Genomic DNA, 72,089 nt, shown 5'->3' on the forward strand with positions numbered 1-72,089 from the left:
AAGGGCCTATACCCCTCAGAGTAAAATACCTATGCTGTATCATAGCAGCACATGTTGATGGAGAAATGTTATTGTTTAGCATGAGTTTTGGTTATTTAGATACCCAAAAGCATATAGTCTCCAGTTGAAGATGGGGAAAGTACTATATTGAAATGTGGGCAATGGGCACTGTGCACACTCGCGCACTTTTGTGGTTGACAGACAGACAGCCAGAGAGAGAGAGAGAGAGAGAGAGAGAGAGAGAGAGAGAGAGAGAGAGAGAGAGGAGGAAGAGAGAGAGAGAGAGAGAGAGAGAGAGAGAGAGAGAGAGAGAGAGAGATAATTCTCACACACAGACGAGACCATTGCATTGAATGTCTTGGATGTACTCAGATTGATGAGATGATCACTCGATTTTTACAGGCGTTGGAAACTATGAGAAGGCAGAGGCCACGATGAAAAACTCCACCAATACCCTAAATACAGCATCAAAAGAGGAATAATGTCGATATACAACGGGACTGGAGAAACGGGCGTAAAGGACTACACCTATGTACGGGTTTGTGCGTCGACCATCTCCTTCATAATATTGGCGTTCTTCAACATCGTAATTAACTGGACTATAGTGCGCGAGGAGCGACTTCGGAGCCATGCGCGCTTTGTGTTAGTTTTTCACCTGTTGATGTCAGCTCTGGTGTACTTTGGGATGTGCTCTGTTTTCTACCTCCAGATTTACCTCGGTGCCAGGCTGGTGGCATCCACCTGTTTGGCCATGGTAACTGTCCTAATCACCAGCGCGTCCAATATTCTCCTGACTCTCACTGCTATGGCGCTGGACCGTTATTTTGCCGTCTGTCACCCTATGCGGTACAGTTCTGCCTGGCACTGGCCCTGGCTAGTTGGACTACTGACGTGGGGGCTCGCGCTGGTTATTCCCCTCACTCTGCTCCCCAAGACCGAGCGGGACGCCACCGGTCCAAATGGGGAATGTGGCCGGGAACAGCTGAAGAAAGGCGAACTGAAAAAAATATTGCTGATATCTGTGTGTACGGTGCTCATTCTGTACAGTTATGTAAGGATACTGTTTGAGGGGCGACGGTTGGGAGTGACAAATAGACGCAATATAGTCGGATGCAAAACCATCGCCCTACACGGTACTCAACTCGCGGTGTACATCCTCCCCAACTTTGTGCTAACAGTTATCCAGAAACAAGAACACCTTCAGTCGGGGACCAAAGAACTGTCAGCGGTGGTTAGCTTTGCCTTCTTTAGCTTGGCGCAGTGCATCGCACCAATCGTCTATGGTTTGCGTAAAGAGGAACTCTTGGAACAGGTGCATCGCCGGTTCCCTTGTTGTTCCCGCCACCTGAAAAGCGTTCTCGAGTGGACGGTGCGTGCCACGACGCCTCGTCTGCATCCCCAGCCACGGTATGTGATCAAATCTTTGTGGTTAAGATAAACCCCAAAATGTGTTACTCACTTTACACACACTCATTTGTCGAGCCCAGTGGCTTGGAGAATGATGACTGGATAAATACTGAAAGACAATAGGTGATGACTAAATACTCACTTGGGTAGACCAACCAGAAACACTTATTCAAGGATTATTCACAAAACCTTATTATTTTATACTGTATATTCTCTGGCAATGTTTCCTACTTCCTCTTTTTTACTGCAGTTTTGGAAAATGTGGGATGTGAGACTACAGACAAAGCTATTCTTACCATAGTTGAAAAAAAACGAAACAATGATGTTCTCTGACAAACATCACATGGCTTTGGAGACATCTTTTTTTACTCAGATGCATGTTTTGCTTATTTTCCACAGGGAAAGAACATTGACATCTCAGACACTCATCTCATTGGAACCTCCACAGACACCAGTATAAGGGAAGGGGGAGGCCTCCCTACCAACTCAACTACTCCTATAACAGGCTGGGCTAAAGACGTTTTGTACCAGACTGATACTGCCACCCAAATGCCATGGAGACACTGGTGGAATGGAGGGTGTAGCGACTAGACAACACAACACATTTGGGAGCATATTGTATATCCATACAGTGTGGATTCACCCTCTTTTGCTGATTCATTCATACAGTAGTTGAATATCCAGCATCTGCACAAAGCTATGAAAGTGCTTCTGTTCTACCCAGGATCTAGTGACTTTATAGGCATGGGCATCACTATGAACATACCGCCCCCAGACCTGTATTATGTTAACTGTACAGTGTCAGAGAGGAGTCCAACAAGGATTTGACTGAAAATATACAGTACAAAACAGTGGTGTAGCCAGAAATTTGTTGATGGGTGGGCCCCCCAAAAATAAATGTTTTCCTGCAATTCTACACAATTTGCCACAGAGCAGAGGAAAATGTATAGTTTTATAGCTCATTTCATTCTATTCTACACATTTTGCCATGAGGCTGAGAGAAAATGTAGCATTTTTAAAGCTAATTGAAGCAACAACAAAAAACATAGGTGTGTTGATTGTGATAAAGGCACTGGATTATGAGTTGTCTTGTATGCTAAATTAACAAATGAAACAGATCGTGACATGGTGTTTATATAGCCATAGAAGCACAGTGCCATTATGCCCCAATGCAGTAATATTCGTGGCTTATTGGGGGTGTCGCTTTTAGTTAGTTATTTTTGGCACTCCATTCCGTGAGAGTGAATTCCAGTTAATCTGTTGTTAAATTTAATCAAATCTGACTAACCCAGTGCACTGCTTGCTATGAGTTCTATTTTATGGTGTTTGCAAGTTTAGATAAAAATACAAATAACGTCCCATTTGGAACACAGACAAGTAAAGAGCATTTTTCCTCAATCTCATTGGGTGGGCTGGCTCCCTCGTGCCTACACCCCTAGTACAAAACCACCAAGACACCAGAATTGACTGCATGAGCAATATGCAATATAGCCTACTATGCAAGAGTTTATTCAATAATGATAATTGAAGCAGCAATTACTTTTTGTGTGAGATAAAGTCGAGACAATACCTATTACTTGAGATGAAAAGATTCAAATTAATTCAAAATAGTTGATATTGTGAACAGCATGTGATCTGGAGCAGTAGCAACTCTGTGGTTGAGCTCGCTTCACTTCAGTTTGTCAGACTTGGTGCTCACTGTTCACTCAGGCAAGGGGAAATTCTCAACGGCAAACCGCAAGAGTTCCTCATTACTAGTGCAGCAGTTAGCCTACACGCAAAAACACAACCAAACTTTGGTTTGTAGTGCACATTCACAGGGGATAAAGCAGGGTATAGTGTTTGATAGACACATAATCAGTCTTCACACACCACAGCTCATTCCTGTAATTGCCTGGTTAGGTTCGGTAAACGAGGATGTTGATGAAGTGAAACTAAGATTAAGGTTTAGATGAGTGGACTGGAGGGGTTTCACTGCACCGACCCACATTACACATGGTTTTACTCCTGGACTATAAAGTGCTTTTAATGAAGACTTGTCTCAATATGCTTTTTTTTGTTTAGGTTAAGGGTTAGTGTACCTGGACTTTCTCTCAAACGAACAGATTTATACTGTTATGAATACTTGGGGTACCACCAGGTAGCATAAGGCATCAACGAATCACACTCTGTTCTGGTCTTCTCCAACTCGTTCCACCCCATGCTGGATCTTTTGTTGTCTCCTTCTAGCTCTCGCCCCCAGGTGTTTCATGGATGCCCTCTTTTCTGTTTCACATGTGGGGAAACATATAATAAATAACAAAGGGTAACATTTATTAAACAAACAACTTTTAAAGGGCAGTTCAAGTGACTATTCAGTTAGACATTTTATTTATTTTGTCAACACATCACAATATCTCCTCTAAGCCCCATGGAGCAGGGCACTGGCCAAGCTTAGAGACAATAAGCCAGCAGGTCAACTCAATTTGCAGAAATGTTCCAATGCTACATTCTGGTGCAGACAGACAGACAGAGACATTTCCTTCCAAACCTTGAACATTACAGAGGCGTCTACCAACCCGCGACTGCTACGAGAACAGGCACTGGCAAAATGTGTGTGTGGTTTCAAAAATACCCTATTACCTGACAATTCTCCAATGAGTCAGTTAAAACTATTATCTTCACTTAATATGTATGTAGTACATACCTGACAACATTACTAAATATTGTTGTTCCTTGATATCAAAATATTTAAAAACAACATTGAAAAGTAAGGCCAGTAGACATTCTAGGGGTAGAACAGGGCAAATAAGAACCATGTAAGAATCCTGCGAGGGCATCAGAAACTACGTAGCAAAATGTCCATAATATCTCGATGTAAGTTAAAGTCATTTTGCTAGATTCGACCCTATTACAGTTTATTGAGCTACTATTTATTTTAGCTGAAGAAATTATTAGTCATTTTAATTTCTAGCTAACGTGTAAAACGTTCTCTAAATTCAAGTCACAAAGTGATACTGCACAGCATTTTGGAATTTGATTCTAAGGCAAAGATTTTATAACCTAACGTGTTAAATTGTTGCATGTACTGTATGAATTAATATGGACTGAAACTAAGCAGGACTAACCAATCATACAAAGAGGCATGAAGATACACATAGATGCCCAGCTTGCAATACATCAATATACAGTACCAGTCAAAAGTGTGGACACACTATTTTCTGCATTGTAGAATAATAGTGAAGACATCAAAACCTTGAAATAACACATATGGAATCATGTAGTAACCCAAAAAGTGTTAAACAAATCAAAATATATTTGATATTTGTGATTCTTCAAAGTAGCCACCCTTTGCCTTGATGAAAGTTTGCACACTCTTGGCATTCTCTCAACCAGCTTCATGAGGAATGCTTTTCCAACAGTCTTGAAGGAGTTCCCACATATGCTGAGCACTTGTTTGCTGCTTTTCCTTCACTCTGCGGTCCAACTCATCCCAAACCATCTCAATTGGGTTGAGGTTATATGATTGTGGAGGCTAGGTCATCTGATGCAGCACTCCATCACTCTCCTTGGTCAAATAACCCTTACACAGCCTGGAGGTGTGTTTTGGGTCATTGTCCTGTTGAAAAACAAATGATAGTCCCACTAAGCGCAAACCAGATGGGATGGTGTATCGCTGCAGAATGCTGTGGTAGCCATGCTGGTTAAGTGTGCCTTGAATTCTAAATAAATCACAGACCAGCAAAGCCCCCTCACACCTCCTCCTCCATGCTTCATGTGGGAACCACACATGCGGAGATCATCTATTCACCTACTCTGCATCTCACAAAGACACGATGGTTGGAACCAAGAATATCACATTTTGACTCATCAGACCAAAGGACAGATTTCCACCGGTCTAATGTCCATTGCTCGTGTTTCTTGGCCCAAACAAGTCTCTTCTTCTTATTGGTGTCCTTTAGTAGTGGTTTCTTTGCAGCAATTTGACCATGAAGGCCTTATTCACGCAGTCTCCTCTGAACAGTTGATGTTGAGATGTGTATGTTACTTGAACTCTGTGAAGCATTTATTTGGGCTGCAATCTGAGGTGCAGTTAACTCTAATGAACTTATCCTCTGCAGCAGAGGTAACTCTGGGTCATCCTTTCCTATGGCGGTCCTCATGAGAGCAAGTTTCATCATAGCGCTTGATGTTTTTTTCGGCTGCTCTTTCAAAGTTCTTGAAGTTTTCCGTATTGACTGACCTTCATGTCTTCAAGTAATGATGGACTGTCGTTTCTCTTTGCTTATTTGAGCTGTTCTTGCTATAATATGGACTTGGTCTTTTACCAAATAGGGCTATCTTCTGTATACCACCCCTACCTTGTCACAACACAACTCATTGGCTCAAATGCATTAAGAAGGAAATAAATTAACTTTTAACAAGGCACACCTGTTAATTGAAATGCATTCCAGGTGACTACCTCATGAAGCTGGTTGAGAGAATGCCAAGACTGTGCAAAGCTGTCATCAAGGCAAAGGGTGGCTACTTTGAAGAATTGCAAATATAAAATATATTTTGATTTGTTTAACAATTTTTTGGTTACTACATGATTCCATGTGTTATTTCATAGTTTTGATGTCTTCACTATTATTCTACAATGTACAAAATAGTAATCGGGTGTCATATTCAGTCCCTTGGTACTATATGGAGGATGATATAACTGATTTAAAATACACAGAGCAGAGGTGAAAGATGGAGAAGGAGGTCAGAGGTGGAGGTCTGAATGTTAGAGAAAAAGAGTGTGGCTATAGTTAAAGAGAGAGAGGAGAGTGGAAAGAGGGAGAGTTTTATGTAAGAGAAGAGGATAGAGGGGAAGGAGCAGAGTTGATAGAAAGAGGAGGGAGAGGCAATAAAGAGTGGAAAGAAGAGGGATGAGAGGGGGCATTTAGAAGCCCAGAGCCGGAGGTTCTTGAAGATCTGCTCGGCGTTGCGTCAGCGCAGTCTTGATGTTCTGCATAATCCTCTCATGGGCCCGACGAGGGGAGGAGAGAAAGGAGAGAGAGTGGAAAGAAGAGGAGAAGGTTAAATGAGTACGGTGGGGAGACAAGCAGAGAAAGGCAAGAGGAGTACTTGTCTTTATCTATAATCAGACAGAACATTGCACCTGCACACCAGTTCTCACACAACATCTTCTCATGCTGGACAGAGAGATGACGCCGACTCAGGGAACGGGACACCCTGGGAAAGGAAAGGGGATACCTAGTCAGTTGCACAACTGAATACATTCAACCGAAATGTGTCTTCCACATTTAACCCAACCCCTCTGAATCAGAGAGGTGCGGGGGGCGAGGTGCGGGGGGCTGCCTTCAACCGACACACAGTGTGATGATGAACGTGTGAGGTAGAGAGAGAGAGGTTGCGTATGTGTGTAGCAGTGTGCTACTTTATACCGAGACAGGACGACCACCATGACGTACAGGTCAATGGCACTGTCAGCAAGTCTCTTCAGCACAAACTGCGCATCTGTACCAATGACAAACAAACATAGTCATACAATCAAACACCCTTTGGATTGATACAATCACACAACAACCATGTTCACCACTACATTTATTTACATTTACGTCATTTAGCAGATGCTCTTATCCAGAGCGACTTACAGTTAGTGAATGCATACGTTTTTTGTTTTTTTGTTTTTTTTTCATACTGGCCCCCCGTGGGAAACAAACCCACATCCCTGCCGGCCAAACCCTCCCCTACGCTGGACCAATTGTGCGCCGCCCATGGGTCTCCCGGTCGCGGCCGGCTGCGACAGAGCCTGCACTCGAACCAGGATCTCTAGTGGCACAGCTAGCACTGCGATGCAGTGCTTTAGACCACTGCGCCACTCGGGAGCTAGTTAATATTATTAACCAATCTCCATTTCCTCAAACTATTGTGTAATTCCTTTGCCAGTCCACTGAAAAGTGCATAGCCAATCAACTACATAGCACTAGTACCCTAATATTGTATTTCCCCCTTTTAAAATATTTTAAGCATTGGAATGGTCATTATTTGAGGCAGAGGGTTGAATTCCAGTCTCCTGGTCTTACTTATTTCTAAAGCTATTAACTTTATTTGCTTCAAGAAAGTCACTAATTTATACCAAAAGAAAAAAGGTGTGTAGATTGGGTCTAAACTAAGATCGAAGAGATGGCAAGCTCAAAATGTCCCTTATAGATTTGGAGGTACGTTGTAGTGTATTGAGGTGCTGGTGGTCCCAATTAGGTCCAAGCGAATCCAGTTCAGTCGGTTGGTCGGTCAGGTGCTTCTTGGACTATCTGTCAGGGCGACGGCAGGGTCCAGTAGTTGAATCTTGATATTGTCGTGGAACTTTTCCCTGTAGTGGTTGAACTCCATGATGCTCTCAGGCTCCTCCTCCACCCAGAACTTATCAAACTTGTACACCAGGTAACAGTAACACTACAGTGGCTTACATACCACAGTATCAACATCCAATCCACTGTTATAGCAGCACCTATCCAGTCACGTGGACAGCGCACTTATTTACTCAACTAGGATCCTCTTGCCGTGTTTGAGGACCAGCTCTTCAACAAGAGCTCCAAACTGCTCACTGGCTTCAACTGTCCACAGAACACAGACAGAGCGAAATAATATTAACAGCAAACTGAGGCACACGTACAGTCAGTCACACACACACACTAATACACTCACCAGGTCTCCATTATGGGTTCCCTGTAGTGTCAGCCCTGTGCCCAAACCTGCCTTCCTACACACAGTGGCAGGGAGAGAGAAGGATGGAGGAACAATGCATGATGTTCGTAAAGTGTGTGTTCGTTAAGTGTGTGTGTGACTGACCTCTTGGCCTGCTTGGTGAGTTCTCCAGCCAGCACCCCAGCATTGCCCAGTGGGTTCTTCAGAGCCTTCTGTTGGCTCTTTAGCTGGTTACCTGTATTCTGTACACACACACAAACACACACAATGTGTTCAATTTGTATAGCTAGATTCACATCTTAAGAGTAATGCTATAATGGTTAAGTGTCACGTTCGCTTACAGACGGGTCAGACCAAGGCGCAGCGTGATATGCGTACATGTTTATTTTAATGAATAAACAACCGACAAAACAATAAACAAACGAAACGTGAAGTCCAAGGTACACAAAACAAACATTCCTAACACGGAACAAGATCCCACAACCCACTAGTGCCAATAGGCTACCTAAGAATGGTCCCCAATCAGAGACAACGAGCTACAGCTGCCTCTGATTGGGAACCACACCGGCCAACATAGATCTACACGAACTAGATCTAAACATAGAAAATGCAACATAGAACATACCACACAGAAAATACACACCCTGACTCAACAAATACGAGTCCCCAGAGTCAGGGCGTGACATTAAGTCAGAAAGGAAGAGAAACAACAAAACATGTCAACATCTCAAGTTGAGAAGGAGGTTGAATCTAAGCTAAGACTGACTACTAATATTACTATTGCGTGAAGCTCAATTTAACAACTTAGACATCTTTATTTATTTTCTGAACTATCCCATGAACAGTGAACAGTTTGGCCAGTTGGATGTTGAACCAACAATATGATGCAACAGAGCCTCCGCTTGCAGTGAGTATGTTTTTGTCTCTGACAGTATCACTCTGAGAAGACACAGTGAGCTGAGCGTTAGTGGAAGAGAAACTATCGCTGCTCTGAAAATAGACTAGGTGGTACATACTGTAGTGTCTATTGGCCTCGTGTACACACTGGCCAGATCTACTATGCTATTATAAACTGCTTACCAAAGTAATTATAGCAGTAAAAAGAAATGTTTAGTCATGCCCGTGGTATATGGTGTGACATACCACGATTGTCAGCCAATCAGCATTCAGGGCTCGAGCCACCCAGTTTATACTCTACTAATACTTAGCTGAGCAGCTGTATTCCTGACTAGTGGTCAACTGTAGAGAGTACAATAACTAATAGAGGACGACTTACACAGTATGGGAGAGCTACTTGGTGTGCAGGCTTTTTAAATACATACCTTTACAAACAGTGGCCTATATTGTGTCTGTGACCTACATTTTAGCACAGCAAGGCTCCTCTGTTGCTGCTGCCTCATCTTCAACGATCTTTTCACAACTTTTTCCTAGGAACTTGTATGTCGTTTTCTGCAATGTTTCCACGCTCCCTAACAACAGTGTCTTGTTTCAGCATGACTTAGGTTGCTGAGGTGTGTATTGCTGTGTGTGTGTGGGTGTGGGTGTGTCTGTGTCTGTCTGTCTAAAGGGCCTGGTGGTTGTTCCCCTAACATGACAACATGATGTGCATCTCTTAACACTAGAACTGCTGGGTTTTGAGGGACCCTTCAAAGCTAATGAGCAGTCTTCGTGACTGCAACATTCAAACAGTGTAATAAATAAGTTTCATATATGCTATCACAAAAATAATAATCATTTGGTTACGTTTATGAAGGCTTTGGGTAACATTAGAATATGATTTGTATTTATTGTAAATACCACAATAGGATTTTCATTAGTTTATGTCACTGTAGGCTACATGTAAAAAAAAAATAATAATAACAAAAATTCAATTAACTTTATTTGTGGAGTGTCTTTGTTACAATTATGAAAAAGAAAGCATATGTTGGAACACGGTAAATGCTTCTTTTTATAAAAGACGTAATATCAAAAATACCCCAACCATAGTCAAGACACCTGGTCAAATGATGAAAACATCAGTAGCCTAAACATCATAAGCGCCAAGTGGCCTTGATAAATAGTGAAACTCAGCACAAAGCAATAATGGCATTATAATGAATATAAGTGTCGATATGACAGCAGTCAAATATAATCAATTATTGTCAGCTGGTGCTTGTTTGCGTCTTCAGGCAATGGCATCAGTTGGATTTCATTTAGCGGTTATCCCTTGTCCTAACATATAACCATTTTTGTAACTTTCACTTACTTGACTCACTTTGACATACCTTTATTTGGTTGTAGTGCGTAAGAGTTTCCGGATTTCTCATTATTGTGTCCCAGTCATCTTGTCATTCTTCAGCACCGTTGTGGAGTAAAATGACTGTGTAGGTGCCTTATATTGCGCAGAGGGAGGAAGCTCCCATCTCAGTTTGTTCATGGTGCCGGCCAGACTTGTTGTCTTTGCAAGCAACTTGTTCGCCAATGACAGTGAAGTGAAGAAATTGTCCATGGTGACATTTCTCTCCTTGCCAACATAAGGTTCCACAAGACTCATCACTACATTCTCTTACACTCGCTCACCTGCTGCCTGACGTGGATATTTTCCCAGATATTGAAAGCCGTTCAGCATGTACAATTACGCACGCTCTCACTGTGTAGCCTACTCCAAGTAGGCCAGAGTACACCGATAAGACTGCTTTGAGTCGGTGGACTGATATAGGGTACATACTATTTTATTATTCTAATTAGTGTATAAATACAATAGAACGGCCCGCCTTATTCTGCATTCACAATAGGTTGTTACATGATTAGGCATCGTTGCTTCCCCTCTCTCATCAACTCACCCATTCTCCCCATCATACTTTACTTAATTTATTTCGTCTGTTGTTATGTGTGAAATTAGTTTCGAGGCAATTATCGGGGTGATTATTAGCTGGACACTGCACTTTCAACTGAGCAGGCCCTACTGTCAGGAGGAGGGGCAACTGCAGAAAACCATTTTAAAAAATGACATGCCCTCCTAAAACTGGTTATAACTCCAGTTCTGTGTGATATTAAGATTCTAACACCAACAGTGTGTTATACTGTATAGTCTTTAGAAAAAGTCAAGGACATGACTTAAATAATGGCAACCCCCTAAACATGTAAACAAGACCCAGTATTCAAGCCTGTGTCTCAAGATGTGATGTTTCTTATTGTTCACAGTCCTCTTTCTCTGACAAAGCTAGACTAAGTATAAGCTTCCTCCATTTGTGACAATGAACAATAGTATTTGTGACACTCAATTCAACCTTTTATAGATTTCGGGGCATTTATTTTGGAAACCCCAATAGGTAGAAGTCAAAGCACAATGGTGGCAAGGAAAACTACTCTCTTACTGTGGGTTAAGAGTACATGAATATACCTTGAGGACTTTTTGAGGTCTTAAGCCAGATCCCTGTCATGCTCATTAGGACCTGTCTCCCTCAGGTGGACCATGCTGCCAACAGGATCCAGTTTGGCAACAAGATCCACAACTATGGAGCCATCCAGGAGAAGGTGGCCCACATGGCCATGATGCACTATGTCATAGAGGTCACCACACACACAACACACACACCCTCTAATTTTCATTGGCTGGCAACTATCACTGTTGTGGTCCATGCAGTCCATGGCCTACATGATCAGAGGGAACATGGATAGTGGAGCTGCTGACTTCCAGATTGAAGCTGCCATCAGTAAGATCTTTGCCTCTGTAAGTATTCACCCCCATCCATTGGACAGCAATGTCTGCTATCTTGTTTCTCTATGTTTATTTGTGATCTTCCTTATTCTGTGGAAGTCTAGTTGTTAAACAGGGGAAGTGGAAATGTCTGTGTCAGAGTTGTGGTTTTCAAAATGTCGGGGGCATGTTTATTGGAGAGCCTTCTTGAGAAATGAATGATCCTGCGGTGTGTGTACATGTTGACACTGTCTCTCTCTATCAACAGGAAGCTAACTGATGAGTGCATTCAGATCATGGGAGGCATGGGCTTCATGAAGGTGTGATGTTTTATCTCTCAGATTGCAGTCTGTTTGTGCCAATTCTGAGAACACTCATATGTTAATGTTGTGGTTAACACTAGAACCGCTAATGCAGTCATTTTGACTGCTCACAAGTTGTATTTTTTTATTGGGGGATTTCATCAGTGCTTTTAGCAACAGAGGAAGCAAAGGCAGACTTGAGGCCTTAACCAAGTGTTATGGGTTGGGGTGAGCTGAAGGCTTGCCTCTCAAACAACCATGAGGGGAGAGCTAGAACGGGGGCTAGAAGTAGCAAAATAACCAAGCTATTGAGAAAGACCCACCACAGAATACACTTTCACTACAACGTCTTTGTTTATGGTAACTGGGGTGTTTGCTTGATTGTATATCATTTTGCAGTTGTACTGTGTACTGTTCGTTAGTAACATCATTATTTGCCTTTTTCCAACACATTTTCACAGCTCCTGCAAATAAATAATCTGTAAATAATTCTATAATAAATACATAAATGTAATCACGCTGCACCCTAAAGCTTCCACAGGATATGGCACTGTAGAAACCGGTGTCAACCAGTACAGTCTATGATGGGGAAATTCCAGCCCAACCACTACAAAGGAAACAAGAGTGGCAAAAGGCAGCAGATTGAAGGGAACATAAAAAGATGTGTTAGCTTGCCAACAAAGTGAGAGACTGAGAGGAACTGAAAGAGAAAGCATTTCTGCTGAAGGGATGCTAAGTCAAATACTACCAATTAGCATTATCCACGTGGGAGTAGGGCTGGGCGATATAGACAAAATATAATATCTCAATATTTTTCACATCTGTTACAGTTTGACGGTGTTTGATGTTTTTGAATAAAATAAGCTCTGATGAAGGCCTTGAGGCCAATATGTAAAGCTTAATAAAGAGCAGTGATACTCGCAAGAGCAGTGTGCAGGTTTTTGAATAATAAAAGTTCTGAATATTCTTTATGAGTAGTTCATGACCCTATATAAGTGATTTCAATGGGGCTTTCTCCATTCTGAATGTTTTATACTGTTCAATCCAACTGCAAATCCCCCCCCCCCAAAAAAAAAAAAAAATCAGCATTTTCATACATTTCTGCACTTTTGTTATCATTTCCACACTGTGCCCCACAGAGCGGCACAATATGGGCAACAAATCTAGGCCTAGATAATTGGTGAACTGTTGGAATCAAGGAAATAGAAAGATACATCTAATTCTATAGTTGGAATATAGTGGGCAGCACCTTGAATACATTGTTTGGCATGACAACAAATGAATAAGCCAGGGAGGAATTCTCGATAGAGTAGGAACCTAAGTGTTGGTCAGTGTTTCCAGGGGACCCTAATTAGATGTTACATTACATGTTTTCTTACCTCATGTAGCTATCTAGCTAACATATTCATGATTTGCCTATTCCTCTCTGATTTGGAAGATACCTTTGCACAAACAACATGCTTATGTAGGCCTACAACAGCACTGGTACCAGGCTCTATAGACCCCCACAATGGAGATGTCATAATGCCCATATAACCTAGCGGTCAAACAGGGAAATGGTTCCAATCGTTTTTCCACCATTCATTTTTCCCAGAGGGAGTTTTAGAAACACTTAAAATAAGGGCTGTGTTTCGTGTAGGCTCACCCTGGAGTGACATTTTGATAACCATGTAAATCTTTCTCGAACAAGGTGACTTTTATCAATATATTCGGCTCTATTTACTCTCAGATTCAAAAATGCTAATTAGCATCAACATAGACATCATGCAAGACCACAAATCCCTGCAAGCTCCTGCACATCATCTCTAGCTTGGCACCTTTGCTAACAGGTATTGTGTCAATTGAAAACCTGCACAAGACAGTTCACAGAATTGTCAATTGAAAGGAATTTAGCCAATTTATTCATTTAAAATGTTGCTAACATTAGATAGCTGATCCAGAGATCCGTACCTTTGCCTCAATTCGGCGGTCTTGTCCAGATCATCATGGCATTTGTAGTTCTTTATGATAGCCACATTAGCAGCTAATTAGCATTACAAATTTTTTGGGGGGGTAAATACAGGAGAATATATTGATTAAAAGTCACCTTGTTCTAGAGAAATTTTCACGGTTATCAAAACTTCACGGCAGCATAAGCCTACACAAAACATAGCCCTTATTTTAAGTGTTTATAAAATCCCCTATGGGAAAAAACGAAGTGTTTATAGAATGCTTGTAGAAAGCAGCATCGTTCTCACCAATGTCTTTCTCCATCTGACCATGCAGACTGCAGAATGAACGGCAAGAAAGCACTCGTAACTCCATGGTCGAGCAACTGCTCTCTCCTTGAGTGACAGGGGGCGGGGCTTGGTGTGGGAAGCAGCATGCACCAGGAGGAAGGAGAAAGACGATTCAAGTAGCAAACAGAGTAAACCATAACAACGGACATTACACGCTCCGGTGTTGCATATCACATTTAACAAAACAAACATTGAAATGTCATTATAGAAGGTAAAGTAAACACCAACCGGTTCCTGTATCAATACCGGTATATAGTCAAATAAGGTAACCGCCCAGTCCCACATGGATGGGTTCCAATCTTAAACCATAAGACCTAAAAGAAAGGTGACTATTTTTTGCTTACACTTGTCCAATGTGTTGAAATTCAGAATGGTCAAATTAGTGAGTACTGGTGCAAAGTCAGGGGTGGGTTGGTGGGTGGTTGGACTCAAGTCAATACTTATTATTACTGATAACTGACTCCCTTCATGGTGCCGAAGAGGGCGGCGGCCATGCCGAAGCGTCCGTTGTTCAGGATGTTCATGGCCACCTCGAAGCCGCCACGCACCTCGCCAAGGACGCAGTCGGCGGGCACGAGCACGTTATCAAAGAACATCTCCGCCGTGTTGGATGCCTTGATCTTCTTCTCTGGGGGGCCACTGGGAGGGGAGGGGGTAGAAGGAGGAGCAGAAGATGAGGATAGGGGTAGAGAGGGATGAGGGGAAGGTGAGGGAAGGAGGGCAAGGTTGGAAGAAAGAACAGAGGATTTGTGAAAATGTAATAACCAGATTTTCCACTTGAAAAGGTCAGTATAACACATTCATCTCATTATCTCTGAATCATCAATCCCGCTCCCTCACTAACCTCATCCACCCGTCTAACTACTCACTGTGTCACTCCTCTCCACCACGAAGGCAGTGATCTTGTCCTTCATCTCTCCCGTCTTCTCATCTTTCACGGGGTCTTGGCGAATACTGTGAAGATCTCAGCCAGGCCTCCATTGCTATGAGGGACAGTAAGATAGGCGAAATGTAAACCATTGATGCCCGGGATAAATTCACTGATCGTGAATGCATACTGAACAATACTGCCCCCATGTGGATAGAAAAAACCTGGACTAGTTTGTGTGTATGTGTGTGTGTGTGTGTGTCCACCTACCTGATCCAAATCTTGCCTCCATTGAGTGTAAAGTACTCTCTGTAGGGCGAGCGTACTGCTATGATCTTAATAGAAGCAGCGTCAGAACCACTGGCCGGCTCAGTCAGACAGAACGCTGCTATCATCTCTCCTACACACACACACACACACACACACACACACACACACACACACACACACACACACACACACACACACACACACACACACACACACACACACACAGAGGAAAGTACAACATCCATCAGTCCCACACACAGGACCTATTTGATCCACAACTCCATGCAAAGACTAAGCCAGTCTGAAGAATAGTGGTTGAACGAGATTGACTAAGTATTCACACCATTCTTTCTGGTAAAAAATTATACTAGCTCCAGCTGTCTTGAAAGATAAATAGATACTCAGTCACTGTTGAATGCTCTCACAGTTTATTCAATGCCACGTTTCAACCTGAAGGGTCTTTGGCTGGTTCTTACCTTTGGCCAATTTGGGCAGGTACTTCTCTTTCTGGGCAGGGTTGCCATACAGCAGGATGCCCTTGAAGCCGATGGACTGGTGGGCACCCAGGGTGATGCCAACCCCCAAGTCATCCATGCCCACGATCTCCACCATCCTGGCATACTGGTGGAGACAGGATTCATGATGTCAGTGGATCACACAACATCAATTTAGCATGGTGTAGAGCAGGGGTCTCAAAGTCTGCTAGTAGAGAGTTACTCGGTACGCAGGTTTCTGTTCTAGCCCAGCACTAAAGCGCCTGATTCAACACCTGATTCAACTAATCATGGTCCAGATTGAGTACTATGATTGTTTGATTATTTGAAAACCGGTGTGTTAAAGTTGTGCTGGAACAAAAGCCTGCACAGTTGTATATATACATCTCTCTATACCTGTGTGTTGGTGAGTTCCAGGCCTCCCATGTCAGTGAGGACCTGCAGGCCGAAGGCCCCCCATCTCCTTCAGACCCTCCATGGTGTGGTCCTCCACCTTCTCCAGCGTGTCATTCTTTATAGGGTCATTCACCTCCTACAGGGGAGAAGGGGGCAGAGCGAGAGAGGGAGAACACATTGACCAAATACAGTATGAATAAATGTTATTTTTAGATAAATAAAATAAATACTTGAGTAAATGAGGGATACAAAATATTTCTAAAGCAGGTGCCTCCATATACATGTGGTTCCTGAGTTAATTAAGGAATTCATATCCCATCATGCTTAGGGTCATGTATAGAAATGCCCAGTTGCCCATTATCTTGTCTACAATGGCTAGAAGAAGAGATCTCAGTGACTTTGAAAGAGGGGTCTCAAAGGAGCATAAGGGGTTTTAGTGTGTGTGTGTGTGTGTGTGTGTGTGTATGTGTGTGTGTGTCTGAGTCACCAGATCTCAACCCAATTGTGCTACCATCCTGTTAGAAGGTAACAGATTATTGTATTATAGTGGTTAAGATTGACTTTCATTGTGTTCCATGGTGTTTATCGTCCCCTAGTGGAGCGTTCTGATACTTAGAAAGACTGCACAAAAACCGGAAGTAGTAGTCATTCTGCACGCGGACAAGCAGCTAAAAAAACAACGCCACGGTACAGTTCTTTCTGTGCAGCTGTTTCTTGTCACGCTTCAGTCTCGGAAAATATTTGTTTGTAAGTTCAATTCAAGCCTATTGCTAGTGATGATAATATTGTTACTGATAGAATTGCTTACTTATCAATGTTAGTTGGTTACATTTACTCACGCATAAGTATTTGATCCCCTGCTGATTTTGTACGTTTGCCCACTAACAATGAAATCATCAGTCTATAATTTTAATGGTTGGTTTATTTGAACAGTGAGAGACAGAATAACAACAAAAATCCAGAAAAACGCATGTCAAAAATGTTATAAATTGATTTGCATTTTAATGAGGGAAATAAGTATTTGACCCCCTCTCAATCAGAAAGATTTCTGGCTCCCAGGTGTATTTTATACAGGTAACGAGCTGAGATTAGGAGCACACTCTTAAAGGGAGTCCTCCTAATCTCAGTTTGTTACCTGTTTAAAAGACACCTGTCCACAGAAATTACCAATCAATCAGATTCCAAACTCTCCACCATGGCTAAGACCAAAGAGCTCTCCAAGGATGTCAGGGACAAGATTGTAGACCTACACAAGGCTGGAATGGGCTACAAGATCATCGCCAAGCAGCTTGGTGAGAAGGTGACAACAGTTGGTGCGATTATTCGCAAATGGAAGAAACACAAAAGTACTGTCAATCTCCCTCGGCCTGGGGCTCCATGCAAGATCTCACCTCATGGAGTTGCAATGATCATGAGAACGGAGAGGAATCAGCCCAGAACTACACGGGAGGATCTTGTCAATGATCTCAAGGCAGCTGGAACCATAGTCACCAAGAAAACAATTGATAACACACTACGCCGTGAAGGACTGAAATCCTGCAGCGCCCGCAAGGTCCCCCTGCTCAAGAAAGCACATATACAGGCCCGTCTGAAGTTTGCCAATGAACATCTGAATGATTCAGAGAACTGGGTGAAAGTGTTGTGGTCAGATGAGACCAAAATCGAGCTCTTTGGCATCAATTCAACTCACCGTGTTTGGAGGAGGAGGAATGCTGCCTATGACCCCAAGAACACCATCCCCACTGTCAAACATGGAGGTGGAAACATTATGCTTTGGGGGTGTTTTTCTGCTAAGGGGACAGGACAACTTCACTGCATCAAAGGGATGATGGACGGGGAAATTCCAGCATGACAATGACCCAAAACACACGGCCAAGGCAACAAAGGAGTGGCTCAAGAAGAAGCACATTAGGGTCCTGGAGTGGCCTAGCCAGTCTCCAGAACAAAAATCTGTGGAGGGAGCTGAAGGTTCGAGTTGCCAAACGTCAGCCTCGAAACCTTAATGACTTGGAGAAGATCTGCAAAGAGGAGTGGAACAAAATCCCTCCTGAGATGTGTGCAAACCTGGTGGCCAACTACAAGAAACGTCTGACCTCTGTGATTGCCAACAAGGGTTTTGCCACCAAGTACTAAGTCATGTTTTGCAGAGGGGTCAAATACTTATTTCCCTCATTAAAATGCAAATCAATTTATAACATTGTTTTGTTGTTATTCTGTCTTTCACGGTTCAAATAAACCTACCATTAAAATTATAGACTGATCATGTCTTTGTCAGTGGGCAAACGTATAAAATCAGCAGGTGATCAAAAATATTTTTTTCCCTCACTGTAAGCGAATTGTAAAACATATATACTATAGTTTGTTACTGTTGCTAGTGTAATATGCTTTGTTATTGTACAGAAGTGTTTGCACATTATTAGAGTAATGAAAGGAGTTGGCTAGTTGCTACTCATGGTAATTATCTATCTGGTTTGTCAGATACATGGTACCTTGGCACATGCTTTGTATTTATGCAACTTCAACTTGAAATGTATAATGTAAAGCTCCAGTATGTGAATTGAATACTAAACTATATTATTTTCTGTACTTTGCAGTTTCACAACATAAATGTTTTCAATACATTCGTTCAAGAAAAGTCACGCCTTGGAAGTTTTATTGAAGACTCAGTTGTTGGCTATCTGTCTAGTTTTGCATGGGAACGCAATTCCAGGGCAGAATAGTGAAAAAACATCATCACGGCGGGCTCAAGCACAAGAATAATCGCACGTGGTGGTTATGATTCTACGTTCATTAGCCAACAAAGCCTCTGATCCTAGGGAAGACCAGCAGTCTATGATGCAGCAACCAGAGGCAAGTGTTCGACAGGAAGAGGAGCGAGTAAGAGAGCTGGGGGAGCCTCTTCAGCACATTGAGACCAAGTCTCAGTCTACAAGATCAAGGTAATCAAAACAGTCAAGCAGATCCTCAACGGCGAGTTCTGCAGCCATCAAAGCACGTGCCAAGCTTGTGCTCAAGTCTCCTATGCTGAAAAGGAAGCTTCTGTGATTAAACAAAAGGCGGAACTGGAGGCCAGCTTGTTGAAGCAAAAAGCTGACCTCGATGCAAGTTTATATGTTCTCCAAGTTGAGAGAGCAGCTGCTGCTGCGTTGGCTGAAGCTGCAGCCTTTGAAGAAGCTGTAGTCAGAATGCAGAGAGCTCCACAAAGAACTCAACACAGGGACACAGCCCTTAAATCCAGTCAAACGTACTTGTGAGTATGTGCAACAACAGGCTAGGCCCTACTTTGCTGAACTGCCATTTAAAGTAGAGACACAAGCTTAGTGTTGAACCAGCTACATGCCACAATCCAGAAAGTAGCAAACAACGGAGCATGAGCAGAGACTCTGTTCAAAATAAATGAACAGCAGCATGGTATAAAGGGGAAACAAGCCCACTTCCAGTCACCGACACAAAGCTTCCCTGAGTCACAAGTGGCACCAGACCTCACCAAGTACACTGCGCCGTGAGATGGTGAGTTCCGGACTCCTGAAGTTTGATGATCTCCCTGAAAATTATTGGGCATGGAAAGCATATTTTCTCAATGCGAACAGAGACTTGAATCTATCAGCCAGGGAAGAGTTAGATCTAATTACCAAGTGGCTAGGGGCAGAGTCGTCTGAGCAAGCAAAGAGAATTACATTTGTCCATATTCTCAATGCAACAGCAGGGCTTAACATGGTCTGGCAACGACTAGAAGAGTGCTATGGTACACCCGAAGTGATCGAGAATGCACTGTTGAAGAAAATTGATGATTTTCCAAAAGTGTCTAACAAAGACAATCACAAACTAAGAGAACTGGATTACATTCTTCTCGAACTGGAGTGTGCTAAAGTAGAAGGGTACCTTCCAGGCCTCGCTTATCTGGACATATCCCGGGGGGTAAACACTATAGTAGAGAAACTTCCATTCAGTTTACAAGAGAAATGGATAGCACAGGGATCCAAATACAAGGAGGACTATCGGGTAGCATTCCCACCATTCTCGTTTTTCTCGAGATTCATCAGGAACCAGGCAAACTAGAAAGTTTCACCCTCTACTCTTCAACTACCAAGGTGTCTGCGAAAATGTAGAAACCTGTCAGGTACAGCAGCAAGACACCTGTGACTGTACACAAAACAGACGTGTCATCTGAGCCCTCAGACCACCAGACCAAACCCAGGAAGACAAAGGTTGAAAGCCCTGACCATCACTGCCCAATACATAACAAGCGTCATCCTCTTAAAAAGTGGTGTGGGTTTGGATACAAAACTCTAGATGAGCGCAAATCATATCTCAAAGAGAATGGCATTTGTTTCTGATGTTGTGGGTCAACTCAGCACAGAGCTAAAGACTGTAAGGTGTCAATCAGGTGCTCTGAGTGTGACAGCGACAAACATCTTGCTGCTCTGCATCCAGGTCCAGCCCCTTCAACTACAGACACCGCTACAGCAGAGAAATAGCATGGCGGGGAGCAAGGTGAAGATGCTCTTCTTCTATCAGTCACCTCAAAGTGTACCGAGATCTGTGTGGAGGCAGCCAATCCAAGATCATGTTCAAAAATATGCCTAGTCAAAGCTTATCCAGCTGGGAAAAAAGAGAAAGCTGTCCAAAAGTTTTGAGAACGACAAAAGTATTGGTCTTCACAAAGTTTGCTGCTTCAGTGTTATGAGATATTTTTGTCAGATGTTACTATGGTATACTGAAGTATAATTACAAGCATTCCATAAGTGTCAAAGGCTTTTATTGACAATAACATTAAGTTTATGCAAAGAGTCAATATTTTCAGTGTTGACCCTTCTTTTTCAAGACCTCTGCAATCCGCCCTGGCATGCTGTCAATTAACTTCTGGGCCACATCCTGACTGATGGCAGCCCATTCTTGCATAATCAATGCTTGGAGTTTGTCAGAATTTGTGGGTTTTTGTTTGTCCACCCGCCTCTTGAGGATCGACCACAAGTTCTCAATGGGATTAAGGTCTGGCGAGTTTCCTGGCCATCAGTGGCGGTTCTAGACACATTTTACTAGGGGGGCCAAGGAGGGGCCAGTGTTAAAAAACTGGCAACACATGATATTCAAAGATTATAAACTTTATTTTACTTTAAAATCATATGACATTTATTATAACACGTATTTTGTACAAGAGTGCAGATGCAAGAGAGATAGTGCCATAAAAATGAAAAAAAAAAAAAAAGTACAGGGTACAAATACAGGGTTCATATTCAATGTGAACAAAACTCCAGGATACAACAAAGGGTACAACAATGTGCCATTTCCTATTTATGGAAGCCCCACTACTGTGGACAGTTGATTCCACATTTTGTTTTAAGAAAGAAAACTTTCTGAGTGATTTATAAACAAAACACACTACCCTGTATCCATTTAGGTAAAATAAACCAAATCAGAAAAGAAATTCAATTCAAAGAGGCTTTACTAGCATGACCATATTGACATACAGTATTGCTAAAGCACATAAACAGGGAAACGTGTTACACATTAACATCCAGTAGTCCAATAGGATGCAGACAATAAACATTAAGTTAACATTCGTTTAAAAGCAACAATCATGTCAACACAATGTAGCAATATGAACAACACTGATGGATATCAGCAACAACATGAAAACAAGAATATTACAGGTGTCTGTGTGTGTGTCTGTGTCTTTGTGTACTTCACTGTCAGTTGATGAGCAGGTGTACAAAAAAAGGCTTTACAACATATATGGGCAAGTCCATTTAGGACAGCACATTTCCACCATAGTTCACATTAGGAAAAAATGACAGCATGAATGCTCACTAAACAAACATATACTACATATACCTTTTTATACAAATTTTTTTTCAGTAATTTTTTAAGAGTGAAAGGGAAGTAAGCAATCGCTCATCATAGGATCATACATATTTCAGTTACAATATTAGTTACAATATTAGTGTTAGTTAGATCATCATGTCAAAGCTGGACCTGCAAAGTCTGAACGACACAAGTGTGCAATGATTGGAGTGATTTTGTTTCTTTTTTTTCTTGCTTTGCTTGTTTTCAAAAGGAAAAATCATAGTTGGTAAAAAATAAAATAAACTTTCGTTGAAAGGTATCACACTGTATAATTTACAAATATCTAAAGAGGTTTAGTGGATGCCATAAAACATCTGTGGAGCTTGAAGATTTGTAGTACATAGATGTTTGGCAGAGATAATTCAAAAGAATAAAATCATAAACTCTATCTAACTTTTTTGTTTGCTGGGGCAAAAAATGACTATGTCCCTTCCTCGTTTCATGATAACTATTAGAAGAAGAAAAAACGTAGGGGCATGCATTACATTTTGTTACCTAACCATCCCTCCCTACTTAACACTGGCAGATAACCTGTTGATTACTTTACTAAAAATGTATTTGTTATCGCGATGCAACAGCCAAGACGGATGAAGTTACGTGGTTAACATCACAACATTGTGTAGACCTAGCAAGGATAGCCTACTAACATTTGGATATTTGCTTCTGCTTCGATGAGTTTGCTTAGATATGATTACATTTCTAAACAAATCGAGACCAGACATTTTAAAAACTTGATTTAATTTATGTGTGAGGAACAAAAGGAACATGTAGGCTATGTGCAAGAACAACAAGTCACTTATGATATTAAATCGTTTTGCTTACCTTCGACCTTCGGGTGCGCCACTCTAATTTACCCGTGTAGAACGTTGCCGTGTAGAGCGTTGCATTAGTTCCGCTTTTGGCGCTCGCGTGTAAAATAGTTATAAATTCATAATTTTTTATTTGGTCAGCACGGGGGGGCCACAGGGGTGGCCAGGGACATTTCCAGGGAGGCACGGGCCTCCCCCGGCCTCCGTGTAAAACCGCCACTGCTGGCCATGGACCCAACATTTTGATGTTTTGTTCCCCGAGCCACTTAGTTATCACTTTTGCCTTATGGCAAGGTGCTCCATCATGCTGGAAAAGGCATTGGTTGTCACCAAACTGTTCTTGGATGGTTGGGAGAAGTTGCTCTCGGAGGATGTGTTGGTACAATTTTTTATTCATGGCTGTGTTCTTAGGCAAATTGTGAGTGAGCCCACTCCCTTGGCTGAGAAGCAACCCCACACATGAATGGTCTCAGGATGTTTTACTGTTGGCATGACACAGGACTGATGGTAGCACTCTCCTTGTCTTCTCCGGATGCCCCAGACAATCGGAAAGGGGATTCATCAGAGAAAATGACTTTACCCCAGTGCTCAGCAGTCCAATCCCTGTACCTTTTGCAGAATATCAGTCTGTCCCTGATGTTTTTCCTGGAGAGAAGTGGCTTCTTTGCTGCCCTGCTTGACACCAGGCCATCCTCCAAAAGTCTTCGCCTCATTGTGCATGCAGATGCACTCACACCTGCCTGCTGCCATTCCTGAGCAAGCTCTGCACTGGTGGTGCCCCGATCCCGCAGCTGAATCAACTTTAGGAGACGGTCCTGGCGCTTGCTGGACTTACTTGGGCGCCCTGACGCCTTCTTCACAACAATTGAACCTCTCTCCTTGAAGTTCTTGATGATCTGAAAAATTGTTGATTTAGGTGCAATCTTACTAGCAGCAATATCCTTGCCTGTGAAGCCCTTTTTGTGCAAAGCAATGATGACGGCACATGTTTCCTTGCAGGTAACCATGGTTAACAGAGGAAGAACAATGATTTCAAGCACCACCCTCCTTTTAAAGCTTCCAGTCTGTTATTCTAACTCAATCAGCATGACAGTGATCTCCAGCCTTGTCCTCGTCAACACTCTCACCTGTGTTAACGAGAGAGTCACTGACATGATGGCAGCTGGTCCTTTTGTGGCAGGGCTGAAATGCAGTGGAAATGTTTTTTGGGGATTAAATTTAATTGCAATTCATCTGATCACTCTTTATGACATTCTGGAGTATATGCAAATTGGCATCATCAAAACTGAGGCAGCAGACTTTGTGAAAATTAGTATTTGTGTCATTCTCAAAACTTTTGACCACGACTGTAGTGCTTAATGAACAGAGCAACAAATCTCTGGCCAAGACAGAGCTTTTCAATCTCTTCAACATCGATGACAACTCTGCTCCATACACCATGAAGACCTGTTCTGGGGTAACAGAGGCTTCAGGCAGGAGAGCCGTCAACGTCATGGTGGAGTCTATAGACTGACACATGCAGCTCACTCTCCCTACTCTGATAGTGTGACATGATGCCAGACGATAGGATGGAGATTCCCTCACCGACATTGCCCATCGTCATCCCCATCTGCAACCAGTGGCGGACAAAATTCCAGCTGTGGACCCAGACGCTCCCATTATCCTGCTCTTAGGATGAGACATCTTAAGGGTACACAAGGTACGAAAGCAACTCAATGGGCCCCACGACACTCCTTATGCACAGCGACTCCACCTCGGGTGGGTCATCGTGGATGAGGTTTGTCTGGGAACGGCACACCGACCAGCCAGTGTTAACGTGTTCAGGACAAACATACTTCACAATGGTCGCACATCCTATCTGAGCCCTTGCCCTGACATCATCCAGGTGAAAGAGAACTACAGCAGCGTAGCTCAGCAACACATCTCTTTCTCTACAGTGCACTCGAGAGATCCAAGCACAACTGTGAACACAGACAGCCTGGGATGTTCCGTGTTCGACAAAACACAAGACGATGATAAACCAGCACCATCTGTGGAGGATAAAGCCTTCTTGGACATTATGGACAAACAGGTTATTTACGTTTCATCTAGTTTTTACACCATCCATTAACACCATTCACTATAAAACCTTTATGAACAAAAAAATTATGGTGCAAAGATAAGTAGGTCTAAAACACTTATTTCAAATAACTTAATGTTCTGTATACTATATATACAAAGGTACAGTGGGGAAAAAAAGAATTTAGTCAGCCACCAATTGTGCAAGTTCTCCCACTTAAAAAGATGAGAGAGGCCTGTAATTTTCATCATAGGTACACGTCAACTATGACAGACAAATTGAGATTTTCTTTCCAGAAAATCACATTGTAGGATTTTTTATGAATTTATTTGCAAATTATGGTGGAAAATAAGTATTTGGTCACCTACAAACAAGCAAGATTTCTGGCTCTCACAGACCTGTAACTTCTTATTTAAGAGGCTCCTCTGTTCTCCACTCGTTACCTGTATTAATGGCACCTGTTTGAACTTGTTATCAGTATAAAAGACACCTGTCCACAACCTCAAACAGTCACACTCCAAACTCCACTATGGCCAAGACCAAAGAGCTGTCAAAGGACACCAGAAACAAAATTGTAGACCTGCACCAGGCTGGGAAGACTGAATCTGCAATAGGTAAGCAGCTTGGTTTGAAGAAATCAACTTTGGGAGCAATTATTAGGAAATGGAAGACATACAAGACCACTGATAATCTCCCTCGATCTGGGGCTCCACGCAAGATCTCACCCCGTGGGGTCAAAATGATCACAAGAACGGTGAGCAAAAATCCCAGAACCACACGGGGGGACCTAGTGAATGACCTGCAGAGAGCTGGGACCAAAGTAACAAAGCCTACCATCAGTAACACACTACGCCGCCAGGGACTCAAATACTGCAGTGCCAGACGTGTCCCCCTGCTTAAGCCAGTACATGTCCAGGCCCGTCTGAAGTTTGCTAGAGTGCATTTGGATGATCCAGAAGAGGATTGGGAGAATGTCATATGGTCAGATGAAACCAAAATAGAACTTTTTGGTAGAAACTCAACTCGTCGTGTTTGGAGGACAAAGAATGCTGAGTTGCATCCAAAGAACACCATACCTACTGTGAAGAATGGGGGTGGAAACATCATGCTTTGGGGCTGTTTTTCTGCAAAGGGACCAGGATGACTGATCCGTGTAAAGGAAAGAATGAATGGGGCCATGTATCGTGAGATTTTGAGTGAAAACCTCCTTCCATCAGCAAGGGCATTGAAGATGAAACGTGGCTGGGTCTTTCAGCATGACAATGATCCCAAACACACCGCCCGGGCAACAAAGGAGTGGCTTCGTAAGAAGCATTTCAAGGTCCTGGAGTGGCCTAGCCAGTCTCCAGATCTCAACCCCATAGAAAATCTTTGGAGGGAGTTGAAAGTCCGTGTTGCCCAGTGACAGCCCCAAAACATCACTGCTCTAGAGTAGATCTGCATGGAGGAATGGGCCAAAATACCAGCAACAGTGTGTGAAAACCTTGTGAAGACTTACAGAAAACGTTTGACCTGTGTCATTGCCAACAAAGGGTATATAACAAAGTATTGAGAAACTTTTGTTATTGACCAAATACTTTATTTTCCACCATAATTTGCAAATAAATTCATTAAAAATCCTACAATGTGATTTTCTGGAAAAATAATTCTCATTTTGTCTGTCATAGTTGACGTGTACCTATGATGAAAATTACAGGCCTCTCTCATCTTTTTAAGGGGGATAACTTGCACAATTGGTGGCTGACTAAATACTTTTTCCCCCCACTGTATGTGGACACCTCTTCAAATTAGTGGATTTGGCTATTTCAGCCACACACTTTGCTGACAGTTGTATAAAATCGAGCACTCAGCCATGAAATCTCCATGGACAAACATTTGCAGTAGAATGGCCTTACTGAAGAGCTCCGTGACTTTCAAAGTTGTACCGTCATAGGATGCCACCTTTCCAACAAGTCAGTTCCTCAAATTTCTGCCCTGTTAGAGCTGCCCCGGTCAACTGTAAGTGCTGTTATTGTGAAGTGGAAAGTCTAGGAGCAACAACGGCTCAGCCATTAAGTGGTAGGCCACACAAGCTCACAGAATGGGACCGCCAAGTGTTGAAGCGCATAGTGCGTGAAAATCATCTGTCCTCAATTGCGACACTACCGAGTTTCAGACTGCCTCTGGAAGCAAAGCCAGCACAATAACTGTTCGTCGGGAGCTGCATGAAATGGGTTTCCATGGCCGAGCAGCCACACACAAGCCTAAGATCACCATGCGCAATGCCAAGCGTCGACTGGAGTGGTGTAAAGATCGCCGCCATTGGAGTCTGGAGCAATGGAAACGCGTTCTCTGAAGTGACGAATCACGCTTCACCATCTGGCAGTACAATTGATGAATCTGGGTATGGCGGATGCCAGGACAACGCTACCTGCCCGAATGTGTAGTGCCAACTGTAAAGTTTGGTGGAAGAGGAATAATGGTCTGGTGCTGTTTTTCATGGTTCGGGCTAGGCCCCTTACTTCCAGTGAAGGGAAATCTTAAGCATACAATGGCATTCTAGACGATTCTGTGCTTCCAACTTTGTGGCAACAGTTTGGGGAAGGCCCTTTCCTGTTTCAGCATGACAATGCCCCCGTGCACAAAGCGAGGGCTATACAGAAATGGTTTATCGAGATCGGTGTTGAGGAACTTGACTGGCCAGCACAGAACCCTGACCTCAACCCCATCGAGCACCTTTGGGATGAATTGGAACTCCGACTGCGAGCCAGGCCTAATCGCCCAACATCAGTGCCCAACCTCACTAATGCTGTTGTGGCTGAATGGAAGCAAGTCCCCGCATCTAGTGGAAAGCCTTCCCAGAAGAGTGGAGGCTGTTATAGCAGCAAAGGGGGGATCAACTCCATATTAATGCCATGATTTTGGAATGAGATATTCGACGAGCAGGTGTCCACATACTTTTGGTCATTTATTGTATGTCAGGAGCTCCTCCAGCTGATGTTCCGGGTGCTAAAAGAACCGTGTATCCAGCATAACTTGGACATAACCCCGTCAGTGAGCATTATGCGACCTCAGCATTCGAAAGCATCATATTCGGTGCACTATAATTTCCTCCTCATATTGTTGGCCTACAATCTGTGTATCCACTCTTTTCATTGGCCTATGCTATTGGTTGCATTTAAGACATGGGTCGTTCTTCTCAGTATGTCAATGTATCTTGGCATTTTTGTGGTATAAAAACATTATTGTAATGTCTCCAGTCATGTAAAATGATGTAGAATTGCAGGAAATTATTTTAGAAAAGGCTATGTTTTTCTCAGACCCGCAAATACGATGATTTGCGGTTCCCCGTCAGCCCCTGGTCTTCAGGGCTGAGCCACTAGTTATGAAACTCTGGTGACATCCCTGTTGTGCTTGTTCTGACCTCCTCTAAGAATAATGCATGCTAAGGGTGGCAGTGCAAGGTCTTTTTAAGCAGAATATTTGGATTATTAGCATAGGAACGATTTGCAAGTCGATTGCTGGACAATCGAAGCCATCCATCCAAGCCATTTATTCAGATCTGGCAGTTATAATCATAATCATCAGGTTACCACTGTGAACTTTGCCCCAGATAGAGTGAGACTGGGGTTTATGAGGAAGTTCTCTCTTTCACCCAGACAGGCACATTTCCATCAAATAACTAGACAGGGTAGTTAAACTGACGCTCCTTGCTATCCAACAAAACAAAACTCCCCTGTACAGAAAACGCCTTTTTGCCAATGACTTACGTATAATAATGGAAATGAGTCATGTTTATGTAGGAAAAGAGAAACAAGTCAACAAAACTGACAATGCTACAGGAATATAGGCTACTGACAGCTCTGCCCACCCAGATAAGGCAGGTGGGATACGCAGGACGGTGACACACAGCGCATGTTTTGTTATCTCCTGCACATAGTTTATTTTGGGCCGTGGAAGTCGGCGTCTAAACTACAGCTCAAAATTGCATGAAGTCAACATGCAGTAATCTTCTGAAGCTTGCTATCTACTGTAACGTTACAACTGGGAAAGTACTAGCTAGAAAAAGTCAAGAACTTAACGGTAGATACTAGCTAGTTTGCTTTGGCTTGATTAGGTAGTGACACGGCCTTGGATGACAGCAGTAGTTACATCTCTGTGGATTTATGTAGATTTTTCATTTCCTAAGCACTCTTGAATGTTGTGTAAATGAAATAATTATTTTGCCTTCAACAGAATTTCAACTTGGGGCTTTTGACATTCAGTGCTCCATCTTCACCTGTCAACAACAGACTTCTGCTGCATGAGAAAGATGTGGTTTCCTTATTTGGAAGTGGGAGGAGTCAAGAAAATAAAACGTATTCAAAGAAAATGCATGCCGTAGCGCCATTTACTGTGCTGGAGAGTTTTTGTAAATTATTATTTATCTCATTTACATTCACAAGACATAGTCCTAGACATGGTTACAATACATCAGGGGTTCCCAACCAGGGCTACGTGGCCTATCCACAGGGGGGTACTTGAGAAGACTCATGAGACCATAGGCCTCCTGGTAAAATGCACATGAGGGGGTACTTTGGGGGTACTCCGGGTAGAGCAAAATTCAGTTGGTGGTACAGTAACCAAAAAAGGTTGGGAAACACTGCAATACATGGTACCCATTTTTATCCTCTGATTGCTAGACAGTGTTAACTTGATATTTATTGAGTTGAGCGAGAGTGAGATTGACATAGTACATTTCAGGTCTTTTATGAAAATAAGGCATTGCATTTCATATTATTCTTTACGTAAATACGCAACACCCCATTTAGTATGATATGTTACGTTTCGTATGGTTTGTATTCATTTGTGGTTGTCCATTAACCATTTCGTATGATACGTTACAAATTACAATTAGGATTATAATAATAATAATAATCATAATAATAATATGCCATTTAGCAGACGCTTTTATCCAAAGCGACTTACAGTCATGTGTGCATACATTTTTACGTATGGGTGGTCCCGGAGATCAAACCCACTACCCTGGCGTTACAAGCACCATGCTCTACCAATTGAGCTACAGAGGACCACAATTACATGTATATTATTATATGTTACGAATGAGCAAAACCTAGAATATGTTATGAATTTGCAAAACATATATGTTACGAATTCTAGCTAGGTGGCTAACATTAACTAGCTTGCTAATGTTAGCTAGGCTAGGGGTTATGGTTAAGGTTAGGGTTAAGTTTAGGAGTTAGGTTGTCTAAAAGGGTTAGGGGAAGGGTTAACTAAAGGGGTTAAGGTTAGGGTTGGGGAATGGGTTAGCTAACATGTAAGTAGTTGCAAAGTATCTAAAAAGCAGTAAGCAGTTGAAAAGTTTGTAATTAGCTAAAATTGTCCGTGATGAGAGTCAAACTCGCAACCTTTGGGTTGCTAGACGTTCGCATTATACTCCCACCTGTCCACCCCGACCAACCACCCTACCTTCGCTTTTGCCTTAAGTAATCATCTGTCTTATGTAACCTTACCAAACATAACATATCATACTCATTTGAGCGTCCTGGATTTACATTTCCTATGTTATGTCTAGTCTATGAGATCAGGCTGCAATTTCACATCCTTTTCAGAAAATGTCTCCCCCCCCCCCCAATAGAAAATAAGAGCAAGTAGCGCCTTCTATTGTCCGAGTCCTCTCAGTACACTTGGTGTACTAGGGTGATCCAAAGAGGAAGAGGCGAAGAGAGGTTTCGCTCTCACCAAAATCTGTCGAATATAAGCCCAATGCATTTCTATGGGCTTATTTTGGACCACAGCTTGGGACAACAACTCCCATTGTTAGGGCTGAGACATGAGCATCTCATCATTATATACATATCTCTGGGTGATTTTACAGTCTACATTTATTTGCATTTTTCTTCCACGTTGACATTAGAGAGTAGTTTGTGTAGATTGTTGAAAAAAAAAAGACAAAATCAGTTTTAATCCCACTTTGTAACACAACATGTGGAAAAGGTCAAGGGGTGTGAATACTTTCTGAAGGCAATGTATGTCGATATATTTCTTAAATATATGTACATATTCGATTTTGGTGGTGTTTAAATATGTTAAAATATTTTTTACATGTATTACATATCCATATGTGGTAGTATGCATTTTACATACAGTACATGTGCTAGTCATATATTTACATGATTACTTATGGTCAAAATATTTATATATGAATACATATATTTGTTATTTATGAGTAATACCTAGTTCATAATATATGGTGATATATGTACAAGAAATGTAATTAAATGCAATAGAAAAAAGGCATACAACACAAACATTTAAGACACACCATTAAGAAAGTCACTGGAAGGTCACATCTGAAAAACAAAATATAGTGTAGAAATTCTCTTCTCTTATCATCAGTATTTGAAAATAAGGTCTAAAGAAGTTGACAGTTACCCTGAGGATAATGTGTCAGACAGTCAGTGAACAAAAATCCACAAAAGATGAAGAATTATGGGTTAATGTGTGACTACCCAATGAGGTCGGCCCCAGTGGAAGCTTAGGTGAATTACAGGTTAGGATAACTAATTGGCAGGTTAGGATAATTAACATAGCTGGTTAGGTGAATTAATATGCCAGGTTAGGAGAATTAGGTTAAGGTTAAGAAAAGGTTTAGGGTAAGGCTTAGCTACAATGCACCCTGACCAAAACAGGTAGCCAGACCTTGTCCTGGCAAATGTTCATGAACATCAAATTTATACTTACAATGCAGATTCCTTAACCTCCAGTGTCCATTTTCAGACTCACAAGTTGACAATTACCCTGTGGATAATGCAGAGACAGAGTCCAAAATAAATCATCAAAAGATGAAGAATTAGGGGTTAATGTTCATCCATAACAAAAGTTTTCCTTCTTGTCAGGACAGGTTTTGAGGAAATAGCATTGCATATCAAACACTAGGCTAGAAGCTTACTAATTAGTTTGTTGGCCAAACCGTTCGGACACTACAGACGATTTTGTGAGAAGGCCGATTTTCGGCATGTTTCATGGTCTGACAAACACAGCTCTAGTTTTGTCACCTTTCACCGCAGATGTGAAAGTGCAACATACAGTGGGGAAAAAAAGTATTTAGTCAGCCACCAATTGTGCAAGTTCTCCCACTTAAAAAGATGAGAGAGGCCTGTAATTTTCATCATAGGTACACGTCAACTATGACAGACAAAATGAGAAAAAAAATTCAGGAAAATCACATTGTAGGATTTTTTATGAATTTATTTGCAAATTATGGTGGAAAATAAGTATTTGGTCAATAACAAAAGTTTCTCAATACTTTGTTATATACACTTTGTTGGCAATGACACAGGTCAAACGTTTTCTGTAAGTCTTCACAAGGATTTCACACACTGTTGCTGGTATTTTGGCCCATTCCTCCATGCAGATCTCCTCTAGAGCAGTGATGTTTTGGGGCTGTCGCTGGGCAACACGGACTTTCAACTCCCTCCAAAGATTTTCTATTGGGTTGAGATCTGGAGACTGGCTAGGCCACTCCAGGACCTTGAAATGCTTCTTACGAAGCCACTCCTTCGTTGCCCGGGCGGTGTGTTTGGGATCATTGTCATGCTGAAAGACCCAGCCACGTTTCATCTTCAATGCCCTTGCTGATGGAAGGAGGTTTTCACTCAAAATCTCACGATACATGGCCCCATTCATTCTTTCCTTTACACGGATCAGTCGTCCTGGTCCCTTGCAGAAAAACAGCCCCAAAGCATGATGTTTCCACCCTCATGCTTCACAGTAGGTATGGTGTTCTTTGGATGCAACTCAGCATTCTTTGTCCTCCAAACACGACGAGTTGAGTTTTTACCAAAAAGTTCTATTTTGGTTTCATCTGACCATATGACATTCTCCCAATCCTCTTCTGGATCATCCAAATGCACTCTAGCAAACTTCAGACGGGCCTGGACATGTACTGGCTTAAGCAGGGGGACACGTCTGGCACTGCAGGATTTGAGTCCCTGGCGGCGTAGTGTGTTACTGATGGTAGGCTTTGTTACTTTGGTCCCAGCTCTCTGCAGGTCATTCACTAGGTCCCCCCGTGTGGTTCTGTGATTTTTGCTCACCGTTCTTGTGATCATTTTGACCCCACGGGGTGAGATCTTGCGTGGAGCCCCAGATCGAGGGAGATTATCAGTGGTCTTGTATGTCTTCCATTTCCTAATAATTGCTCCCACAGTTGATTTCTTCAAACCAAGCTGCTTACCTATTGCAGATTCAGTCTTCCCAGCCTGGTGCAGGTCTACAATTTTGTTTCTGGTGTCCTTTGACAGCTCTTTGGTCTTGGCCATAGTGGAGTTTGGAGTGTGACTGTTTGAGGTTGTGGACAGGTGTCTTTTATACTGATAACAAGTTCAAACAGGTGCCATTAATACAGGTAACGAGTGGAGGACAGAGGAGCCTCTTAAAGAAGAAGTTACAGGTCTGTGAGAGCCAGAAACCTTGCTTGTTTGTAGGTGACCAAATACTTATTTTCCACCATAATTTGCAAATAAATTCATTAAAAATCCTACAATGTGATTTTCTGGAATTGTTTTCCTCAATTTGTCTGTCATAGTTGACGTGTACCTATGATAAAAATTACAGGCCTCTCTCATCTTTTTAAGTGGGAGAACTTGCACAATTGGTGGCTGACTAAATACTTTTTTTCCCCACTGTAGGCAGACAGCAGGAGACCATGATACAGACTCTCGGCACAGCCATGGAGCGCGTGTTGAACACCATGGAGCGATGGGAGAGAGGGGGTTTTCCTACACCTCCTCCAACTACACAGCAACCCACACCGCTGTCCACCCCTTCGTTACCTGGGTCCAGTGGGATTCGGCTCTCGCTCCCGAGGGCATATGATGGTACAGCTGCCGGGTGCCAGGGTTTTCTGCTCCAGGTAGAGCTCTACCTGGCTACCATCCACCCGGCTCCCTCGGGATACGAGAACGTGTCCACCCTCATCTCCTGTCTGTCTGGGAGAGCGCTCAAGTGGGCCAATGCCGAGTGGGGAGGAATAGACGCAGCGTCGGTGCGCTATAAAGATTTCACCCGCCACTTCCGGGCGGTATTCGATCATCCACCGGAGGAGAGAGCGGCGGGGGAACGTCTGTTCCACCTCAGACAGGGGAAGAGGAGCGCACAGGACTTCAGGACCCTGGCTGCCAGCGCGGGATTGAATGAGAGGGCCCTGATTGACCACTACCGATGCAGCCTACGGGAGGACGTTCGTCGGGAGCTGGCCTGCAGGGACACCACCCTTAACCTGGACCAGCTGGTGGATATGTCGATAAGGCTGGATAACCTGTTGGCGACCCGCAGACGTCCGGATCAGGGTCCGTCCATTCCATCCCCCAGCACCTCCGACCCTACACCTATGGAGCTCGGAGGTGCTGCTCTCAGGGAGACCGGAAGGGGGGCCGTCTTCTGCACCAACTGTGGCCGCAGAGGACACACTGCTGGTCGGTGCTGGGGAGGGTCCTCAGGGAGTCGAGGCAGCAGGCAGAGCACTGGTGGACCGTCCCAGGTGAGTTGGCACCCGACTCACCCAGAGCTCCCTGTTGCGCACATCGAATTTCCAGAGTTTTCCCCGCATTCCCAGCATAAGGCGCTCGTAGATTCAGGCGCAGCTGGGAACTTTTATTGATTGTAAGTTTTCCCGTAGATGAGAGATTCCTATTGTTCCTGTTGATGTGCCCTTCCCTGTACATGCCTTAGATAGTCGCCCTTTAGGGTCAGGCCTGATTAGGGAGGTCACAGCTCCACTCTGGATGAAAACGCAGGAAGGTCATGAGGAGAGAATTAGTCTCTTTCTGATTGATTCTCCTGCGTTTCCAGTGGTGTTGGGGCTTCCCTGGTTAACCTCTCATGACCCCACGATTTCATGGCAACAGAGGGCTCTCAAGGGATGGTCACGTCAGTGCTCTGGGAGGTTTGTAGGTGTTTCCATAGGTGCAACTACGGTGGAGAGTCCAAACCAGGTCTCCACTATGCACATTCCCCCCGAATATGCCGATTTGGCTCTCGCCTTCTGTAAAAAGAAGGCGACTCAATTACCACCCCATTGACAGGGGGATTGTGCGATAAATCTCCAGGTAGGCGCTGCACTTCCCCGGAGTGACGTGTATCCTCTGTCACAGGAAGAGACGGCTGCTATGGAAACATATGTCTCTGACTCTCTGGGACAGGGATACTTTCGGCCTTCCACTTCACCTGTCTCCTCGAGTTTCTTTTTTGTGAAGAAGAAGGATGGAGGTTTACGCCCGTGCATTGACTACCGTGGTCTCAATCAGATCACTGTTAAGTACAGTTATCCACTGCCTCTCATTGCTAGTATGCCGGAGTCATTGCACGGGGCGCGCTTCTTCACCAAATTGGATCTCAGGAGCGCGTACAACGTGGTGTGTATCCGGGAGGGGGATGAGTGGAAGACGGCATTTAGTACCACATCTGAGCACTATGAGTACCTCGTCATGCCGTACGGGTTGATGAATGCTCCATCAGTCTTCCAATCCTTTGTTGATGAGATTTTCAGGGACCTGCACGGACAGGGTGTAGTGGTGTATATAGATGACATTCTCATATACTCCGCTACACGAGCCGAGCATGTGTCCCTGGTCCGCAAGGTGCTTGGTCGACTGTTGGAACATGACCTGTACGTCAAGGCGGAGAAATGTCTGTTCTTTCAAAAGTCTGTCTCCTTCCTAGGGCACCACCTGTCCGCGTCAGGGGTGGAGATGGAGATTGACCGCATTTCGGCCGTACATAATTGGCCGACTCCAACCATGGTTAAGGAGGTGCAGCGATTCTTAGGGTTTGCCAACTACTACTGGAGGTTTATCCGGGGCTTTGGTCAGGTAGCGGCTCCCATTACCTCCTTGCTGAAGGGGGGACCGGTGCGACTGCAGTGGTCAGCTGAGGCGGACAGGGCTTTTGGTCACCTGAAGGACCTGTTTACCTCGGCTCCAGTGCTGGCTCATCCGGATCCCTCCTTGGCATTCACAGTAGAAATGGACGCATCCAAGGCTGGAATAGGAGCTGTACTGTCTTAGCGCTCGGGTACGCCACCAAAGCTCTGCCCCTGTGCTTTCTTTTCGAAGAAGCTCAGCCCGGCGGAGCACAACTATGATGTGGGGGACCAGGAGCTGTTAGCTGTGGTTAAGGCTCTGAAAGCGTGGAGGCATTGGCTTGAGGGGGCTAAACACCCTTTCCTCATTTTGACTGACCACCGCAATCTGGAGTACATCCGGGCGGCGAAGAGACTGAACCCTCGCCAGGCAAGGTGGGCCATGTTTTTCACCAGTTTTGTGTTCACCCTTTCCTACAGACCAGGTTCCCAGAACGCAAAGGCAGACGCTCTGTCCCGGCTGTATGACACAGAGGAGAGGTCCATGGAGCCTACTCCCATACTTCCGGCTTCGTGTCTGGTGGCACCGGTGGTGTGGGAGGTTGACGCGGACATCAAGCGGGCGTTACGTATAGAGCCCACTCCCCCCCAGTGTCCAGAGGGTCGTATGTACGTGCCATTAGATGTCCGTGATCGATTGATCTATTGGGCTCACACGTCACCCTCCTTTGGTCATCCTGGCATCGGTCGGACAGTGCACTGTCTTAGTGGGAAGTACTGGTGGCCCACTTTAGCTAAGGACGTGAGGGTTTATGTTTCCTCCTGCTCAGTGTGCGCCCAGTGTAAGGCACTTAGACACCTGCCCAGAGGGAAATTACAACCCCTACCCGTTCCACAACGGCCGTGGTCCCACCTATCGGTGGATTTCATTACGGATCTTCCCCCGTCACAAGGGAACACCACGATCCTGGTCATTGTGGATCGGTTTTCTAAGTCCTGCCATCTCATTCCTCTGCCCGGTCTCCCTACGGCCCTATAGACTGCGGAGGCCCTATTTACACACGTCTTCCAGCACTACAGGGTACCTGAGGATATAGTGTCTGATCAGGGTTCACCTCAAGGTTCTGGAGGGCGTTCATGGAACGTCTGGGGGTCTCGGTCAGCCTTACCTCAGGGTTTCACCCCGAGAGTAATGGGCAGGTGGAAAGAGTAAACCAGGATGTGGGTAGGTTTCTGCGGTCCTATTGCCAGGACGGCCGGGGGAGTGGTCGGTTTTCATCCCCTGGGCAGAGATGGCCCAAAACTCCCTCCGCCACTCCTCCACTAACCTTTCTTCATTTCAGTGTGTATTAGGTTATCAGCCGGTTCTGGCACCATGGCATCAGAGCCAGATCGAGGCACCTGTGGTGGATGAATGCTTTCGGCGCTCGGAGGAGACCTGGAACGCTGCCCATGTACGCCTGCAATGGGCCATCAGGCGACAAAAGGCGAGCGCCGACCGCCATCGCAGTGAGGCCACGGTGTATGCACCGGGGGACCGGGTCTGGCTCTTGACCCGAAACCTGCCCCTTCGCCTGCCCTGCCGGAAGCTGGGTCGGCGGTTTGTGGGGCCATTTAAAGTCCTGAGGAGATTGAACGAGGTTTGATATAGGTTACAGCTTCCTCCTGAGTATCGTATTAACCCCTCGTTCCATGTGTCTCTCCTCAGGCCGGTGGTAGCTGGTCCACTCCAGGAGTCTGAGGTACGGGAGGTTCCTCCGCCCCCACTGGACATCGAGGGGGCACCGGCGTACTCGGTCTGTTCCATCCTGGATTTGAGGCGTCGGGTGGGGGGCCTGCAGTATCTCGTGGAGTGGGAGGGGCACGGTCCGGAGGAACGGTGCTGGGTCCCTAGGAGGGACATCCTTGATCCCTCCATGTTGAGGGATTTCCACCGTCGTCATCCGACTCGCCCTGCGCCGCGTCCTTCTGGCCGTCCCCGAGGCCGGTGTCGGCGCACAGCTGGAGCCGCGCGTCAAGGGGGGGGGGGGGTACTGTCACGGATTCAGCCGAGGCTGCTCCTCCTCCTTGCTCGGTCAGGCTTCGGCATTCGTCGTCACCGGAGTACTAGCTGCTACCGATCTATGTTTCTGTGTTCTACTTGTTTTGTCTTCATTGTACACACCTGGTTCCCATTATGTCTATGATTTATTCCCTATTTACCCTCTGGCTCCCACTGTGTTGTGTGCGTGTTTGTTCTATGTTTGGTGTTATCTACTGGTGAGCGGGATTTTCCTCCCTGTGTGGAGTTTTTGTTCATTTGTTATTTACGAGTAAAGTACGTTGTCTACTAGCTCTGTGTCCTGCGCCTGACTCCCTCCTACCGCTACACACGGATGCCTGACACTTGGTCAGTCACATTGCATGTTGTGGTGGCAAGCTAAAGGAGCTAACTAGCTGTGTTAGCTAACGTTAGCTCAGTGAAAACTCTTGCTTGCAGCAGTTGAATAAAATATCTTCTTCCTCTGTCACCCGCCAGGTGAAAAACATATTATAAATCAATGTTATGATTTTATAATAAAATAAAATGCCATTATCCACGAGAACGATTTACGGCGCTGACAGCTGTTCTTCTCCTTCATCTGAAGAAAATTCAAAATTGCAATGGCTGTGTCACGAGATGGATTGGTAGATAAGTGGATAAGTGGGTGAGGGCGCTGGTGTGATCAGAACCACCTGCAGCGAGTTAGCTAATCAGACAGGTAGCTGGGGATTGGCTGTAATTTCCTTTAATGCCCTGTATTTTGTGATGTTAGGGGCTGGGAGTTGAGCAGAGAATGTCTCTCCGATGGGGATCGGTCCCCTATGCAAGTGTCCATGTCTTGGGTGTTTGCTGTGATTGCGCTGGACCAGTGTCTGTGGGACGAGAAGTCTTACTGGTGAATTCATGTGAGGAAGTGGGCGGCTGTGGAGCTGAGTGGTGATCCGGGAGCAGAGGCCCGAGAGGCATTGGTACAACGCACATCAAGGAGCTTTAGCTCCGCCAAGTAAGGGATGTAATTCTTCCTGTGTTCCCCTTACACTACTCTTACTCTCTCTGGGCCGTTTTGCCACTGAAAGCCACCATTGTCGTCTTCCTCTTGTTTAGCACCGGTGGGGCCATCGACGACGTCGCCAAGCAGAGTCTCAGACTGGGCACGCTCACTAAACAAACTACAATAGCGACCCCAATTACTATAGCTAACGATAGTTACCGGAGTGTAACGGAGCCCCATAGGGGAGCTCTGCTCCTATTGGTTTACCCCGCTGCCTAGGCAGCGAACAGCCTGAGACAAAATTATGCACACACCTACAGCCAATAGGAGTACAGGTGTCCCTATAAGAGGGGATGCTTCCCCTCAATCAGCCTCCCGAGATATTAACTTCAGAGAGACTAGAGAGGGTCGGCAGGGCCTTAAGTCCTATGGGGCTCCGCTCCACTCATAGAACTGGAGTTACACTCCGGTAACTATCGTTCTATATCGTGGAGCTCCGCCCCATAGGGGAGCTCTGCTCCTATTGGTTTAAGGCGGAGCGCAACGCTCCAAAATGTACTCCCTGCCGAGCCCAACACTTCCCATCGAAATGAAAAGGTTGGGCCTAGCAATGGCTGCGACCAAGTCCCGCAGTACTGCAACACACTGTGTCACAATATACTGCGTCATCGGTCCAAATCCGCCCCACCTAGTCCAATGGCATCACCAATGTCTAGTGGGCAGATCACAAGAACACGAGCCATACTAATCTGTACTAGCAGATAGATGGTACCTCAATATCCTGTTACAACAATATCGACCACTAATGGAATGACACAAAGTGTGACTCTACATTGTGTACACGGTAACCCGCCCCACTCAATCAATGGAACCCCAAAGATTAGTGGGCAGATCCCAGAACATGATTCATACTAATCTGAACAAGCAGATAGATGACGTCACATTCCGTCAAACTTGTCATGACCGGTCTAATAGTACCGTAACCAAGGTTACTACTATTATCCCTCATCATTCCGCCTCAACCCAGTTATTCACTGGTGGGCAGATCAATACATGCCTTCTACTGTACTGAACATGTCAGTCAGGAGTCATGCTAAAATATGTCCTTCTATCAGAAGCAGACCTGAAAGAGACCTGTCTCCTCTGTCCTGCATTCCTCTCTCTTAGCTCAAGTCCTCCCCCCAGCCACGCTGAGTACAGACTGAGCCAAAGAGTTAGAAGACATATCCAAGAGATAGAAAATGGATAAATGGAGACGGTGACGACCACGACGCCGCTGCACAGATATCCTGTTACAACCATACCAACCACTAATGGAATGACACATAGTGTCACTCTACATTGTGTATACGGTAATCCACCACACTCAATCTATGGAGGCCCAAAGATTGGTGGGTAGCATCCAGAACATGAGCCATACTAATCGATTAGTTACCGGAGTGTAACTCCAGTTCTATGAGTGGAGCGGAGCCCCATAGGGGAGCTCTGCTCCTGTTGGTTTACCCTCTGCCCTAAGGCAGCATCAGCCTGAGACAAAATTATGCACACACCTGCAGCCAATAGGAGTACAGGTGTCCCTATAAGAGGGGATGCCTCCCCTCAATCTGCCTCCCGAAATATTTATCTTCAGTGAGACTAGAGAGGGTCGGCAGGGCCTTAAGTCCTATGGGGCTCCGCTCCACTCATAGAACTGGAGTTACACTCCGGTAACTAATTGTTCTATATCGTGGAGCTCCGCCCCATAGGGGAGCTCTGCTCCTATTGGTTTAAGGCGGAGCGTATCGCTCCAAAATGTACTCCCTGCCGAGCCCAACACTTCCCATCGAAACGAAAAGGTCAGGCCTAGCAATGGCTGCAACCAATTCCCGCAGTACTGTAACCACTGTGTAAAATACAAGTGTCACAATATACTGCGTCATCGGTTCAAGACCCACCCCAGCTAGTCTAATGGCAAAACCAATGACTAGTGGGCAGATCACCAGAATACCGGCCATACTAATCTGTACTAGCAGATAGATGATACCTCAATATTCTGATACATCACTACCAGTCACTAATGGAATGACACAAAGGTGTCACTCTACATTGTGAACACGGTAGGCCGCCCCACTTACTCAATGGAACCCCAGAGATTAGCGGGCAGATCCCAGAACATGACCCATACTATTCTGAACAAGCAGATAGATGACATCACCCTCTGTCAACCTACATGCCTTCTACTGTACTGAACCTGTCAGTCAGGAGTCATGTCAAAAATATGTCCTTCTATCAGAAGCGGACCTGATAGAGACCCTGTCTCTACAGTCCTGCATTCCTCTCCTCCTAGCTCAATGTCTCCCTTCAGCCACGCTGAGTACAGACTGAGCCAAAGAGTTAGAAGACATATCCAAGAGATAGAAACGGATAAATGGAGACGGTGTCGACCAAGACGCCGCTCTACATATATCCTCTACCCCTGTTCCTCTGAAAAGGGCAGTAGAAGCTGCTACTCCATGAGTGGAGTGAGCTCTGATACCCTGAGGCAACTGTCGCCCCGCTGCCTCATAAGCTGTCTCAATGCCTTCACAAAGCCAATGAGACAGACGCTGTTTCGAAAGTGGTCTACCTAGTGCAGCAGCACCGTGACACACAAACAGCTGAGGCGATGACCTAATCGCTGCTGTGCGCTCAACGTAACACGCCAAAGCGCGTACTGGGCACAGGCGATGGAGCTTTTCCTCACTCCTCTCTCTATGAGGAGGAGGAGAAAACGCCCACAGCTCCACGGTCTGTGATCTATATGAACTCCTAATAACCTTCGGCACAAATGCCGGGTTAGGACGTAACACTGCTCTGCTCAGGTCACCATTGATGGCCAGACAGTCAGGTCTCGTCGAAAGAGCACACAAATCACTGACCCGCTTAGCTGTAGTCAAAGCGAGCAACAGTGCTGTCTTCATAGACAGCATCTTGAGGGGTATTTGATTCAATGGCTCGAACGGCGACTTACATAGCGCTTCGAGTACCAAAGCCAAATCCCACTGAGGAAGCGTGACTCTAGGTGTTGGCCTAAGTTGCCGCGTTCCTAATAGGAAGCGTTTCACTAGAGGGTGGCTAAAGACATTGTCTCTGCCAAACCCCTCATGACAAGCTGAAATCGCTGCTGCAAACACCCTAATGGTGGCGGGCGATCGCTGCTTATCAAACATAAGCTGTAGAAAAGAGAGAATACTCTCCACCTGACAGCTCATGGGGTCTACACCTTGTGTGACACACCATCGTGAAAACACGTTCCATCTACTGGCATACATCTTAGAAGTGGAACTGGCACGTGAACCCTGTATGGTCCTGATCACTGCGTCAGATAACCCACGGCGCTCTAGCCTGTCCCTCTCAGCAGCCAGGCCTTCAGTGGTTGGCCGATTATGGGCAATCGCCCTATCGTGCCCCCCGCCTGAGACAACGCGTCCCGTCGATGTGGAATTGGCCAAGGTGGCGCAATCAACATCTGACTCATCTCCGCAAACCAAGGAGCCCCTGGGCGATCGGGGGCTATCAGTATCACTGACAGCCCTCCTGACCTCACCCTGGCTAACAGTGGGAGAATGCAGGACAGCGGAGGGAATGCATACAGGAGAACTCTCGGCCACGGTTGGTGCGCGAAGGCGTCTCTTCCCAGTGGCGGTTCGTCCTGTTCCCTCAGAGAGAACCATAGAGGACATTGCGCGTTCACGCGTGACGCGAATAGGTCCACCTCGGCTCTCCCGAACTGTTCCCAAATTTGGAGAACAATGTCCGGATGCAGACACCACTCGTCGTCTCGAGGACCCCCTCTTGAAATGAGGTCTGCTCCTACGTTCAAGTAGCCCGGAATGTGTGCTGCTCTCAATGAGCGAAGGTGCTCGTGAGCCCACAGCCACAGTTCCTCTGCCGCCCGATGGAGAGCAGGAGACCTGACTCCTCCCTGGCGATTTATGTGAGCTACTGTGGTCCGGTTGTCTGACCAGACCAGCACATCGCGACCCCGAAGGGTAGACGCGAAGTGGGTCAGAACCAGTCGAACCGTTTCCAACTCCAAGAGGTTGATGTGGCGACTCGAGAGAGGCCACACACCTCCTATCGCTTGAGTCTGACATGTCCCTCCCCATCCCATCAGAGATGCATCTGTGAACACTGGGATGTAGGAGGACACCTTGCCTATTGGGACTCCGTGCGTAAGAACGCGCGGGTTTCTCCAATAGTTCAGATCTGCACTGAGCGAGAGTGGAACCACCACCAACCAATGACATTGTCGCAATGGGTCTAGTCTTAGTTGGGCGAACCATCGCTGCATCCTGCGCATATGCAGGAGTCCCAGCGGAACCACAGAGTGGGCTGACGACATGAGACCCAAAAGTGACATGATCGACAGCGCCGTCACCGTGTGATTCAGACGACACTTCCTCAGGGCTAGCAACAGGGCTACCCTTCGGGGGTCCGAAATTCGAGCCCTCATCCTCACAGTGTCTAGCTGTATCCCCAGGTAGACAATCTGATGAGTGGGCCAGGGCGCGCTCTTTTCCAATTCACAGCGAACCCCAGACTTGTGAGATGAATCACTGTCTGTGTTGTGTGAGTGATCGCCAGCTCTGCTGACGGGGCGAGAACCAGTAGATCGTCCAGGTAGGCTAGTAGCCGTATCCCCTGACGACGCAACGGTTCCAATGCCGCCTCCACACACTTGGAAAATGTGCGAGGTGCCAGGGCGTACGCAAATGGCATCCTCGTGTATTCGTACGCCACCCCTTGAAAGGCGAACCGCAGAAACTTCCTGTGACGCGGCTGAACCGGCACATGAAAGGACGCGTCCTTTAGGTCTATGCTCGTACAAAAGTCCCCTCTCTGGACACATTCCAGCAGACGTTTTGTCGTTAGCATTCGGAAGGGCCGTTTGGTTACGCTCTCGTTGAGAATGCGTAAATCCAAAATCGGCCTCACTCCCCCCGTCTTTTTAGGCACCAGGATATAGGGCGAATATAGCCCCTTGTTCCTTTGCTCCTGGGGAACTACTGTGACCGCCTCCTTCGCCAAAAGTTCCGTAATCTCTGAAACCAGAGCGGCCACTTTTTGGGGCGTTTTCATCACCGTCTCCACCACTCCCCTGAACGGGGGTGGGGTCCGATGGAATTGGAGAGCATAACCCTTCTGCAACGTCTGTTCTAGCCAGCGTGAGAGGGTACAGCTTCTTCGCCACTGCCAGCAATGCAGAGAAAGCGGCTGAGCACGAAGCTGTGGTGCATTCAGTAGGAAGGACCTGTATTCCTCTATGGCCCTTACCGCCACTGTTCCCCAACACTGAAGTGGTGGAACAGCCCAAGGTGGGCCTCCCGAGAAAGGGAGAGGAACCATCAATGCGTTCTGAGAGAGAAAGAGGAGCAGAGACGTCGGTTAAACTCGTAACCGTCGTATTCCTGCCTTCCTTGAACGCATCTTGGGTCTGAATTGCACTGACCGAGGCCACAGCCTGCGACAGGGCACCATCCCCGGCAAGCGATTGCGTCATCTTAGGTGACTGCAATTCGCTATTAGAGCCCTTCACTACAGCACTCCTAGAAGTCTGTAGTATGAGGTCTCTATGGGGTAAAACAAGGCGGCGCCTTGATACCCTCTTAACCTTCACCTTCTGTGTGTGTTCAACTCTGCTCCCCTGGTGGGTTGATTCACACTCAGTGTGGTGAGTACTAGCTCGTTTTGTCAGAGGAGCCGATACGTTGGTTATTCCCATAACCTTAGTGATCCGGCCCTCCGTGAATGTAGCATGGGTCTGAATCGCACTAACCGAGACCTTAGTCTGCGATAGTGCGCCATCCCCAGATAGATGCTGTGTCATAATGTCTGGGGGCGCCGATACTCTGGACACCTTCATGACCGCGGTAATCGGACCCTCCGTGAACGCAGCATGGGTCTGGCTCGTACTAACAGAGACCTTAGTCTGTGATAGTGCGCCATCCCCAAATAGCGGCTGCGTCATCATGTCAGAATCTGACAGAGACTGCTGCCTGCTATGTAGAGCACTTCTTATACATGAAGTGTTATGTGTACCTACTCTGAGTGCCTGTTCAGCAACGCACCCTCGGTGGGCTGAACGGCTCTTAGAGTGGTAAGGAAGAGAGGGTGAGATTTGAACGCTCTCGGACGTATTATGGAAAAGGGGCTCTTTTTTGACAAAGTCAGGTGGAGCCAACTCTTTATTGAATACATCAACAATAGCAATCACATCACCCATCCCTTCAACCGAAGGGTGGGGGGGAACAGTGGATACGTTCAATGTCGACGGATCCTCTATTCTCTCCCCCGCGTCCCGTCATGTGCGCCTCCTCTTGCCTCCCTTGGAAGGCCAGGTCGGCGTCCTCACCAATGTTCCCTTGCTGCCTGCAGCCGCCGGATGACGCCGAGTACGCCGCCTCGCTGTAGATCCCGGTCTACTCTGAGGGGCGGAGGTAGATGGCCTCTGTGACGGTGCCGGGCCCAGTCGCCCTGCCAATGGCAGGTGCTTGGCCAGCTGCTTCTTGTCCTCCTCCAGCTTAGAGAACCTCTCCGTCGCCTCTTTGACAGCGACCCCAAAGAGGCCGTCGTCAGAGAGGGGGGCGTTCAATAAAGACGTCCTGTCTGCCTCCTTCATGGAAGTCAAAGACAACCAGAGGTGTCGTTCCCCGACCACCGAAGTGGCCATCGACCTCCCCGCGCAGACTGCAGACGCCTGTGTTAGGTGAAGTATGGCGCCAGAAATCCTGGACGCCTCCTCCACCTCCTCCGGTACCAGCTCTGTCTTACCCGTGGTTAAACGGGACAGAGCGGCCGCCAAGAGGGCAATATTATTAGCTGCTGCTACAGCTTGGGCTCCCAAACTGAAGGACTTCTCTAACAGCAATGCTGTGAGACGGTCCTTCTGTGATGGCAACGTGGCCTTCTTGGAAGAGGGCCAAGGACTCGAACCCGGTACGAGATACGCCGCCATGGCGCTCTCTAACCTGGGGATTCCCTGACCCTGGAACCTTCCCTCCACTCTCGTGAATGGGAGGTACGCTTTGACCGGCGAACACGCCGCTAAAGGTGCCTCCCACGAGCCCTCGACGTATCTAGCCAAAGAAGGCATGGCAGGAGCCACTGGCTCTGCCGCCCTCCTTGGCCTGGAATAAGGTCCGCCCTCCATCATATCAACCTCCGGTGCGGAGGGAAGAGGGGGCAGCTTTATGTCCAGACGTCTGGCAGCTCTCTCAATGAGACCCGGAAAATCCAATCTCAGAGAGGCTGCAGCGAAAGACAGAGCTTCTGATCTCTCAGAGCTCGTATCCTCTTCGCTATAGGGACTACAAGCCCTCTCGCTATCCAAAGGAAAGGGGGGCTTGAAAGTATGAGGGATGGGGTCTGACTGTTCCATCGGAATGCCAGACCCCTCCTCAAAGTCCCTATCTTCCCCCGAGTCTGCGCCGTCAGACGACGCCTCTGAAGCAGAGGCTAGTATTGACAGCACGTCCTCAAGGGGGATGTTCTCCCTGAAAAACGCCCAACGCTGCTTCCTCTCCTTCAAAGAAAGGAGGGCGCAGGAGGCGCAATTCGGGGGACTGCAGACGCCTTCCTTGGCATGATGGGACCCCAAACACACGAAACATAGGTCGTGGTGGTCACCGGCCGCCATGGAAGTGCATCTGCACTGAGCTCTGAAAAGAGCTTTTGGGGGTGGGAAATCTCCCGGTGTGCTCATTTAGACGACGTTGATGACTGGAGTCTTCGTGCTTCTTCGTCTCTTCTTGGCTCTTCAGTCTAGTTCAGTCGCTGAAGATAAAGGGAGGCAGATTGAGGGGAGGCATCCCCTCTTATAGGGACACCTGTACTCCTATTGGCTGCAGGTGTGTGCATAATTTTGTCTCAGGCTGATGCTGCCTTAGGGCAGAGGGTAAACCAATAGGAGCAGAGCTCCCCTATGGGGCGGAGCTCCACGATATAGAACTGAACTAGCAGATAGATGGTGCCTCAATATCCTGTCAAAACAAAACCGATCACTAATGGAATGACACAAAGTGTCACTCTACACTGTGTATTCGGTAATCCACCACACTCAATCTATGGATCCCCAAAGATTAGTGGGTAGACTCCAGAACATGAGTCATACTAATCTGAACAAGCAGATAGATGACGTCACAATTCCGTCAATATTATATGACCAGTCTAATAGTAATGTAAACAAAGTTACAACCACTATTTCCCTCATCATTCCGCCCAACCCAGTTATGCACTGGTGGGCAGATCAATAACATGCCTACTACTGTACTGAAACACGTCAGTCAGGAGTCATGCCATATATGTCGCTCTCCTAGAAAAAGAGCGGACCTGATGGAGACCAGCCACTTCAGTCCTGCATTCTTTTCTCTTAGTTCAAGTCTTCCCATCAGCTACGCTGAGTACAAACTGAACGGGAGAGTTAAAAGACATCTCTAGAATTGAGGACATGAGCAAAACCTGAACTGAACACAGCAGACAGTTAATACTCTAATATCCCTATAACTACTGGTACTACAGTGTCGCAACACAAAGTGTCGCTGAACACTGTGCCTTCAGTAACCCACCGCCCCTAGTCCAAGGAAAGCAAAAACTAGTGGGCAGGAACGTAATACTTGAGCTCAACTGAACTGCACAAGCAGACAATTACCGCTCTAATATTCCTTTAATAACTGACGCTCAACAGTGATGCGACACAAAGTGTCGCTCCCCACCGTGTTGTCAGTAAAACTATTAGTTACCGGAGTGTAACTCCAGTTCTATGAGTGGAGCGGAGCCCCATAGGGGAGCTCTGCTCCTATTGGTTTACCCACTGCCCTAAGGCAGTATCAGCCTGAGACAAAATTATGCACACACCTGCAGCCAATAGGAGTACAGGTGTCCCTATAAGAGGGGATGCCTCCCCTCAATCAGCCTCCCGAGATATTTATCTTCAGCGAGACTAGAGAGGGTCGGCAGGGCCTTAAGTCCTATGGGGCTCCGCTCCACTCATAGAACTGGAGTTACACTCCGGTAACTAATCGTTCTATATCGTGGAGCTCCGCCCCATAGGGGAGCTCTGCTCCTATTGGTTTAAGGCGGAGCGTAGCGCTCCAAAATGTACTCCCTGCCGAGCCCAACACTTCCCATCAAATGAAAAGGTCAGGCCTAGCAATGGCTGCAACCAATTCCCGCAGTACTGCAACCACTATACCCATACGGGCGTCACAATATACCGCGTCATCGGTTAAAGACCCGCCCCACCTAGTCCAATGGCAATGCCAATGACTAGTGGGCAGATCACCAGAATAAAAGCCATACTAATCTGTACTAGCAGATAGATGTGCCTCAATATCCTGTGAAAACACTACCGACCACTAATGGAATGACACCAAGTGTCACTCTACATTGTGTACCCAGTAGGCCGCCTCACTCAATCAATGGAACCCCATAGATTAGTGGGCAGAAAACAGAACATGGGTCATACTAATCTGAACAAGCAGATAGATGACCTCACGTTCCATCACATTGTTATGACAGGTCTAATAGTATCGTAACCCAGTTACTACTATTATCACCCATCACTCCGCCCCACTCCAGTGAATCACTGGTGGGCAGATCAATACATGTCCTCTACTGTACTGAACCTGTCAGTCAGGAGTCATGCCAAAAGTATGTCTTTCTATCAAAAGCGGACCTGATGGAAACCTGTGTCCACAGTCCTGCTTTTCCTCTCCTTCTAGCTCAAGTCCTCCCCCCAGCCACGCTGAGTACAGACTGAGCCAAAGAGTTAGAAGACATATCCAAGAGATAGAAACGGATAAATGGAGACGGTGACGACCACGACGCCGCTGCACAGATATCCTGTTACAACAATACCAACCACTAATGGAATGACACACAGTGTCACTCTACATTGTGTATACGGTAACCCACCACACTCAATCTATGGAGGCCCAAAGATTGGTGGGTAGTATCCAGAACATGAACCATACTAATCTGAACTAGCAGATAGATGGTGCCTCCATATCCTGTCAAAACAAAACAGATCACTAATGAAATGACACAAAGTGTCACTCTACACTGTGAATTCGGTAATCCACCACACTCAATCTATGGATCCCCAAAGATTAGTGGGTAGACTCCAGAACATGAGTCATACTAATCTGAACAAGCAGATAAATGACGTCACAATTCCGTCAATATATATGACCGGTCTAATAGTAATGTAAACAAAGTTACAACCACTATTTCCCTCATCATTCCGCCCCAACCCAGTTATGCACTGGTGGGCAGATCAATAACATGCCTACTACTGTACTGAAACACGTCAGTCAGGAGTCATGCCATAAATGTCTCTCTCCTAGAAAAAGAGCGGACCTGATGGAGACCAGCCCCTACAGTCCTGCATTCTTTTCTCTTAGTTCAAGTCTTCCCATCAGCTACGCTGAGTACAAACTGAACGGGAGAGTTAAAAGACATCTCTAGAATGGAGGACATGAGCTAAAAACTGAACTGAACACAGCAGACAGTTAATACTCTAATATCCCTATAACTACTGGTACTACAGTGTCGCAACACAAAGTGTCGCTGAACACTGTGCCTTCAGTAACCCACCGCCCCTAGTCCAAGGAAAGTAATAACTAGTGGGCAGGAACGTAATACTTGAGCTCAACTGAACTGCACAAGCAGACAATTACCGCTCTAATATTCCTTTAATAACTGACTCTCAACAGTGATGCGACACAAAGTGTCGTCCCCCACGGTGTCGTCAGTAAAAAACCGCCGCAGCCAGCCTACAGAATAATCCAAAGGCTAGCGGGCAGATAACAGGACATAAAACCACACTGTTCTGATCCCTCAGACAGTCTGTATCTCCATATTCCCACACAACTGATCTTACAGTGAGGCGTCACAAGGTGTCGCCCTAGACCGTGTTATCAGTAAATCCGCCTCACTCAGTCTAAAGCTAACCAGAGACTAGTGGGCAGAGGGAACAATATGATGTCCTCTCCATCACCGACACAACAGTTATATAACCCAAGGTGCTATCATAACTTGTGTATTCAGCAATTCACCATCTTCAACCCGATGATTGCTGGGTAAAGGAATATACAAAAACATGACCAAACACTGCACTGAACCCTCAGACAGTAATAATGCTCTAATGTTACTTTAAGATTGGTTTAATAGTAATGTAATACAAGGTTACAAAAACTATTTCCCTCACCCTCCCGCCCCAACACAGTTATACACTGGTGGGCAGGTCAAAATACATTACCTCTACTGTACTGATAACCTCAGTCAGGAGTCATGTCTCTCTCAGAAAAAAGCCGGCCTAATGGGAACCCAGCTCCCTGGTCCTACATCTTTTTTCCTTAGTTCAAGTCCTTCCATCAGCTACACTGAGTGCAGACTGAACCAGAGAGTTAGAAGACATATCTAACAGGTAGAAATTGATAAAAGGAGACGGTGACAATCAAGACGCCGCTGCGCAATTATCCTCTACAAATGTTCCTCTGAAAAGGTAATAGAAGCCGCTACTCCACGAGTGGATTGGGCTCTTCTACCCAGAGGCAATTGCCGCCCTGCCGCCTCATCAACCGTCTCAATGTCTTACAAAGCCAATGAGACAGACGCTGTTTATAATGTGGTCTACCGAGTGCAGCCGCACCGTGACACACAAAAAGCAGCTGAGGCGATAACCTAATCATCGCCTTGCGCTCCATGTAGCGGGCCAAGGCGCGCACTGGGCACAGGCGATAGAGCCGTTCCTCTCTCCTCTCAACCTGGCGAGAGGGAGAGAAGGCCCACAGCTCTACGTTCTGTAATTTATATAAGCTCTTAATAACCTCAGGTATAAATACCGGGTAAAGACTTAACACCGTCCTGCTCAATCGCCATAAATGGCCAAGCAGTCGGATCTCGTCGAAAGAGCCCACAATCACTGACACGTTTAGCAGTGGTCAAAGCGAGCAGCAGTGTCTTCAAAATAACATCTTAAGGGGGATTAGAGCCCTCTTCATTACAGTGTCTAGCTGTATCCCCAGGTAGACAATCTGATGACTGGGCCAGGGCGTGCTCTTTTTCCAATTCACAGCGAACCCCAGACGCGTGAGATGAATCACTGTCTGTGTCGTGTGAATGAACGTCAGCTCTGCTGACGGGGCGAGAACCAGTAGGTCGTCTAGGTAGGCTAATAGCCGTATCCCCTGACGTCGCAACGGTTCCAATGCCGCCTCCACACATTTGGAAAACGTTCAAGGTGCCAGGGCGAACTCGTACGCCACCCCTTGAAAGGCGAATCGCAGAAACTTCCTGTGGCGCGATTGTATCGGCACATGAAAGTACGCGTCCTTTAGGTCTATGCTTGTACAAAAGTCTCCTTTCTGGACACATTCCAGTAGACGTTTTGTCGTCAGCATTCGGAAGGGCCGTTTGGTTACGCTCTCGTTGAGAGTGCGTAAATCCAATATCGGCCTCACTCCCCCCGTCTTTTTGGGCACTAGGAAATAAGGCGAATATAGCCCCTTGTTCCTTTGCTCCCGGGGAACTACTGTGACCGCCTCCTTCGCCAAAAGTTCCGTAATCTCTGACATCAGAGCGGCCACTTTTTCTGGCGTTTTCATCACCGTCTCCACCACTCCCCTGAATGGGGGTGGGGTTCGATGGAATTGGAGGGCATAACCCTTCTGCAACGTCTGTTCTAGCCAGCGTGAGAGGGTACAGCTTCGTTGCCACTGCCAGCAATGCAGAGAAAGCGGGCGCGCGCGAAGCTGTGGTACATTCAGTAGGAAGGACCTGTATTCCTCTATGGCCCTTGCCGCTGCTATTCCTCAACACTGAGGTGGTGGAACAGCCCAAGGCGGGCCCCCCTCAAAAGGGAGAGGAAATATCAGCACGTTCTGAAAGAATCGGGGGCCCTAATACGTTGGTTACGTCTGTAACTCTAGTATTCCGGCCCTCTGTGAACGTAGCACGGGTTTGAGCTGCGCTGACTAAGGTGTCAACCTGAGACAGAGCGCCTTCCCCGGATAGCAATTGCGTCATCATGCCATTGTCTGGCCGAGACTGCTGCCTGCCATGAGAACCATCCACTACAGTACTCCTAAGAGTCTGCAAAGTGCGGTCTCTAACTGGTACCACAAGGTGGCGCCATGATACCTCTTTATCACTAGTCACATGAGTCTGCTCAGCTGCGCACTCTTGGTGGGCTGAGCTACACTCAGAGTAGTGGGTATCATTGCGTTCTGTGTTAAACGGGGGCGCCTATACGTTGGTTACGTCCTGTAACTCTAGTATTCCGGCCCTCCTTGAACGCAGTATGAGTCTGTACTGCACTGACTAAGGCATTAGCCTGAGACAGGGCGACATCCCCATATGCAGATCGCGTCATCATGTCATACTCTGACTGAGACTGCAATCTGTCGTGTGAGACTCTCTCTACAGAGCTCCTAGGAGTCTGTGACATGAGGTCTCTCCTCGGTAACACAGGGCTGTGCCCTAATACCTTCCTCACATTCGCCTCCTGTGTATGCTCAGTTACACACCTCTGGTGAGTCGAGCTACATACAGAGTGGTGAGAATCAATACGTTCTGTGAGAACAGGGGGCGCCGATACGTTGGTTACACCCGTAACTCTAGTATTCCGGCCCTCCTTGAACGCAGCACGGTTCTGAGCCGCCCTGACTAAGGCACTAGCCTGAGACAGAGCGCCCTCTCCATGCATAGGTCGCGTCATCATGTCATCCTCTGACTGAGAATGCAACCTGTTGTGTGAGACTCTCTCTACAGTACCCCTAAGAGTCTGTGACATGAGGTCTCTATGAGGTAACACAAGGCGGCGCCTTGATACTCTTTAATCTTCACCTCCTGTGTGTACTCAGCTCTGCACCCCTGGTGGGCTGAGCTACACTCAAGAGTGGTGAACATGAGCGCGTTCTGTGAGAAAAACGGGGGCGCCGATACGTTGGTTACATCCGTAACTCTAGTATTCCGGCCCTCCGTGAACGCAGCACGGGTCTGAACTGCACTGACTGAGGCGTTAGCCTGAGACAGAGCGCCGTCCCGAATAGCGGTCGCGTCATCATGCCATTATCTGGCTGAGACTGCAGCCTGCTATGTGAGACACTCACTACAGCACTCCTAGAAGTCTGTAAAGTGAGGTCTTATGAGGTAACACAATGGGGCACCTTGATACCTTTCTTTTTTACACCTGCCTCATGTGTGTGCTTAGCTACGCACCCTTGGTGGTTTGAGCTACACTCTGTGGTGGGAGAGAGACATAGAGAGTGAAGGGTTCTGAACATTCTCAGACGTGTTATGGAAAAGGGGCTCTCTTGTGACAAAGTCAGGTGGAGCCAACTCTATTGCACACATCAACAAAAACATTCTCCTCCATACCCTCAACGGTAGGGTGGGGGGGGGGGGGGGGGCAGTGGGCACAGTCACACCAGGCGCTGCGCCGCCTTCCGTTCTCTCCCCCTCGCCATGTCATAAACGGCGTCTCTTCTGGCCGCCCTTCGGGTGATGCCAGGATGACGCTTTAATGACCTCTCTCACCTGCGGAATGGTCGGCACCTCTGGCGCTGCAGGAGGGGCGGCTCCCTTGCTGCTGGAGGCCGCCGTCTGACGCCGGGCACGATGACGAGCAGTAGCGAGAGTGAGGGCCGCCCTCCATCATGTCCACTTCCGGGTTGGATGGAATGGGGGGCAGCTTAATCTCCAGCCGTTTAGCAGCCCTCTCAAGGAGACCTGGAAATTCAGAGCGCAGAGAGGCTGTGGCGTCATCATCCAGGGCTGTAAATGACCTCACACTTTCCTGAGGGAAAAAGGGGTGTTAAACATCTGGGTCAGTGTAATGAATTGTTCCAATAGAATATTCATTTCTTCCCCAATAGCCCTGTCATCTCCTGAGTCAGCGCCTTCAGATGATGCCTCAGAAGCTGAGACTAACACTGATAGCACATCCTCAAGAGGAATATCCTCCCTAAAAAATGCCCAACGCTGCTTCCTCTCCTTCAAAAAAGGAGGGCGCAGCTGGCACATAGTGGGGGATTAATGAGGCCGTCCCTGGCGTGCTGTGTCCCTCAACACACGAAACATAAGTCGTGGGGGTCGACAGCCGCCAAGAGGAACAGCGACATTGAGCTCTGAAAATAGCTTTTGTGGGTGTAAAAACTTGGTGTGCTCATTTTAGGACGACGTTGATGACCTGGAAAATCGACTGCGTATTCTTCATCCTGAGTCTTCGTCTCTTCTTGGCTTCTTCAGTCTAGTCCAGTCGCTGAAGATAAAGGGAGGCTGATTGAGGGGAAGCGTCCCCTCTTATAGGGACACCTGTACTCCTATTGGCTGCAGGTGTGTGCATAATTTTGTCTCAGGCTGATACTGCCTTAGGGCAGTGGGTAAACCAATAGGAGCAGAGCTCCCCTATGGGGTGGAGCTCCACGATATAGAACCAATGGCCATTAGTGTTGCTGAACATATCCTTGAGGAAGTTGTACTTGAAAAAATTGTCATTTCGTACAATATATAAAAAAAGGACCTACAATAATTCATCACCATGTGTAATATCCCTTATTTAGTATGTGAATTAAAAAGTGTACATAATTGATGTGCACTCACCTCCCTTGTACAAACACAAACCACAATGGCAAGTATAACCATCATGACTGAAATTACGACGGCTGCAACATGAAGGGGCCAATCACGATTCTCCATACCGAAGCCTGATATATTGAAATATATTTCAAATACATACAGTACCAGTCAAAAGTTTGGAACACCTACTCATTCAAGGGTTTTTCTTTATTTTAACTATTTTCAACATTGTAGAATAATAGTGAAGAAATCAAAACTATGAAATAAAACATATGGAATCATGTAGTAACCAAAAAAGTGTTAAACAAATCAAATTATATTTGAGATTCTTCAAGTAGCCACCCTTTGCCTTTATGACAGCTTTGCACTAGGCAAAATATACACTGGAGTTGCTTACCAAGACGACATTGAATGTTCCTGAGTGGCCTAGTTACAGTTTTGATTTAAAATCGGTTTGAAAGTCTATGGCAAGACTTGAAAATGGCTGTCGAGCAATGATCAACAACCAACTTGACAGAGCGTAATGGTCAAATATCTGCAATATTAGACTTGAAAATAATAATCCAGCGATCATACATTGTTTACCAGGGGGCAGGGCTACTGACGTAAAGGCTAATCTGAAGATGGTGCTGGCTGAGGCTAAAACTGGCGAGTTTAGATGGTAAAGGGATATTGTTATCCACGTCGGCACCAACGATATTAGGATGAAACAGTCAGAGGTCACCAAGCGCAACATATCTTCAGCATGTACCTTCGCTAGAAATATGTTTTGGCATCGAGTAATTGTCTCTGGCCCCTCCCAGTTCGGGGGAGTGATGAGTTCTACAGCAGACTCACACAACTCAATCATTGGTGTGTTATATATTTATATATATATTTTTTAGGGGGTAGATCAGCTTTAATATTTCAGATTGTAACTTCCATCAATGTAATTGTCTGCATCACATCCAATCCCCCATATGTTTTTTCTTGCATATACAGTGAGGAGAACAAGTATTTGATACACTGCCGATTTTGCAGGTTTTCCTACTTACAAAGCATGTAGAGTCTGTAATTTTTTATCATAGGTACACTTCAACTGTGAGAGACGGAATCTAAAACAAAAATCCAGAAAATCACATTGTATGATTTTTAAGTAATTAATTTGCATTTTATTGCATGACATAAGTACTTGATCACCTACCAACCAGTAAGAATTACGGCTCTCACAGACCTGTTAGTTTTTCTTTAAGAAGCCCTCCTGTTCTCCACTCATTACCTGTATTAACTGCACCTGTTTGAACTCGTTACCTGTATAAAAGACACCTATCCACACACTCAATCAAACAGACTCCAACCTCTCCACAATGGCCAAGACCAGAGAGCTGTGTAAGGACATCAGGGATAAAATTGGAGATCTGCACAAGGCTGGGATGGGCTACAGGACAATAGGCAAGCAGCTTGGTGAGAAGGCAACAACTGTTGGCGCAATTATTAGAAAATGGAAGAAGTTCAAGAAGACGGTCAATCAACCTCGGTCTGGGGCTCCATGCAAGATCTCACCTCGTGGGGCATCAATGATCATGAGGAAGGTGAGGGATCAGCCCAGAACTACACGGCAGGACCTGGTCAATGACCTGAAGAGAGCTGGGACCACAGTTTCAAAGACAACCATTAGCAACACACTACGCTGTCATGGATTAAAATCCTGCAGCACACGCAATGACCCCCTGCTCAAGCCAGCGCATGTCCAGGCCTGTCTGAAGTTTGCCAATGACCATCTGGATGATCCAGAGGAGGAATGGGAGAAGGTTATGTGGTCTGATGAGACAAAAATAGAGCTTTTTGGTCTAAACTCCACTCGCCGTGTTTGGAGGAAGAAGAAGGATGAGTACAACCCCAAGAACACCATCCCAACCGTGAAGCATGGAGGTGAAAACATCATTCTTTGGGGATGCTTTTCTGCAAAGGGGACAGGACGACTGCACCGCATTGAGGGGAGGATGGATGGGGCCATGTATCGCGAGATCTTGGCCAACAACCTCCTTCCCTCAGTAAGAGCATTGGAGATGGGTCGTGGCTGGGCCTTCCAGCATGACAACGACCCGAAACACACAGCCAGGGCAACTAAGGAGTGGCTCCGTAAGAAGCATCTCAAGGTCCTGGAGTGGCCTAGCCAGTCTCCAGACCTGAACCCAATAGAAAATCTTTGGAGGGAGCTGAAAGTCCATATTGCCCAGCGACAGCCCCGAAACCTGAAGGATCTGGAGAAGTTCTGTATGGAGGAGTGGGCCAAAATCCCTGCTGCAGTGTGTGCAAACCTGGTCAAGACCTACAGGAAACGTATGATCTCTGTAATTGCAAACAAAGGTTTCTGTACCAAATATTAAGTTCTGCTTTTCTGATGTATCAAAAACTTATGTCATGCAATAACATGCAAATTAATTACTTAAAAATCATACAATGTGATTTTCTGGATTTTTGTTTTAGATTCCGTCTCTCACAGTTGAAGTGTACCTATGATAAAAATGACAGACCTCTACATGCTTTGTAAGTAGGAAAACCTGCTAAATCGGCAGTGTATCAAATACTTGTTCTCCCCACTGTACATACATACATACAGTGAGGGAAAAAAGTATTTGATCCCCTGCTGATTTTGTATGTTTGCCCACTGACAAAGACATGATCAGTCTATAATTTTAATGGTAGGTTTATTTGAACAGTGAGAGACAGAATAACAACAAAAAAATCCAGAAAAACGCATGTCAAAAATGTTATAAATTGATTTCCATTTTTTAAATTATATTTCCCTTTATTACTTTCCAACCCCACCACCCCTTCCCCAATTGGAGTAAACTAGTGAACAACAACGCTTAGGCCTCTACTTCCAGCCCATACATACTATATACATTTTATGGACAGTCAAATTCTACAATAAATATATATATATTTTTTTTTACTCCTGAACTTCCTCTGATCATTTTCATAATGTCCATCTGGTTTGCTTCTATGTGCCATATTTTTCTAACTGTGCTCTTTCACAAAAGCTCTCAACCTATAACCAATATACTTATTATGGACACAGTATGCTTTACATTAGTTATCTTGTTGTTATTAGTTGTTATTAGTCCCATCCTTCAGCTCCATTCAACACCCCCATCTATCTCTTAACACCATCCATATTGGATTTCTATTTGCCATATATTTTTCAACTGTACTGTGATGTTTTACAAAAGTTCTGAACCTTTCTATTCTCATTGTTTCTACAGATCGTAAATTGAAAATAAACATTTTTGCTAAAAGTATTATTATATTATTGATCGATTGACTATGACTTTTCAGATCACCCAGTAGTGCTATCTGCAGGGTTAGCTCCAGGTAAATATTGCAATCCTTTAGCCATTCATGGACCTGTGTCCAAAAACAAGCTACAAATGGACAGTACCAAAACAAATGATCTAATGATTCTGTCTCTTCACAGCAAAATCTGTAGAGCTGGGAAGATTGTATCCCCCATTTAAATAACATTCTATTGGTAGCAAGATTTTTATATAATTTAATAATAATAATAATAATAATAATAATACGTTTTGAATCCGCCGTCGTTTTGCGTATCAATTCATAAACACTATGCCATGGAATCGGTACGTCAAAAATCTCTTCCCAACTATTTTGCAATCTATAGCCCCGTGTAGCTCAGTTGGTAGAGCATGGCGCTTGCAACCCAGGGTTGTGGGTTCGATTCCAACGGGGGGCCAGTATTAAAATGTATGCACTCACTAACTGTAAGTTGCTCTGGATAAGAGCATCTGCTAAATGACTAAAATGTAAATGTATATGGGACGGCTGTCAATCCTATGGTCCTTAAATGAAACTGGTATACTTTTTTATTTATCACAATTTTCTTTAACCAATTATATTCTTTAATGCAAGGCCGACAGACAAGTTCCTTACTTTTTCCCCCTTCCACTTTCCTTTTCCATTTTTGCGGTAATGCTGCAATTATTTGGTTGTAATTTTGGGTAGAGCAGACATTTCCATATGTTTTTGTTAGCTGCATGTGTGACATAACTCCACCAGTCCTACCAATAATATAATTTACGAAGATTATACCTTTTTAAAAACATTTTGTAAAAAAAAAAAAGGTTTTTTATCAATTAGCATATTTGAGTTTAACCACAATATTGAAATTGCAACCAACTTTCTATGGGTTGTTTTAGAAATAGTGATATTTGGGAGATTATTTCCTTTTCAAATAACTGAAAGTGAGAGGTTGTAATCTGAATAAAGGGAAAAAGGCCATTCTTGAACATTGAGTGAGACAATCTTACTAATTTGCTAGAGAACCAGTTCGGATTTAAGTATAACTTTTGTATGACTGAAGCTTTTAGTGATAGTTCTAATGCTTTAATATTTAATCATTTCTGTCCTCCGAATTCATATTCATTATATAAATAGGCCCGTTTAATTTTGTCTGGCTTGCCGTTCCAAATAAAATTGAATATTTTTTTCTCAGGTAATTTAAAAAACTGTTCGCTAGGCGTAGGCAAGACCATAAGCAAATAGGTAAACTGGGATAATACTAAAGAGTTAATCAGGGTGATTTTTCCACAAATTGACAGGTATTTACCTTTCCATGGTAGCAAGATCTTATCTATTTTTGCTAACTTTCTATTAAAATGTATTGGAGTGGGATCATTTATTTCATTTGGGATTTGTATTCCGAGTATATCCACATCACCATCAGACCATTTTATTGATAAACTATTTTTTAGTGATCCAATACGTAATATAGTACATTTATCATAATTTGGTTGTAATCCAGAGAGGTTAGAAAATGTATCTAGATCCAAAGGAGGAGGTGTTGCTAACATTTACAACAGTAAATTTCAATGTAAGATTATTATTTATTTTACTGTATTTTCGTCTTTTGAGTTTCTAGTCATGAAATCTATGCAGCCTACTCAATCACTTTGTATAGCTACTGTTTACAGGCCTCCTGGGCCGTATACAGCATTCCTCACTGAGTTCCCTGAATTCCTATCGGACCTTGTAGTCATGGCAGATAATATTCAAATTGTTGGTGACTTTAATATTCACATGGAAAAGCCCATAGACCCACTCCAAAAGGCTTTCGGAGCCATCATCGACTCAGTGGGTTTTGTCCAACATGTCTCCGGACCTACTCATTGCCACAGTAATACCCTGGATCTAGTTTTATCCAGTGGAATAAATATTGTGGATCTACATGTTTTTCCACATAATCCTGGACTATCAGACCAGCATCTTATTACATTTCAAATCGCAACAAATAATCTGCTCAGACCCCAACCAAGAATGATCAAAAGCTGTGGTATAAATATTCGGACAACCTAAAGATTCCTAGATGACCTTCCACACTCCCTCCACCTACGTCGGAAGTACAAAAATCACTTAACCACTGTTACGAACCCCGTGGCTTTAAAAGTCTAGGGTGGATGGAACAGAGACCCGTAACATAATTCATGCAAATTAGTATCATGACATGGAAACGGTGAGAACAAAAAAATACACCGACAACCATAAACTACTGTCAAACACAATATGTTTATTTTTAACACACGGTAAAGGTTTGGGAAAAAGGGCTGAGCAGGACCCAAGAAATGAAACAATAGTGTAAAAAAAAAACTAAACTGATCTTGCCTGCCTCAAGAACCGCTAAGCTACTGCTAATCATTCAAAAATTACAGTGGGTGGTCCGCTTAGGTCTAACTAGTGTTTTTAGACCATTTTCTTCCTACGGGTAATGTATGCCCAAGGGCAACTTGCTTAAATCCCCCTTTTCCCAGAAACACACAACAAAGTTACCAAACAGAGTAACCAGCAAATGAGTGAGTACACAAAACACAGGTCACCACAGTATCCATACTCACATACGGAAAATAGTCTCTCAACAAACACAACTGACTGGCTTTTAAAACAATGGGAGGTGTAAGTGAAAAACCAGAAACAGGTGGTGCAATACAGAGGAATGTCCACTGATTGGTCCACCTCAGCAATCAGCAGACAAACGGATGTCGGACAGGTGGGACACCCCAACAACCACCAATCAGGAACATAAAGGACACCTGTGATTAGGGCAGAAGGAGAGGAAAAACACAAAAACACACACAGGATACCTGTATCCGTAACACTCCCACCCTTAAAAGAGCAAACCATAAGGGTTTGCGACACACGTACCATCACAACGCCCAAAATTCAAAGATCAACCGCATCCTGACGGGATAACAAAAAAAAACTAGTTATTTAAACACTACACAAAGCATCTGCCAACACATTATCCGACCCCTTTTTGTGGCGGATCTCCAAATTATAATTTTGCACTACAAGTGCCCAACGCATAAGGCGTTGGTTCTGGTTGTACATCCGGTGGAGAAAAACTAAGGGGTTATGGTCAGTATACACTATCACTGGTAATGCACAGGAACCAACATATACTTCAAAGTACTGCAGAGCTAACAACAAAGCTAGAGCTTCTTGTTCAATGGTGGAATAGTTTGTCTGACATTTGTTAAATTTCCGCGAAAAATAACAGACAGGATGGTCCACTCCACTCTGGTCCGGCTGCAGTAGAACAGCACCAGCACCTCTGGCACTTGCATCTACCTCCAGTTTAAACGGTCGTTCAAAATCTGGCGCAGCAAGAACAGGAGTACTACATAAGAGTGCTTTAGCAGTGTTGAAAGCAGTACGACAATCTTCAGACCATACACATTTTCTCGCCGGACTGAGCAAATACGTTAATGGAGCAACTACCACAGAGACATTTTTACAGAAACTACGGTAGTAGCCAACCATCCTTAAAAAGCGGCGTAGCTCTCTTCTGGTGGTAGGTGCAGGAAATGCATTTATAGCTGCGACCTTGGCATCTACAGGGCGCACCTGACCATGGCCGACCTGTTTACCGAGATAAGTAACAGTGGCCTTCCCAAACTCGCACTTTGCTAAGTTCAGGGTTAGAGAAGCGGCTGCTAGACGTTCACACACTACCCTTAGAGTGTTAATATGATCTGACCACTCAGTTGAATAAATTACCAGATCATCAAGGTAAGCACTACAATTAGGAACTCCAGCCAATACTGTGTTAACCAGGCGTTGGAAAGTGGCTGGTGCGTTCCGCATCCCAAATGCCATGACAGCATATTGTAGGAAGTGGTCTGGGGTCACAAAGGCAGAGATGTCGGAGGCACGTGAGGTTAACGGCACCTGCCAGTAACCTTTTAGAAGATCTAGTTTGGTTACATAAGTAGCAGCACCAACAGTGTCAATACAGTCATCCAGTCTGGGTAACGGGAACGAGTCGTGCACTGTGACAGCATTGACCTTTCGATAGTCCGTACATAACCTGGTGTCACGAGAATTTCTATCTCTAATTAATCAAACTTAATGCTCTGAATAATTCCCAGAGGGTGTAAGGCTCTGGTTTAATCATGAATTAAACAAAGGTCCACAACCGGCAAGAATGATCTGTATGTTTAATCATGGAGAGCTCTGCCGCCAAAAAACATACATACAGCTTTTATACCACTTCACACAAAGGCACTTTGCTCCGCCCACCTTTAGGCGGTCTGTATATTTCCACAGTACAGAATGTTTAAATACTTCTAAGTCTCCTTCCTCCTGGAATGTTGTCTCAACAGTTTCTAACCCCCCCCCCCTCTCTGTTAGTGGGTTGACACTACATTATATCTCTAACACCGTTCACACATTTATACTGTATTTGGGGTGAAATCCTTTAGTCATTATTTTTAAAATACAAATTAATCTATCAATCCACCCTTTGACTAAATGTTTTCACACTCAGGATAAATGTATTTACAAGCATGATTAATCTCAGAGATTAGTTCTATTTATCTACTTCCAATCATAGGTCTTCTTTTTAAGATTTTCCCTATGACCTTCATACGTCAGAACCAATAAACGTTTCATCCAATTGCGGTCTTTCAGGGTCAAAGTCCTTGTTATCCCCCAAGCCTGGAGGATCGTATTTCCCACTCCCCTGATCAGAGTCCGGAGTCAGTCCATCTCTCATCGTTTGTTGAGATACTGCATTCACCAACGCCTTACTCACCAATCCTCGGACACAGGGAACAAAACAACAACCACATAATACAAGAATACCCATTCAAACGCTGACTGCCCCTAAGATGGTGGCTGCTATGGTTTTCCATTTACCAAACATGGCATCAAACCACCCTGTCCAAGATGTACTAACGCCTGAGTTTTCAGCCCATTCTTCACTTAGTGACAGTCCCCTCCGGTGCGGTGTTGTTAGGGATAAATGTGCAACAATGGCCCCCCACCCCTTTCTGCCAGCAACATATCCAGAGCCAACCGATTTTCCTAAGTCATGAATGAGGTGGCGGATAATTGTTCGGAGATCCCCTTTACTGCATCTCTATTCTGGTTAATAAATTGTTGTTGGTTGTAATAGATATAATTAATCCAATCCACATTCTTGTTTATTGTCACCCACCAGAAGAACATTGTGGTAAAACCCTCCCATATTTGATTCATAGCTTTGTATTCGTCTGGAACACCCCTGGGGATGCCTATACCATCTATCCAAATTGGGCTATTTCCTTCCTGACCTATATTTCTTATCCTCCTGACTATTCTTCCTGTCACTGGTCTTTGATGACTAATTCTTACAGGTTGTACCAACAATACTGGGGCACAAGTACCCACCCATCCTTCTGGTAATGTCTGTCGAATGCTCCCTTTGTTAGTACATGCTCACCACACATCAGTCAGAGGGATGGTAAGGTTCATAATTTTTTTTCCCCCTTCCCTATCTAAATCAGTCACATTAATTATCTCCTTACAGCCATCAAAATCACCCAAGTTACGGGTGCCATTTCTATGTCTGTAACACTGGTATTTGCCAGGAGTTAAAGTGAACCTAGGTGGGTTGGCCGAGTAAGTCAACTTTGCTAGCCCAATCCCTGTGCAATTGGGTTCTTTTTGATTGGACCGCAGGTCTAATACACAGGGAAACATTGCCCAATGGAGCATGCATAACAATTGGTCTCCCCCAAGGCCCTAGCGGTGTACTTCATCCACTTTAACCAGAGATTTTCATCAGGGATTCCCTCTACTTCCCCTTGGTTCCATTCTTGGAGGAGAAAATCTTTCATAGTGGACGGGTTAGTCGAATTGACTCCGTCCTCCCTTGACTGATTTACTCGGTTTAGTGCTATTAATGGATTAATGACAGGACCTGGGCCCTCCATCTCTTTGGACTCCACCAAATGTAATCGTAGACAGGTATCCCGTCCGTAGTTGTCCGCGCAAGCCCAGTAAGTTCTTCTCATGTCCTCCTTAGTGACCTTTATTATTGTTACCACCATCTCCGAGGGGATGTCGTTATACCTTATTATCCCCCATCTGGACGTCCAGCCCCACCCAGTCTCATATCCCTGTCCCCCAGTATGTCTAAACACCTGAGCCCAGGAACTATCCGCTGAGGGAGCTGAACATAAATACAATGGGATTTTATAATCCCACATTGCTTGCTTACCCACCCTGATAAGATCCCTAATCTTAATTTTGAATCTTGCTGTCCACCCTTCTCTGACTCCTATTTTGTAGGTCACTCGTCCTTGACGGTCAGTATGTCGGGTCGCTTCCCTTTTATTTCTTAATAATGGTAAGGGCATAGCGTAATTGGTGCGGGGTGGTGGTGGATCTTGACATATCAGGACTATTGCCGAGACTATGATGCAGCTCAGGGTCACCCATATTCCCCAAAACCGCCAACCCTCTCCTGCCCTTAATCCTTCTGCTTGGTACCACCCCATACTCACACCCTAAGAACACACTACAGTGATGATAGGTCGGGGTAGGAGATCTTCGTTAACAGAGGTGATCCCCGGACCCTATTGGTCCAGTTCTTCTCTCTAACTCTGCGTGTGTTCAGAGGTGCTTGTATGTGTTCTTACCTTTTTGCAGTGGGTAACGTGGACCCAGGTTGCTCTTTCTGCTATTCTAATGGCAAAGGCGGTGACCAATAAAACCTGATAGGGGCCTTCCCAACGGGGCTGCTTCCAGTCTTTCTTCTTTAGGGATTGTATCCACACCCAGTCACCTGGTTGGATAGAGTGGGTTACCCTCTCCTTTAGTTCTCCTGTGGGGCACAAAATCTTTGACATACGTGTTTGGTTAATGAACAGTCTTCTCATATGTCCTGCCAACGTTCCTTCTACTTCTATGTCTGCCTGCTCTAGTCTGCCTAACTCAGGCATTCTATATGGTCTCCCAAACACTTTTTCAAAGGGGGATAACCCATCTTTATCTGGTGTTACCCTAATCGTCATTAATACTATTGGTAGACATTGTACCCAATTTCTTCCTGTACTCATTTGCGTTTTTCTCAGACGTGATTTAATCGTCGAATTAGTGCGTTAAATAAAACCCGCTGATTCCGGATGATATGAACAATGTTTCTTCATATTAATATGTAACTTCTATCCAATATTATCTATCACCTGGTTGGCGAAGTGAGACCCATTGTCGGAATACAGTGGGGAAAAAAAGTATTTAGTCAGCCACCAATTGTGCAAGTTTTCCCACTTAAAAAGATGAGAGAGGCCTGTAATTTTCATCATAGGTACACGTCAACTATGACAGACAAATTGAGAAAAGAAATCCAGAAAATCACATTGTAGGATTTTTAATGAATTTATTTGCAAATTATGGTGGAAAATAAGTATTTGGTCAATAACAAAAGTTTCTCAATACTTTGAGTAAATCAGATCGTTTCTGGCAATCCAAATCTAGGGATTATTTCCTGACATAAAGCTTTAGCTACTGTTAATGCATCAGCGGAGGAGGTTGGTAAGACTTCTACCCATTTGGTATACTTGTCTATTACAGTCAAGCACCATTTCTTTCCTTCACTTCTTGTAAGTTATATAAAATCAATTTCCAACTGTTGGAATGGATATATGGCCTGGGGAAATTCCCCTTTCGGTACTCTCTGCTTTCCTTGATGATTACTTTGTGCACATATAACACACCTAGAACAATTTTTTTTAAAGTAATTTGTTATTCCGTACGCTACAAAGTGCTTTCTTACTATTTCCACCATCCCCCCGGTTGATACATGGCTTTGCCCATGTATCAAAATTGCTGCATATCTAAACAGAGATTTTGGTAATATAGGTAAATTACCCTGATGCCAAATTTCCCCCTTCTTGACCGCTCCTATTTTCTCCCATCTGGTCACTTCCTTGGTGCTCTCAACTGGCTCTCCATCAGTAATGTTTTATCAATGTTCACTTCTTCTTTCAGATGTAAGTATGTGGGTGCTTGTGGTTTGAGACCTGACTTCTTCGCTTCCTCATCTGCCTTTCTGTTGCCGTTGCTTATGCTATCTACACCTTTAGTATGAGCATCACATTTACAGATAGCTAACTTCTCTGGTAGGAGTACAGCATCTAAAAGATTCAAAATTAACTGGGCATGTGTAATGGTTTTGCCAGAAGTGGTTACCATTCCCCTGTTTCTCCATTGTGCAGCAAATACGTGTACTGTATTAAATGCATAGGCACTATCGGTGTAAATAGTAATATTTTTCCCTTTACCCAAATGACATGCCTGAGTGAGAGCCACTATCTCGGCCTGTTGTGCAGAATAATTTCTAGGTAATGATTCAGCTTCCAAGACGTCTGTCTCTGTTAAAACTGCTTATCCTGTAGCATTCGTACCATCAGGGTTTTTTCTAGATGAACCATCAACAAACATAGTCACTTCCCCATCTACTAAGGCTAGGTCTAAATCGTGGTACAAAACTATTGATGCCGAATCTTGCACCGCCTGAGCTGCAGCTACCACAGACTGTAAACATAGTGGCATTGCTTGTGCTACTTGGTCTAATTTAGATGAATAATATGCAATGGATTTGTTCTTATCCCCATGTTTTTGAGTCAAGACCGATGTCATATATCCTTCCCTACAGTCCACCGTTTGGGTAAAAGGCCTGTCATATCTAGGAAAAGCTAAGGCTGTTTGGGAAGTGAGCAACTTTTTTATCTCTATAAATTGTTCCTCCGCCTCGGAGTTCCAAATGATTTTATCATGGGCTGCCATTGCCTTCTCATAGATAAGATCACTTAACTTCCCAGTATGCAGTGCATAATGTGGTACCCAAGCTCTACAGTAGTTTATCATCCCCAAAACGCTCATCATTTGTTTCTTGTTTAACGGTTTTGGCGCTCCAAGTATAGCAGTTTTTCTGGATGAGTTTAACATTCACCCCTCCTGAGTTATGGTGTGTCCTAAGTAAATCACCTCTCTCTGCCAAAGTTGAAGTTTCTTTTTGCTCACTTTGTGTCCCTGTTCTGCCAGGAAGGTTAACAATTGGATTGTATCCCTCTTACATCCCTCCTGAGCGGGATTAGCTAATAGAATATCATCTACATAAACCAACATTTGGCTTCCTTCCTGAGGTTCAAACTTTCCCAAATTCCTAGTTATAGCCTGGGCAAAGATTGTAGGACTTTCCGAGTAGCCTTGTGGCATCCTAGCGTAAGTCCATTTCCTTTCCTGGAATGTAAAGCCAAACCACCCCTGACTATCTGGATGAACTATGATACTAAAGAAAGCATTTGCTAAATCAATCACCGTAAAATAGGAGTTCTCTGGTTTCAATTGGTTCAGCAATGTATGTGGATCTGGTACACACGGAGCTCTGGGAATTATATTTTTATTAACCCCCTGCAAGTCCATGACCATCCTCCAGTTGGCGCTAGGTGCCGCCTTTTTAACACACCCCTCCCTTAAGTAAATGCTCAAATGTAGGTGTTATCCCTTTTATTGCTTCTGGCTTCATAGGATATGGCTTTTGGTATGGCCTGTGATCGGATCGAGGAACCACTTGTACTGGAGCTACCCCCTTAATTATTCCCACATCGGCAGGTCCTTGTGACCATAATTTGAACGGAATTGCTGCTAACTCATCCTCCTGTTCCTGAGTTAAGAAAATATCTTCCTGTCATTCATCAAAACTTGTCTCCAGGTGGACCCCGGGTTGGGTTTTTGCTCTCCAATTCAACTTCTTCTGTATCTCCCAGTGGAGTGGCTATACTGATCCCCATTTGGTGTATTCTGCCAGTCAGTGACGTTTTTCCCCTGTTTTACCCATTTACCTAGTGATAACCATTCCTCTGAAGGTTCTTTCACTAGGGAAACATGGAGGCTCCACTCTTCTCTGTACAGTCTCTGGCTCTGTGGTCCCAACTCCACCTCTACAGCTGCACGTTTTTTATCATAGTGAACCCATTTTAACCCAATTGTTCTTTCTGTGGTTTTTAACTATTCTTCCTCATAATCTGGGTTAGGGCCTGGGTGCTCATTACACCATAATGTACAGTGTAAGTCATCTACTGTCATCTTGGTTGATCCAATCACTAAATCATTTGCTAGGTCTATTAGTGATTTCGGTATGTCTGTAAGTCCCCCTCTTAGCAGATCCTGGTATACCAATAGCATGGTTCTCCCTCCCCGCTCACTACCATATTATCCCTTACTACATATGCCTTCATACCCCTCAGAGTCAGCTTCACAGCTACGTTCAACTGAGTCATGGCATCTCTTCCTAGTAAATTGACTGGACACAGGCTTGATACAAGTACAGGTATGCATACCTTCCCCCTGAATCTTAATGTTGTAAAGTCACAGGGGCCGATAATCGCTCTATAAATTGATGGCCCGAGGCCGAGCGTACCATGATTTTTTCCCCATTAATTCTAATTCCTTCGGGCTTGTCGGCTGCACAGATCGCTGTGCGACATGCCCCTGTGTCACACAATAATTATAATAATTTCTTCCCAGTACTGTTAAGGTGAGGTATGGTTTCTGTTCTTGCTGCAGAGCCAATTCAATCGTTGCCAATTCAAACACTTCACACCCCGTATCCATGGGTTCCTCTGACCCCTCTCCTCCACTATCTGTACTACTATCTTCCCCTTGTTCTAGTCATGCCTCATCTTTCTCTTCCTCCTTACCGGAACTGGGCGATGGGTGTCTGTAGGCCCTTTCTCTTTTTCCACCCCGATTATCTTGCTTACCCTTTCCTTTATGGCCTCAGCTGCGATGGTTATGACCTGTCTTGTTACAGTATTTACACGGGGCCCAACACTCTCTGGCAAAGTGCCCTTCCTTGTTACAGTTAAAGCACTTACTTCCTCCCCCATAGGGCAGGAAAGAGTGAGGGCTTTCTCCCCTCCCTTCTGGAGTTCTACCTCTACCAGCTATTTCCCCTAGAGTGGTAATTAAATACTCTGCTCCCTTCCGTTCTTTTCTTACTCTGTCCTGTCTACTATTCTGCTCATGATGGATTGCATATCTCTTAACCTCGGCTAGTTCCCCAACCCACTAAAGTCCTTTTAATATTCCTGCTTATTTCTGGTCTCATTCCACTGAGGAATGCTATTTTCAGCTGCTGATGGTACGGAGTATCATTTCCCTGCCCCTGGGGAGGCTCAGGTATGCCACTATTTGCGTTAAATACATTTCTCAGTCTTTCTAAGTATTGGCTGATGGTCTCACTGTCTTCCTGTTTACACTCATGTACTTTGGAGAAGTCAGCATGTCGATGGTAATGTTCCCTTAAATTATTACACAATTCAGTTATTTTCCCAACATATTGCCCATCATCTGCCCATGGCAAGTCTGCTCCATTGGCATCCCCTGAAACCTACTGCCCCCGAACAGCTGCCCAATCTTTCCCACAACTAGCGTTCTGACTGCCCTCTCAATTTCCCCTGTGTTTAGCTTAAAGCTTGCTGCTAGACTCTCCAAGTCCCTCCTGAACCCCTCTATTCCTGTCTTAGGGTGCACTACACCCTCTATAGCTCTTACTACATCTCGCTGTGTCCATGCCCTATACACATCCAGTGTCTCTGGTGCATGCTCCTCCCCAGCCCTTGGGTTCGGCAAGGCTATCAAAGGGTACTGGTCATCTCCTTCCTCATCATCTAACCACTCTCTCTTCCCTGGCTTATTATAGTCTTCTAATCTCTTCAACTCTCTGTGTTTAAATTCTCTATGTTTAAATTCTCTAGCCCTTCCTGACTCTTTCTCTCTCGATCCAGTTCTTTTCTCAGCCTGCCTATTTCCTCCCTACTCTCCCTGAGTTCTGTAAGTTCTTTCTGTAAAACTTCCCCCTCTTTCTTATCTTTACCGGCCTCCCTACTCTCCCCCCCTTCTTCCCCCTCTTCCAACATTCCGGCTTGGCCGTCATATGGTGGGGGAGGGGCGGGGACCAGTCCTAATTTTCTCCTACACATGACAACGTTATCATCTGGGCTTTCTTTCCAAGCCTGCTCTGCTAAAACTGGATATAACCTTTCTGCCCTCTGCTCTGGGGGAGGCACTGAAACCTCAACTTTTACTTCATTTTCTCTCTGCATAACTATTTTTTTCCTTCTCTGTCCTTCCTCTCTCTTTCGAGCCTCCAAAAGCCATACTCTCGCTGTCTCTAGCCCCTCCCCTCGCTGTTTTTCAAATCCGTTCCACAGTTTACATGCATCTGCCTAATCATAGCCTCTAATTTCTCTACATCGAGATGCCCAATAAATCCATACCTCTTCTCCCAAATGGATCCATAATACATATTTCTTTGATCCCTTCCTAACATATATCTTTCATCCCCCGTTAATTCTCGGACCTCTTTAGAATATTTATATCCCATGGTAGAAAAATAAGAAATCCCCCAGTTTAGTAATAATTAAATCAAGAATTATTTTCTTTGGGACTTATTATTTTTTGCGACTTTTGAGCAAATGTTATGATCTGCTTTTGTAATCAACCATTTAAATTATTCAACCTGTAACCCAGAGTTTTTTTAAGAGCCCAGTTTCATGAAACGGATGGGACAACCATTTTTTCCTCACGCGACCTATTTTAGTCCCTTCCTTGAAACAATTATCACGTATTTCGATGGATCATTAGGTCTCACTTGTATACAACCTTATATGATTTTTTGCTAACACTATCCGTAACCCAGAGGTCGTAACTGCTCTAGTTTTATGAAATAGACAGAGTTAGAGCAAATCCCCAGTTGTTTATGACTCTTGACTTGTTTAATGTATCTATCTCACACGATGATAATTATCTCCCTTCCTGTTTATATTGTAAACACTGTACCCCGTACAATCTCAATATTAACTAGTTTATTTTGGTCTATTACCTTGAGTCATTTCAGACCCCCTTCCTTCCTTTAAGTTACTGTGCTCTACCACTCTAGAATATGGCAAGTCTTATGAGATTTTGGTAATTATTCTCTGCCCTTCACAAGAATTCCTATTCTTATACAAGTTCAAATCATTTCACCAAAATCCATGAATAAAAATTACTGACCTTATCCTTGCAGTTGGGATTTAAATGCTTTTTCAGATCTCGTCAACGTCTTTATTGTTCATAAGTTCATCACCAGCCTGTTTATAACCTTAACGTCAAAGGCCAGGTCTATTCTATACGGATACTATCATCCGCCCGTGCACGGTTTTCGGTGTCCTCAGAACAATAAAGACGTATTTTGAGATCCGGCTCGAAGGACCATTTGTCACGAGAATTTCTATCTCTAATTAATCAAACTTAATGCTCTGCATTTATAGCTGCGACCTTGGCATCTACAGGGCGCACCTGACCATGGCCGACCTGTTTACCGAGATAAGTAACAGTGGCCTTCCCAAACTCGCACTTTGCTAAGTTCAGGGTTAGAGAAGCGGCTGCTAGACGTTCACACACTACCCTTAGAGTGTTAATATGATCTGACCACTCAGTTGAATAAATTACCAGATCATCAAGGTAAGCACTACAATTAGGAACTCCAGCCAATACTGTGTTAACCAGGCGTTGGAAAGTGGCTGGTGCGTTCCGCATCCCAAATGCCATGACAGCATATTGTAGGAAGTGGTCTGGGGTCACAAAGGCAGAGATGTCGGAGGCACGTGAGGTTAACGGCACCTGCCAGTAACCTTTTAGAAGATCTAGTTTGGTTACATAAGTAGCAGCACCAACAGTGTCAATACAGTCATCCAGTCTGGGTAACGGGAACGAGTCGTGCACTGTGACAGCATTGACCTTTCGATAGTCTGTACATAACCTGGTGTCACGAGAATTTCTATCTCTAATTAATCAAACTTAATGCTCTGAATAATTCCCAGAGGGTGTAAGGCTCTGGTTTAATCATGAATTAAACAAAGGTCCACAACCGGCAAGAATTATCTGTATGTTTAATCATGGAGAGCTCTGCCGCCAAAAAACACATATACAGCTTTTATACCACTTCACACAAAGGCACTTTGCTCCGCCCACCTTTAGGCGGTCTGTATATTTCCACAGTATAGAATGTTTAAATACTTCTAAGTCTCCTTCCTCCTGGAATGTTGTCTCAGCAGTTTCTAAACCCCCCCCCCCCCCCCCCCTGTTAGTGGGTTGACACTACATTATAACTCTAACACCGTTCACACATTTATACTGTATTTGGGGTGAAATCCTTTAGTCATTATTTTTAAAATACAA

At 44.9% G+C, this 72,089-nt stretch overlaps 1 protein-coding gene and 1 pseudogene across 2 annotated transcripts; one reads left to right on the top strand and one right to left on the bottom strand.

Annotated features, from left to right (window-relative positions):
- Positions 1-331: 331 nt before the first annotated feature.
- Positions 332-3,438, top strand: LOC311132090 (olfactory receptor 13H1-like). The gene is made up of 2 exons (XM_084165264.1): positions 332-1,407; positions 1,807-3,438. Exons 1-2 carry the CDS (start codon positions 482-484, stop codon positions 1,865-1,867), a joined length of 987 nt encoding a protein of 328 aa, XP_084021390.1. The 5' UTR covers positions 332-481; the 3' UTR covers positions 1,868-3,438.
- A 1,700-nt stretch (positions 3,439-5,138) lies between these two features.
- LOC311132585 (very long-chain specific acyl-CoA dehydrogenase, mitochondrial-like) lies at positions 5,139-53,622 on the bottom strand (annotated as a pseudogene). Its single transcript has 13 exons — positions 53,502-53,622; positions 45,316-45,506; positions 16,371-16,506; positions 15,957-16,101; positions 15,481-15,610; positions 15,212-15,325; positions 14,804-14,981; positions 8,227-8,324; positions 8,083-8,137; positions 7,686-7,830; positions 6,819-6,891; positions 6,541-6,606; positions 5,139-5,157 (listed from the first exon to the last, which is right to left on the bottom strand). The product of its transcript is annotated as a very long-chain specific acyl-CoA dehydrogenase, mitochondrial-like (transcript).
- Positions 53,623-72,089: the final 18,467 nt, after the last annotated feature.

The sequence above is a fragment of the Coregonus lavaretus genome, assembly GCF_964263955.1.
Source record: "Coregonus lavaretus genome assembly, chromosome: 7".
Lineage (NCBI taxonomy): Eukaryota > Metazoa > Chordata > Actinopteri > Salmoniformes > Salmonidae > Coregonus > Coregonus lavaretus.

Bases quoted from the DNA above. Each gene is read 5' to 3' on its own strand.
- LOC311132090 (XM_084165264.1), top strand. From the start codon at position 482: ATGTCGATATACAACGGGACTGGAGAAACGGGCGTAAAGGACTACACC. The intron at 1,408-1,806 runs GTATGTGATCAA...TATTTTCCACAG, and splicing joins CGTCTGCATCCCCAGCCACG to GGAAAGAACATTGACATCTC.